At 34.7% G+C, this 66,770-nt stretch overlaps 3 protein-coding genes and 1 pseudogene across 3 annotated transcripts; 3 read left to right on the top strand and 1 right to left on the bottom strand.

Moving 5' to 3' along the window:
• The first annotated feature begins 21,061 nt into the window (after positions 1 to 21,061).
• LOC143388522 (olfactory receptor 52D1-like) lies at positions 21,062 to 24,323 on the top strand. The gene is made up of 2 exons (XM_076842241.2): positions 21,062 to 21,071; positions 23,365 to 24,323. The coding sequence occupies exons 1-2, from the start codon at positions 21,062 to 21,064 to the stop codon at positions 24,321 to 24,323; spliced, it is 969 nt and encodes a 322-aa protein (XP_076698356.2).
• An 8,681-nt stretch (positions 24,324 to 33,004) lies between these two features.
• On the top strand, positions 33,005 to 33,954 carry LOC143388513 (olfactory receptor 52D1-like; annotated as a pseudogene).
• A 7,841-nt stretch (positions 33,955 to 41,795) lies between these two features.
• Positions 41,796 to 42,734, bottom strand: LOC143391360 (olfactory receptor 52E1-like). Its single transcript, XM_076844059.2, has one exon. It carries the CDS (start codon positions 42,729 to 42,731, stop codon positions 41,796 to 41,798), a length of 936 nt encoding a protein of 311 aa, XP_076700174.1. The 5' UTR covers positions 42,732 to 42,734.
• A 14,920-nt stretch (positions 42,735 to 57,654) lies between these two features.
• Or52e2 (olfactory receptor family 52 subfamily E member 2) lies at positions 57,655 to 58,632 on the top strand. The gene has a single exon (XM_076842231.2). The coding sequence runs from the start codon at positions 57,655 to 57,657 to the stop codon at positions 58,630 to 58,632; it is 978 nt and encodes a 325-aa protein (XP_076698346.2).
• Positions 58,633 to 66,770: the final 8,138 nt, after the last annotated feature.

Here is a 66,770-nt window from a genome sequence, read left to right as displayed (position 1 = left end):
AATTTAATCATTTAAAATGATTAAAATAATTGTTCTTAACAAAAGTCACACGATAAAAAAAAATTGTACTATGGTACACTCAGTACCATAAAAATTTTCAGAAAATGTACAAACTATTGTTCAAACTAATATTGGATGCATGCAAATAAAATAAATATTTTTGCACTATTTTGGAATAGATATATATTATATCTATATAGATATTAATTATATATAATATATATATATATATATATATATATATATATATATATATATATATATATACCAAACACATGTATAGCACATAATGTAAATACATTCATACTGACATTTTTATGAACACAGAAAGCAATATAAATGAATATACACACAACTTACAAGAAGTATAAAATGTGAGCTGGACGGAAAAGAGCATAGACAGTGTATGATTTACCTTTATCACATAGTTTGTCTTTTTTAAAACAGTGATGATGTATTCCATTTATTCATTGTTTGCCTGTAGTTTTTAAGGTAAGTAAATAAATAATGCAGAGCTGAAATTTTATTAATCTGAAAAAAATACAAAGCAATGTATTATGATAAGATATAGCCTTCTATGTTTGCTAAAAAAACTACCAAATGTTTCTAACCATTGAAATACATGGTTTTAGATCTCTTGCCATCAAGAACTGATCACATTCTCCATCAGTGATAGCAATGATCCTGTGTCTTACTTCTACCTGGTATTCTTCACACATAGAAATATTTAATATCTTTGACTAGAAGTGAAGTCTCCATTCACATATCAAGTCTTCTGAGATGATTTTCCTTGATACCTTGAATAATCATTGACACCCTCCCTGGTGTCCCTATGGCATGTATACTTACCTGTCAATCATCTTTTGTCCTATTGTATTTTATATTTTATCATATCTTTCTCCTTTATTATATTGCAGAATCTTAATAGAAAGAAATGATGTCTTACCATTTATTTGCTATCTATTCCAAAGAATTAATGAAGAACTAAAAGGGGGAATATGAGGTGGTAGTTTTGTTTTTCTGGAAAGTATTTCAGTAACTTTAGTATAAACTTAGTCACTATAAATCACTACACACTTGTCAGTATAAATATTGTACAATCTGCACAAATCCTCAAATCCTTTATTGCACTAACAGTTTCTTGATTCTTATGTTAAATATTGAGACTATTCAGAGATCAGTTTCCGACAATATGAAATTCAATCAGCATTTATTTTTCGTCTAGCTCCATCATGGAGAAATTGGCAGGGAATGGAGGAGAAGAAATGTATATACTTTTGAATATTAATAAAACAAATGGTCTGTAATGTTTTTACATCAATCATATATCCATTATCCATCTCTTTAGGAAAAAAATAATATAAACCAACATGCATTGAACATGTATTAGATACCATGTTAGTTATACTATTGGCTCAAACCTATTTTGTTTTCAAGGTAATTTTAGAGTAGGTGATCCTGCTCATGAAATAGATAAGAAAAGTAGCTAAGACCTCCAGTTGGTTTGTCAGAGCTATTCTACTATGGATTAATATATAAGGTATTTGAAACCAAATTGTTACAAAATTTAGTGCTTTCATTAAACCTTAAACAATGTGTAGCCCATAGGGTTTAGTAAATGTAATATCACATACCACATCGAACTGCTCTTAGTGGAATAAAACATTGCTCAAAAAGTATAGATTTCTATGGTTTGCTCAGAATATCTGTTAGTATATCTCCTTCTCATTCTTTCCTTCATCAATCTTTCCCTAATGTACTCACGTATGCAGAAGAGCATATATACATATTTATCTTAAAGACAGTTGCCATGTCCCAACCCATAACAAAATAGAGATGCCATTGCTTAGAAGAAAGATGAGTCTTTTCAGGGTTCCCCAAACCCAAATATATCTGTTGTCTCAAGAAATATTACATAAACCTCATTTTTAGAGTCCAGCTACTAACAATGGAATTCTGAAAACTCTCTCACTACTCTTTACCAAGCTTAGGATGCAATGAGAATTACTGTTACTTCACTATGGCTCTGTGTAGATCAGAAAGAGCACCCACCTGGCTTGAGCAAGGCTTCTGTTCTCTCAGGACTTATAGATTTTCTGAATGAGCTTAGTCATAAACAACTTCCAGGTGCCTAAAGTTCCCATGATCAGGGAGGTGGGATGGCTTCCCAGAGGTGTCAGGGAAGAATCTACTGGGAGCTGGACACTTGAGTTCAGAATGCAACTTCTGTATGTTTCAAGTCAACATCTAATTAAAGAAAAATCCAGGAGGAAAATGGGAAGGAGAAAAGGGAAGGAGGGAGTCTTCTCTGTCTCTGGAGGCTTCTTCTCAACAGAATTGCAGTATCTCAGAATTCTTGTTTCTTTTTTTTTATAAAGTTTTTGTTTGTTTGTTTGTTTGTTTTGTTTTTAGAGCAGTATAGTCGTACAATCATAGTTGGATTTATTTTGACAAAATCAGATTTTGTATGGATTTTTTTTGTTCCTTTTAGACATATATGACAGTAGAGTGTATTTTGACATATTGTACATATATGAAGTATACCTTATTCTAATTAGGATCCCCTTCTTGCAGTTATACAAGATGTGGAGTTTCTCTGATCATGTATTCATATATGTACAAAGAAAAGTTATGTCTGAGTCATTCCACTGTCTTTCTTATTCCCATTCCCCCACCTTTCCCTTTATCCCCCTTTCTCTAATACAGAATTGATGTTTCTTAAAAATATCACACATAGCTATACAAAGGAAAATGTTAACTCAACCTTTGTTTTAAATGGTCTTTATCTTTAATAAAGAAAAATATAAAGAAACACCCACATAATTAATGACATCTGGATCCAGAGTTAATTTTATTTTATGACTTTTGTGTTCATGTGACTTTGAATATGCAAATCTTATTATACTTTAAAAATTTATACCATAATTCAAGATTTAAGTTATTCTTTCCATAATTAATCAAAATAGACACAGAGAATTATTTAATTATATGAAATAATCAAAATGCAATTTTGATGACAACTGCGCTGTAATTAAATATTAATGTGGGAAATTTAATACTTGAAATCATGCCATTATCTAAGAATGCCATGGTGGAAGCTTCTGTGCCCCAGAGCACCCACAGAGACCCTGTACACACAGGCCCCACAGTTACTGACAGCACCAAGCACTTAGCATCAATCAGTGAAAGTCCCAGTAGAGGGTCGTGGGCACCCAGAAATTCACAACCACCGACAGTAAGAATTCAGACACAGGGGGCCCAACTGGTATCCCACCCCAGTCACAGGGATGGAACCCAGATCAACCAGGGTAGAGGTTTCTACATCACAGAATAGACACAGAGAACCAGATTTCATAGGTCCCATATTTGCAGACAACCACCAAACTCTGTGCCACTTTAAAGAAGCCCATGTGGAGGGGAGCAGGCACACATTGCCTCACAGATGCCAGTGACAGTCGTGTGTCCTGTATCTTGTGTTGTCACACACAGCTGATTGGAAATCCATAACAACAAGGGAAGTAGCTCCTGTGTCCCACCACCTATGGGAGAATCTGCAGCTAGGAGTCCCAGAGTTGGAAATTAACTCAGTTCTCATTCAGATATGTGTACTCACAGAAGGCAATTTCTGAGGATCTCAAGAGAACTCCATGCATATACAAGGGAAGTAAAACCCCCTTAGAAGAGCACCCAAGAGACACCAGTCACCATTCAAATTGCCCAGACCCAAGCCCACCAACTTGCAACCTGTGTACTCCAGAGGGTTTGCAGTCCTACACCTCTTCCCCATGGGGCCATCCAGCACATTATAAAATAGACTACCATACCTCTATTTTAGACTATCACACACCTCACACTCTGAAAATACACTGGGTATTTGTGCATGTTGGATTTGATACCACTGGACACATGGAGATTTTCTATAGGAGGATACACAAGACAATACCCCTAACAGGAAATACATAAAAGGAATAAAATGCATCACTTTTCTGATTTTACATGTTGTAGAATCAAATCAATCATGCAGTCATATATGTACATAAGGTAATAATGTCTGTTTCATTCTAGTATCCTTGCTATCCCCATATTCCCTCCCTTCTTTCACTTCCCTCTACCAAATCTAAAGTAACTCTATTCTTCCCTAGTGTCCCCCCTCTTATTGTGATTAGCATCCACATATCAGAGAAAACATTTGGCCTCCCACTTTTTTGAGAGAATTTTAGTTATCATTTATTCTTTCAGATATATGAAGACAAACTAAATTTGTTTTATTTAGCTTTCATGTGAAAAGGCAAATGTTTTAATTTTTAACTGTTAATAAATAATACAGTATCTGTCTCTAAAATCTCAAATATGTGAAACATTTGAGGCTATTCAACTTTTCTGTAATGAAAAATATTCAAACAGATCTTATGTCCAATGGTATTTGGCCATTTGAGTCCTGGTGTTTTCTTGATATCTAAAATTTTCAAAAATGCACGTAGTATTTTGAGTACAGGTGAATAAGAGATTATCAAAGTAAGAAATATCTTAACATATCTCCAGTTGTCATTTATGCTGTCCATAATGTTCATTTCAATTTCACAGCCTTTTAAGCTTAGGTGCATAAAAGCTCTTGCAATCAGTACATTGAGACAGAAATATTACCAAGCAAAACTCTTTATTAAAGACAAAGTAAATTTTAAAAAAGATCATGGAAAATCACCTGAAACAAAAAACATTAATAATTTAATCATAAAAAAATGTTTTAAACAACATGATACATGATAGCAGCTCTTTGGCTGACCGTTTGGAACATGCCACCAAATTTATAAATTTCCTTTTGTTCACCACAGTCCTTCCTTCTTGAGTAAATACCCTTTATTCTCAGGTTTATAATTTATCCTTTAATGAGAATTTACAAGTTAACTTCTCTGTTATCTATTCCTCTGGAGTTTTCATTATTTTACCCTTATCCTTTAACAATAAATTTGTAGCTAAAAAATTCAATTTTCTAGTTAGTACATTCCTTTAGATTTTGAAGTCATTACACTTCTTCTCTGGAATATATGCTTTCTTTGAAGAAGTCTGTTGTTGGGCAAATTGTCATTAATTTTTAGGTGTTTTTTTAAAAATTTCTATCAAACCCTTTACTTCTCTTTGGTGTTCTGTTGTGCAGGTGGATAAACCTCATAGGTATTGTGTCAATGGATGAATGACACACACAAAAATCTACATCCTCCTTGATTTTGTACAAATTTTAACTCTGGAGAAGACATAGTAGTGAAAATAGGCTTCTATCACTCATGTTGTCAAATTTCCCAGGAGATTATAATAGACAGATATAAATTGAGCTGCAGCTGTGAAGGTTGTGGACATTGTGAAAGCTAAACCAAAAGATCCAAGCCTCTTAGGGATGGTCACTGTGGAGAGCCCCAAGTCAACGGTAGCCAACGTGGCCAGGAAGTAGAACATGGGCTGGTGAAGCCTGCTCTCATCCCTGATTCCCAACAGGATGGGGAAGTTCTCTATGAGTGCACTCAGTCACACAGCACAGAAAATAAGCTGACCTAGATGTGAAGAGCACATTGGACTGAGATCACCAGAAAAAGGAACGAGGGTGGTACTGAATGTCATTGGGAAGGAACAGCCTGCTGAGAATCATTAAGTCTTTGGTATTTGTATGCCCATCAGTCTGCAGGGCACTGGAAAAGCTCTGCAGTGTTGAAAAATAAGAGCCTCAAACAATAATATGTACTCCCTTTTGCAGTTGATTCCCACAATCAAAAAATAAAGAAAAAATTAAAGAAGTAGATACTGAATGAGAAGGATGTGAAAGAAGTGCTATTCTGGACAGTAATAATTATAATAATAATAATAATAGAGCTTACAGGATATATTTTTCATTGTTATTGCCTTTCTTCCCTATTAATTTGCAATGGTTTTCTCCTTCATATTATGCTCAGCTTTTGCCTAAACACCAACACCATTAATTATGTAATCAGTACTAACACAATTTACTTTCAACCTTCACATACAGAAGGATCTGCCAGGATACATATGGTGAGATCTATTCATTTCTTAAGGCTAAACATTAACATAGATGCATAGATGTTTCACCAGGCAGAAATTAAGTTGCCCAAGACCACTATTTAGTGAAATATAGCCTATAATATAAAAGCAGTTTTACAGGAACTAAATTGACCCATTTATTAATAATTCATCATGGTAACTACAAAACATATAGGCAAATGTAGGGAAAATAGCATTAATGAAAATTTATTTGGGTTCTGCCTACTGATTGATATACTATATCGGAATCTATGAAAATCATATGTAATCTGTATAAACATCTGCTGGAGGACATAGTTAACTTTACAAATTAAATGAAACTCAAGTACTTTCAAAAGACTCATCAGATTTTTAAAGCACATATAGTTATCAACGTAAGAAATATGTAGAAAGAAAAGTAATAAAGTATGGAGAGAATGCAAATAAGGAAAAGAAAATTTATGTCTTAATTATAATATGCATACAAGGTCCCATTCATTCCCAAGAACAATATTCAAATACATAATATCTTTAAAACTTGCCTCTATATGATTACAAGAATGCACCGTCTCTATTTTAATTAAGAGGCAAGTATGTTTTTAAGAGTATAAGAAGCATGGCAAATAAGTTGAAGAAAATATCAGGCAAAAAGAAAACATATTGTATGTGCTTAATTCCTAGAAGCCAAAAGAAATTGATCATTTGAAAAATCAACACTTCTAATAACATTTCTTGCGCCTTATTTAAAGCATTGTTAAGGGAGAATTTTCAAAGCACTCATTCATTTATTATGCACAGTTGCTTCATGGTAAAAGAGCTCCCTTGATCATGCTGGGTCATTAGAGGATTCATAAGGGGCAATACTAATCATGACTATCCTTTCAGAAAGGCAGTAGGGTGTTATCTTGGAAATAAGCTGAGATAGAAGCAATGTCAGGAAAAGGGGGTCCATGGCAAACATAAAGAAACTCCTAGGAGGAAATGGCAAACACTTAAAAAGAAGCAGAGCTAAGAGCAAGAGAGATTATTTACAGAAGATGCATTGTGAATTGCTCAAAATATACATTTCATCTTATAAAATATCTGTGCTTCAGAAAGGAACAGTGAGCACTTTAAAAAGGTGTTGTGAGATGGGCAACATAAGAAGGGAAAATATGATTAAATCAGAGAAACGAGAATTTGGGGATGTATCAGTGGAAGTACCAATGGTGAGTTTATTGTTAAATAAAATATTCTGTGTTTCAGAGTAATGCCAGTGAGGTACAGAAACATAGGACAAATTCTCTGAAAGCCATAGAATATTGTTTATCCATGTTCAGCACATTCATATACAACAGATAGTCCATACATGAGGACATCTTTCAGGTAAAATGTGACCATATGATTGTTAAAGAAAAAAGAAAATAGACATAGTTTCTTTTAATTGTGTAAAAGGAAAAATGAAATTACATTTAGTGTTTGCAAATAAGATGTTGGGGGAAATTGTGCATTTTAGCTCAAATAATTATTCAGTGCATGATTAGATATGAATACCAAGTAGAAATAAAGAAGGACGTATACCACACAGAGAAATTGGATATCTGTCTTATCTTATGACACTGCCATTCAGTGCACTGATTAGCCAGAAATCTAAATCTCCTTCCCTGTCTGCACAAATTAAACACTATTTACACTTCTCTGATATCATTAAATTCATTTAATTTTCTTCAATCCTAATGAAATATGAACCCTGATCATTCCTTTGTTAATTACAGCACATTATTTTACAGTGCTTAAAAGCATGAGCTCTTCAGCCATACTCTTGGGCTGAAACCCCACTTTATTATTATAGAAGGAACAACATTAGTAGGCAGTACTTATCAGCTGTGTGACTTTGCGCAACTACTTTAACATCTACCCCTCTTGTTTTCATCAACAAAATAGAAATAATATGCACAAATGACCCAAAATATGTCAGTAATTTAAACATACAATTATTCTGAGATGCTTTATCTTTAAGTCAATGTGTCTTGAAATATTTCCAAGATGCTAAGTTATCATTATTTTTAGATGTCAGGAGACTGGGTTTTCTTAAAGATATATAAAATGGTGGCAGATTGAATTACAAATGCCTTCAGTACTATCATGTGACCCTTCTGAGCTGTGATCCTATTCATTCTCTAAACTTCAGCCTTAGATTCATTTATCCATTTTTTTTGTCTCCTCCTCTCTGTCTACCTTCTATCACTTGGTCCATCACTATATTGTGAGGATTCACCTGGGAGCTTGGAGACAGAGAAGACTCACCAGGCTGAGCACCAGGGTAGAATCCTATCTCTGCTTTTCTCAACTTGCTCAGTCTTTATGAGGGCACTGCTCTTTGCCTGAAAGGCCCTTGCAATAGAAAGTGCCCTAAAGATGGCTTAGTAAAGGACATAAAGTCTCTGAGGAATCTCCTTTCTAATACAACCCTCAGGGAAATAGTCACTAGGGAGCCTTAGATACTAAGAAAAGAACAGCCAAAAAATGAGATGAGCATCAATGAGATGGCAGAGCAGAAGAATCCAACCTTCCTCTCCCAACTGAAATAATGACTTACCAATGATCCGTGGACACCTATTCCTTTAGGAGAGCTCTAGAATGCAAGTGACATGGTAGAGCAAGCTGATCAAATGCAGAATGAGGGACACACACACACAGAAGAAAGAGAAGAAAAAGAAAAGTTTCATTTATGCCTAAGACCAAAACCTGGCCCAACACATCACCAACAGAGAATAGGAATCCCTCTAATATGAGAAGGAGACAGCGAAGAGAATATGACATAGGTTTCAATGAAATAGCATTCAAACTTATAAAATAAATAAATTTTGTCATTTATTATATCATGCTTAACCATAAATAATACAATATTAAATTAATCTAGGCACAGAAAGACAAATATTGTTTGTTCTCATATGTTGAATCTAAAAAACCTCAAGTTGCCAAAACAGAGAAAAATAAATCTTCCTCATTAGAGACAAGAGACACAGGGCAAGGGGCACATGCTGACTTAGGTTGCAACTAGAGAGATAGAAGGAATAAGCTCAAAAGTCTCTCATACATCATGAAGACTATTGTTAGTATACTTGAAACTACATAAGAGAATAGATTTTAAGTTTCTAAACTTCCAAAAAATGTAAAATAAGTGACATATTAAATAACTTGACACAGACATCTTGAATTGTATACCTAGGTCAAAACATCGTGTAGAACACCATAAATATGTACCATTCTTATTTTAAAGAAGTAAGCAATTCTGCCTAAAGTCATATAACTATTTGTATATTCACACATTACACAGTCAATTCTCATTGCTTTCAGTTGGTTTGTTCTATTAACTCATTTGAACACCTAATTAGCATATACTCATTACAGAGTTAGGTTCATATAAGCTTCTGGACATATTTCTCTCAACTGATCAAAATACACCATATAACCTTATTTTATAGGTATTTCTTATTCAGGAAATCTCATTTCATATACAGTTCTTACCAAAGAGTCACACACTCTTGGACTTAATACCAGCAGCATTGGTCATCACTTCTATTACAAAAATTCTTATGTCAAGAACCTGATGCCATGAACCAATTTCATCAGCATTGAAAATATATTCATCCACATATCTCTTTTCTGTTTTTAAACCTAGCAGGCATTTCTTTGGGGGTTACTAGGGATTGAACTCAGGGGCACTCAACCACTGAGCCACATCCCCAGTCAATATTTTGTACTTTATTTAGAGACAGGGTCTCACTGAGTTGCTTAGTGCCTCACTGTGGCTAAAGCTGGCTTTGAACTTGTGATCCTAGCAGGCATTTTTAAAAATTCTTCTGCAGTGTCCTGAGAGGTGAAACTTGCCTCTATTGGAATGTTTTCATTATTCATTTTTTGATGCATTCTTACCTCTTGAATACTGCAGCCAGCTGCACCACCAAGAATAGTTGGATATTTTTCAACCTTGGTTAACTTGAATGAAAATAGTTGTGTCTTCCAACCTCAAGACTGTCCTCTACCCTTGGGTTTAATAGCTGAAATCTCAAGAGTTAACAAATGTGCTCTCATCTTCATCCATTAAGAAAGGAAATTTTCAAGACAATAAATTTAAAGGTCTAATTGTTTTTTATTAATGATCCAATAATGGGACATCTTCCCATCTCAAAACAAAGGGATTTCTGTTGGGAAGGGTTCAACAGTGGTGTTTGTACAACAGATTGAGTAGGAAAAAGAACACAGAGCAAGAAAATAAAATAAGTTGATTAAGATCAACCTTCCTTGTAAAGGTCAAACTAAGGGGAATTCTTTATGGTGCTGGGTCAGGTCAACTGGTCCCTTTCTTGTAGATTGCTATGAATGCCCTGTTTTGGGGAGACACTGACTGACCTGTTGGGGATTTCTAATTAGAATTTCACTTGATTCCATGACACTTGCACAAGTGACTCCTGGCTATTTTGTTCTGAGATACTGGTGCCTAGTGTAGAAACTCAGTCCGAAGCAATGACTTCCAACAAATTTTATATAACCCATGTTTTCCACATCTTTATTACTCATGATAGATGTTACTTTAAAACTCTCCAGATAGGCCTCATATACAAAGAGGTGAGTTTCTTTCTCTCTTTTCTGGGACAAAATATTTACTCCTTACCTCTGAGTTCATAATTGAGAGCAATATAACTCACTTCTTGATGAAGCTTACTAATAAGGTTCTTTCCTTCAAATGGTACCCGAAAAACTTCTGGCACTTAGGAACAGTTCATAGACCTCAACAATCTACTTGTCAATCATTTGAATCATTGGGATCAATAACCAAAGAGAGAGAGAGAGAATAACCAAAGAAAAGAGGGAGAGAGAGAGAACATGTGTCACTGAACAGGTAGCATAAATAACATTCATTTCCATTGTGAGCACTGAATCTAGAACTTAGATTCTCATTCAACCTCGAGTAGGAATATGCATGTCAGGAAGTCAAATTTTGGGCAGTTTTCCATATGTTAAATGGCTATCAGACTTGACTTGGGGCTACAAATACCTTTTATGGACTAGACAAACATGCAATATTGACTCCCTGAATACTATGTCACAATGGCATATTTGTAATTTATATTAAATACATACTTAATATACCCATAAAATATAGAGAGTGTAAAATTATATAATCCAAATATTACAATTTAAAAAACTGGTGTCAAATTTTACACATTAATGTTGACATACCATTCAATTCTTATTAAAATCTCATTTTTATTTTTTTAATAAAATTAAATAAATTTGTATGAAACTTATTCAGACAAAATATGAAAAGATTAAGGTTAAGATCACAATACAAATCTTGGATAATGCTATAAAATTTGTGATTTAAATATTCAAACTTATGTGAATACAAAAATGATATGAATTATTTTAATACAATAGTATCAAAAAAAAAAACCTTGGGAATCAAACTAACAAGAGAGATGAAAGACCTCTACAATGAAACTACTGAATGCTAAAGAAATAAATCAAAGAAGACCTTAGAAGATGGAAAGATCTACCTTATTCTTGGATAGGCAGAATTAATATTGTCAAAATTATCATACTACCAAAAATATTATACAGATTTAATGCAATTACAATAAAAATCCCAATGACATTCCTCATAGAAATAGAAAAAGCAATCATAAAATTCATCTGGAAAAATAAGAAACCCAGAATAGCTAAAGAAATCATCAGCAAGAAGAGTGAAAAAGAGAGCAGAGTTGCCACCCGTGCCTGCAATGTAGGCAGACCTGCAACCTACCGGGAGAACAGGCCCAGCGACCCGCCGGCGTGGTAGACACACCACCCCCATTGGAGGAAGGGCCCAGCTGCCGCCAGTAAGGTAGGCAAACCTCACTTCCACATCACAGAGAAGGGGCCCAGCCGCCAGCTGGCCTAGTTGAAAGATCACCCCAATTGGATCAGGGGCACAGCCACCGCCCGCACCTGCAAGGTAGGCAGACCTGCAACCTGGAGAACAGGCCCAGCGGCCCGCCAGCATGGTAGACAGATTACCCCTATTGGAGGAGGGGCCCAGCCGTTGCCAGCAAGGTAGGCAGACCACGCGAGTGGAGAAGGGGCCCAGTGGCCCACCGGCATGATAGACAGATTCACCCCAATTGGAGGAGAAGCACAGCCACTGCACACACCTGCAAGGGAGACTTTGCAACTATGCAAAAGCAATATAAATATATAGGAGGAAAATTCAATAACACAACAGTTTCACCAAGCAGAAAGAAACGCGAGCAGTATGAAAAGACAAGGAAAGAAAGGACCACAAGCAATGCAGGTCAACTCAACTTTAGAAGAGGTAATAACTGCAGCAGATGGAATGTCAAATAAAGAATTCAGGATTTACATGCTTCAGATGATCTGGAGTCTCAAGGAAGACATTAGACAGCAAAATCAGACAATGAAAGATCACTTCGACAATGAATTACACAAACAAATCCAGGCAGCAAAAGATCAACTATACAGGGAGATAGAGGTTATAAAAATCAAACAAACAGAAATCCTAGAAATGCAGGAAGCAATAAACCAACTTAAAAACTCAAATGAGAATACTACCAGCAGAGTAGAACACTTAGAAGATAGAACATCAGACAATGAAGACAAAGTATTTCAACTTGAAAATAACATAGACAGCTCAGGGAGACTCCTAAGAAACCATGAGCAGAACATCCAAGAAATATGGGATAACATAAAGAGACCAAACTTAAGAGTCATTGGGATACAGGAAGGTATAGAGGTCCACACCAAAGGAATAAGCAATCTGTTCAACGAAATAATACAAGAAAACTTCCCAGACTTGAAGAATGAGACAGAATCCCAAATCCTAGAAGCCTACGGGACGCCGAATGTGCAAAATCATAAAAGATACGCACCTAGACACATTATAATGAAGATGCCCAACATACAGAATAAGGAGAGAATTTTAAAAGCTTCAAGAGAAAGGAAGCAGATTACACTTAGGGGTAAACCAATCAGGATAACAGCTGATCTTTCAACACAAACTCTGAAAGCTAGAAGATCCTGGAACAACATATTTCAAACACTGAAAGAAAATGGGTTCCAACCAAGAATTGTGTATCCAGTGAAATTAAGCTTCAGGATGGAAGATGAAATTAAAACCTTCCACGATAAACAAAAGTTTAAAGAATTTGCAGCTAGAAAACCATCTCTTCAAAACATCCTCAGCAAAACACTACAGGAAGAGGAAATGGAAAATAATAATGAAAACCAACAGTCGGAGGTAGGACAGTAAAAGGAAAAAATAATCAAAGAGGAAAAACAAACCATGTTAAGTAACATAAATAAACAAATATGGCTGGAAGAACAATTCATATCTCAATAATAACCCTAAATGTTAATGGCTTAAACTCACCAATAAAGAGACACAGGCTAGTAGAATGGATCAAAAAAAAAAAAAGATCCAACAATATGCTTCCTACAGGAGACACATTTGATAGGAAAAAGCATACATAGACTGAAGGTGAAAGGTTGGGAAAAATCATATCACTCATATGGACTTCGGAAACAAGCAGGAGTGTCCATACTTATATCAAATAAAATAGATTTGAAGCCAAAGTTAATCAAAAGGGATAAAGAGGGACACTACAAACTGCTCAAGGGAACCTTAAACCAACAAGACATAACAATCATAAATATATATGCTCCAAACAATGGTGCAGCTATGTTCATCAAACAAACTCTTCTCAAGTTCAAGAGTCTAATAGACCACCATAGAATAATTATGGGAGACTTCAACACACCACTCTCACTACTGGACAGATCTTCCAGACAAAATTTGAATAAGGAAACTATAGAACTTAATAACATAATTAATAACCTAGACTTAATTGACATATATAGAATATACCACCCAACATCAAGCAGTTACACTTTTTTCTCAGCAGCACATGGATCCTTCTCAAAAATAGATCCTATATTATGTCACAGAGCAACTCTTAGACATTATAAAGGAGTAAAGATAATGCCATGCATCTTATCTAATCATAATGGAATGAAGCTGGAAATCAACGAAAAAAGAAGGAAGGAAAAATAATGCATCACTTGGAGAATGAACAATAGGTTACTGAATGATCAATGGGTTATAGAAGACATCAAGGAGGAAATTAAAAAAATTCTTAGAGATAAATGAAAACACAGACACAACATATCGGAATCTATGGGACACAATGAAAGCAGTTCTAAGAGGAAAATTCATTGCCTGGAGTTCATTCCTTAAAAAAAGGAAAAACCAACAAATAAATGATCTCACACTTCATCTCAAAATCCTAGAAAAAGAAGAACAAAACAACAGCAAAAGAAATAGAAGGAAGAAATAATTAAAATCAGAGCTGAAATTAATGAAATCGAAACAAAAGAAACAATTGAAAAAATTGACAAAACTAAAAGTTGGTTCTTTGAAAAAATAAATAAGATCGACAGACCCTTAGCCATGCTAACAAAGGGAAGAAGAGAGAGAACTCAAATTACTGGCATACGGGATGAAAAAGGCAATATCACAACAGACACTTCAGAAATACAGAAGATAATTAGAAATTATTTTGAATCCTTATACTCCAAAAACATAGAAGATAGTTAAGGCATTGATAAATTTCTTAAGTCATATGATCTACCCAGATTGAGTCAGGAGGATATAAACAACCTAAACAGACCAATATCAATTGAGGAAATAGAAGAAGACATCAAAAGACTACCAACTAAGAAAAGCCCAGGACCGGATGGGTATAGAGCAGAGTTTCACAAAATCTTTAAAGAAGAACTAATACCAATACTTTTCAAGCTATTCCAGGAAATAGAAAAAGAGGGAGATCTTCCAAATTCATTCTACGAGGCCAACATCACCCTGATTCCTAAACCAGACAAAGACAATTCAAAGAAAGAAAACTACAGACCAATATCTCTAATGAATCTAGATGCAAAAATTCTCAATAAAATTCTGGCAAATCGGATACAAAAACATATCAAAAAAATTGTGCACCATGATCAAGTAGGATTCATCCCTGGGATGCAAGGCTGGTTCAATATACGGAAATCAATAAATGTTATTCACCACATCAATAGACTTAAAGATAAGAACCATATGATCATCTCGATAGATGCAGAAAAAGCATTCGACAAAGTACAGCATTGCTTTATGTTCAAAACTCTAGAAAAACTAGGGATAACAGGAACATACCTCAATATTGTAAAAGCTATCTATGCTAAGCCTCAGGCTAGCATCATTCTGAACGGAGAAAAATTGAAGGCATTCCCTCTAAAATCTGAAACAAAACAGGGATGCCCTCTCTCACCACTTCTGTTCAACATAGTTCTCGAAACACTGGCCAGAGCAATTAGATGAAAGAAATTAAAGGCATAAAAATAGGAAAAGAAGAACTCAAATTATCACTATTTGCAGATGACATGATTTTATACCTAGCAGACCCAAAAGGCTCTACAAAGACACTATTAGAGCTAATAAATGAATTCAGCAAAGTGGCAGGATATAAAATCAACATGCATAAATCAAAGGCATTCCTGTATATCAGCGATAAATCCTCTGAAATGGAAATGAGGACAACCACTCCATTCACAATATCCTCAAAAAAAATAAAATACTTGGGAATCAACCTAACAAAAGAGGTGAAAGACTTAGACAATGAAAACTACAGAACCCTAAAGAGAGAAATAGAAGAAGATCTTAGAAGATGGAAAAATATACCCTGTTCATGGAGAGGCAGAACTAACATCATCAAAATGGCGATATTACCAAAAGTTCTCTATAGGTTTAATGCGATGCCAATCAAAATCCCAATGGAATTTCTTGTAGAAATAGAGAAAGCAATCATGAAATTCATATGGAAAAATAAAAGACTCAGAATAGCAAAAACAACTCTAAGCAGGAAGTATGAATCAGGTGGTACAGCGATACCAGACTTCAAACTATACTACAGAGCAATAGTAACAAAACAGCATGGTACTGGTACCAAAACAGGCGGGTGGACCAATGGTACAGAATAGAGGACACAAAAACCAATCCACAAAATTACAACTATCTTATATTTGATAAAGGGGCTAAAAGCATGCAATGGAGGAAGGATAGCATCTTCAACAAATGGTGTTGGGAAAACTGGAAATCCATATGCAACAAAATGAAACTAAATCCCTTTCTCTCACCATGCACAAAAGTTAACTCAAAATGGATCAAGGAGCTTGATATCAAATCAGAGACGTGGTGTCTGATAGAAGAAAACGTTGGCTACAATCTACATACTGTGGGGTCGGGCTCCAAACTCCTCAATAGGACACCCATAGCACAAGAGTTAATAACTAGAATCAACAAATGGGACTTACTCAAACTGAAAAGTTTTTTCTCAGAAAAAGAAACAATAAGAGAGGTAAATAGGGAGCCTACATCCTGGGAACAAATCTTTACTCCTCACACTTCAGATAGAGCCCTAATATCCAGAGTATTCAAAGAACTCAAAAAATTAAACAATAAGATAACAAATAACCCAATCAACAAATGGGCCAAGGACCTGAACAGACACTTCTCAGAGGAGGACATACAATCAATCAACAAGTACATGAAAAAAATGCTCACCATCTCGAGCAGTCAGAGAAATGCAAATCAAAACCACCCTAAGATACCATCTCACTCCAGTAAGATTGGCAGCCATTCTGAGGTCAAACAACAACAAGTGCTGGCGAGGATGTGGGGAAAAGGGTACACTTGTACATTGCTGGTGGGACTGCAAATTGGTGCAACCAATTTGGAAAGCAGTATGGAGATTTCTTGGAAAGCTATTCCCCTTCTCGGTCTATTCCCTAAAGACCTAAAAAGAGCATACTACAGGGACACTGCTACATCCATGTTCATAGCAGCACAATTCATAATAGCAAGACTGTGGAACCAACCTAGATGCCTTCAATAGATGAATGGATAAAAAATGTGGCATGTATACACAATGGAGTATTACTCTGCATTAAAAATTGACAAAATCATAGATTTTGCAGGGAAATGGATGGCATTAGAGCAGATTATGCTAAGTGAAGCTAGCCAATCCCTTAAAAACAAATGCCAAATGTCTTCTTTGATATAAGGAGAGTAACTAAGAACAGAGTAGGGAGGAAGAGCATGAGAAGAAGATTAACATTAAACAGGGATGAGAGGCGGGAGGAAAAGGGAGAGAGATGGGAAATTGCATGGAAATGGAAGGAGACCCTCAGGGGTATACAAAATTACATACAAGAGGAAGTGAGGGATAAGGGAAAAAAACAAGGGGGAGAAATGAATTATAGTAGATGGGATAGAGAGAGAAGAGGGGAGGGGAGGGGAGGAGAGAGGGGGGATAGCGGAGGATAGGAAAGGCAGCAGAATACAACAGACACTAATATGCCAATATGTAAATGAGTGGATGTGTAACCGATGTGATTCTGCAATCCGTATACGGGGTAAAAATGGGAGTTCATAACCCACTGAATCAAAGTGTGAAATATGATATATCAAGAACTATGTAATGTTTTGAACAACCAACAATAAAAATTTTAAAAGAAGAGTGAAGAAAGTAGCATCACTATACCAGAACTTAAACTATACTATAGCAATAGTTATAAAAACAGCATGGTATGGGCACTAAAGTAGACTTGTAGATCAATGGTACAGAATAGAGGACACAGAGACTAACCCACAGAATTACAGTTCATTTACAATAGGCAAAAGTGCCAAATAAATATATATTGGAGAAAAGATAGCTTCTCCAACAAATGGTGCTGGGAAAATTGGAAATCTATAAACAACAAAATGAAATTAAACCCCTATCTTCACCATGTACAAAACTAAACTCAAAATGGATCAAGGACCTAGGAATTAAACCAGAGACCCTGCATCTAATAGATAAGAATTGTAATGCTTTCTGCTGCCATGTATTTAAAAAATAAAATGAATTAAATTTAAAAAAAAAGAACAAGTAGGTCCACATCTTCATCATGTGGGATTTTGCCCCAACTTACTCAATAAGACTCCTCTAATACAAGAATTAATATGAAGAAATAATAAATGAGATGGATTTAAACTAAAAAGCTTCTTCTCAGCAAAAGAAACAATCAGAGAGCTTGCATTTTGGTGGCAAATCTTTACCCCTCACACATCAGATAGAGCACTAATCTCTAGGATATATAAAGAACTCAAAAAGCTAAATAGCAACAACAACAACAACAACAAACAAATAACCCAATCAATAAATGGGCCAAAGACCTGAATAGACACTTCTCAGAAGAATACACACAATCAGTCAACAAATATATGAAAAAATGTTCAACATCTCTACAAATAAGAGAAATCTAAATTAAAACCACTCTAAGATTTCATCTAATTCCAGTCAGAATGGTAGCTATTATGAATGCAAACAATAATAAGTGTTGGCAAGGATGTGGGGAAAAAGGTACACTCATACATTGCTGGTGGGACTGCAAATAGGTGCAGCCAATATGGAAAGCAGTATGGAGAATCCTTGGAAAACTGGGAATGGAACCACCATTTGACCCAGCTATCCCACTCTGCAGTCTATACTCAAAGGACTTAAAAACAGCATACTACAGGGACACAGCCACGTCAAAGTTTACAGCAACACAATTCATAATAGCTAAACTGTGGAGCCAACCTAGATTCCCTTCAGTAGAATAATGGATAAAGAAAATATGGTATATATATACACAATGGAATATCACTCAACAATAAAAGAGAATAAAATCATGTCATTTGCAGGTAAATGGATGGAGTTGGAGAATATAATGCTAGGTGAAGTTAGCTAATAGCATAAAACCAAATGCTGAATGTTTGATAAAGGAGGCTGATTCATAGTGGGATTGGGAGGGGGAGCATGGGAGGATTAGATGAACTCTAGATATGGCAAAGGGGTGGAAGAGGAAGAGAGGGTGCATGGGTGTAAGAAAGACAGTGGAATAAGATGGACATCTTTACCCTAGTACATTTATGAAGACATGAATGATGTGAATATATTTTGTATACAACCAGAGATATGGAAAATTGTGCTCTCTATGTGTAATATGAATTGCAATGCATTATGCTGTCATATAACAAATTAGAATAAAAATTTTTAAAAAAATTAAAAAAGATCACAATACAACCCTTGGATAATGTTATAAAAATTGTTATTTAAATATTCAAAAGTATGTGAATACAAAGATTGTATGAATTATTTTAATAAATTCTTTATATTTTCTATTAAAAATAAAAAGACATTTTAAACAAAACTTTGAGCCAGACTTTTCTTTTTTTATACCTCTATATATATAATATTTTTAAGAACCAACAATTCTGAATCTATGCAATCCTCCTGGCAAGATTCCAGAGACAAATGGGGAAGACTCACTCTCTCCCCCTTCCTAGATTCTCCAGTTATTAGATGTTGACTTGAACCATAAAAGCTGCATTCAGAACTCAGATCTGCAACTCTCAATGGGGTTTTCTCTGACACCTTGGGGGAGCCTTTCACCTCCTGGCCCATGGGAGCCTTAGGCACCTGGAAACTATCTATGACCGAGCTCATTCAGAAAAAACTGTAAGTCCTGGGAAAACAGAAGATTTGCTCAAATCACGTGGGAGCTCTTTTGATCCACAAAGATCCCTAGTGAGGTGAGGCAGGGCACAGTGCTCTTCATTGTAGTCTGAGCTAATTGGACAATAGTCAGGTAGTTGGAAAGCAGGCGGCTCTGAAAAACAGATATATGTAAGATTTCTAGGAATAGAAAATACCATTGATTTGGGGGTACCCTGAACAGGCTGCCTCTATCATACAGTCAATGGTGTCTGTTATAGGTTGGGACTGGACTGCACCTTTCTTTAAGAATAAATTTGTACATGAGTTTTTCTACATACTTGAGTATACTAGAGAAAGACTGATGTGGGAAATGATGGGAAGGGTTATATCAGAGAATGTGCTGAGCAAACCTTAAAAATCCATACATTTTCTTCAAAATTCATTCTGCTGAAAGCAGTGAGCAATGCTTTATATCATTTACATTAATAAAACCTTCTGGGGCACATATATTTGAGGGTTTAATGAAAGCATTAAAACTTCATAATTACTTGGATTTAAATGTCAGAGCCACTAATTGATAGTAGAACAGCTATGGGAAACCAACTGGATAATCTTAGCTACTTTTCTTATCTATGCCATAAGTAGAATTATCTCCTTGAAGACAAAATGGGGTATAGCCAGCAGTACAAATAACATAGTATCTAATAGATGCTCAATGCATATTGGTTTATATTATTTTGTTTTCTTAAAGACATGGATAAGGGATGCAGGATGGATAAAAAACATTATAGACAATTTGTTTTATTAATCTCCAAAAACATAGGTAAGTTTCTTCTCCTTCATTCCCTACTAATTTCTCCAAGATGGAGTCAGCAAAAAATAAGTGCTAAATGAATTTTATATTGTTGGAGAGGATCCCAGATATATCTCAGATTTAACATTAGTATCAGGAAACTATTAGCACATACAGTGTTTGAGGATTTTTGCAGACTATACAATATTTATACCAAAAGTTGTATAGTGATCGTAGAATGATTACCTTAAATTTATTCTAAAATTGTTTTTTACAATGATAAAATGTTTTATTATTTTTCCCTTTATTATTTATTAACTCATTGGAATTTAAAAAAAAGTATGGAAAAACATCATTTGTATTCAGTAAGAATATATAATATAAAAAGGAGATAGACATGAAGAGATATAAAATACAATATGAGAAAAAATAATTGACAGGTAAGTACACCTACTATAGGGACATCAAGGAGGGTTTCCATGATCATCCAAAGTATCTAGGAAAATAATCCAGAGGAATTTGATATGTGAATAGAATTTCATTTCTAATAAATAATTATTATATGTTTTTATGTTTGAAAGTACCAGGCACAACAAAGACACAAGGTTACTAATACAATTGGTCAGAAAGTGACCAGTTTGCTATGAAGAGAAGTGGAGAAATGTGTTTCAATGTTTATTTAAATTTATTAATATTTTACAAAAGCATGAGAGACCATATCTTATCCTAATGCTTTAGTTTGCATTTTTTAATTTATCCAATTGCATTTCTGCATTATTTATTTTGTTATCTTAAACACCAGGGGTAATTATGAATACATGTAGACAATTAAGAAAAGCATAATAACGGTAAAGGTAAATAATATGTTGTCTATGATCTTTTCTACCTATCACACATTTTAGACTTTTCCTATGTTGGGTGTGTATTCATTTAGATTTCTTTTTGTGTCTAAAAATTTCTGTTTAATTTTAATTATATTATCCATAAATATGTATTTATATGTATATTCTGATAATGAAACATATCAAATTAATTTTTACTTTTATTTTACTATCCTTCATATCAGTTCAGATAAATATGCCTTTTTATTTTCAGTTATACTTAGTGCACCATAACATAAAGGTAGCACAAATTTTTAACTTAAATGCTACTTTTATGAAGGATGGTGGCTCTTAGTCATTTTGAATGATTAAATTATAGTTTGATAAAAGTAAGAGCATTTTTATAAGTAAGAGTTAAAATTCTTTCTCTTAAAAAAATAGTTAGTAAACAAACATGAGGGAAGAGATTTTGTTGCTGTTGTTATAAATGTTCCAAAATCATTCCCCTTTTCATTTATTCCTGTAAATCTTTGATGAAAAAACTAAAAGTAAAAGAATAAATTTACTCTGAAAAATACTATTTGATCATAATTATTGTATCATTACAAAATTCCAGTAGTCTGATTTCCCTATATTCTTGTTCTCTCTAATATAGCCCTGGATAAGTAATGGCATCCCCAGAACTTCCAAAGCTCAGTGGACACTGTTTCCATGGGTGAAAGAGACTCTGACATTCAAATAGTGAGAGTAAGCCAAAACTTTCTTTGTGAAACTTCAAAAACAGTAGCTAAAATTATCAAATCATTGCAATTCAACACAACCCAGTGTGCTGTACATATTCCAACACTGACTCCTTGAACAATGACTTAAAAGAGTTGTTTCTCATGATCATCAGTACTCCATAATTATAAATATCTATAATAGTAATTTAAGAGTGTCTGGAACAGCACTGATCATATTTTTAAAAAATAAAAGTTAATAAAAAAGACAATCTACTAAGGGGCCTACATGATTAAAAAAAACGTCGTTCTAAAAGTTATTATTAAAGTTAATTTCTCAGAAATGGAACTAGTGCAATAAGCAAATTGCAGTATGGAGCTGAAATGTTGTCACGAAATGCAGAAGTGTGTGGAGAAGGGAAAATTGTGAACTGAAGCTTAGGTGGATGCTTAAGTACATGCTTAAGCTTAGTAGGTGCATAGATGCAGAGTGCGCTTACGCAAGAGCAAGATTTTTAACTAATTACATAAATTAAGGAAGTGATAGAAACTCATGTCAAGAGTAACCAACAACTGTGTGGCCTGAGGAGAGTCATTAAACTATAATGATTTGTTTATTTCCTGAAAAACTGTGTCAGCCATCTCCTGTTATCATCCTGATGAGTCTCATGCAGTTGTGAGTAAACCTCCCTGGTGATCATTCTATAAATGACACATCTGCTCAGTGTTGCTTGGAATGTGTATAAACTACCATTTTACCCCCCCCCCAGCCACCCCCCCAGAAAAATTCTTTATTTGCAACTTTCCTCTTGTCTCACTATTATAACTACACTCTCTCTTAATCCTAAAAATTTAAGACTCTTAAACATTCTTTAATTCTCAATTGGTATCATGGAACATGATAATTTAATTATCCTGGATCACGGTGAAATTTTCATATATGTATTTATCTATAGTTTTTGGTACATAAAGATTTTTTCCGCATTTAGCATTTGTATATCAGTACTTACAAATTCCAAATTCATATATCAGTGAAAATATCAACATTTATGTATTTGTAAAAATTATTAAAGTTTATCTGGGAAAGGTAAAAAAGATTCCTATGATTTGGTACATGTCAATAGGAACGAGTGGTCCTTCCATCCTCATCCTCAGTGTAGACAGCACCTTCAGGCACTATTTTCATCCTTTCCTGCTACTTTCTTCTCAAGGCAGATTGACTGTAATTGAACCTGACTCTACAGGTGATAGAACAATTTCTATCTCAATATTCACAGGTATGGTAATTACTCCATGACCCACATTGCTTTACAATTTTCTGTCTTTGAGAGTCTGTAAAATTTATAAATTATTGAAAAATATATAAATTGTTATTTTTTCAGTTTAGAGGAAACATCCATGAGAAGAACTGGAATATCTGATCCTTGTGATGTCAATATACAATAAAACCAATGTCCATCCATCAACCTTCGTTCTCATTGGCATTCCTGGGTTGGAGGCTGCTCACATCTGGATCTCCATTCCTTTTTGTTTGGTTTACCTTTTGGCCCTCCTGGGAAACTCTTCACTTCTGTTTATCATCAAGACAGATCCCAGCCTCCATGAGCCAATGTACCTCTTCCTCTGCATGTTGGCTGCTGCTGACCTTGTTGTGTGCACTACAGTTGTCCCCAAACTTCTCAGCCTCTTTTGGTTCCATGATGGAGAGATTCCCTTTGAAGCTTGTCTCACTCAAATGTTTCTGATTCACTCTTGCTCCACCATGGAGTCTGGCTTCCTCCTGGCCATGGCTTTTGACCGCTATGTAGCCATTTGTAATCCACTAAGACACTCAGCTATTCTGACACACAGTGTAATTAGAAGAATAGGTCTAGCTATTGTCCTGCGGGGTACAACACTTCTCAGTTCTCACCCTTTCCTGCTTCATTGGCTTCCCTACTGTAGAACCAACATAATTCCCCACACCTACTGTGAGTTCATGGCCCTCATCAAGATTGCCTGTGCTGAGACACGAATCCACAGAGCCTACAGCCTCATTGTTGTCTTCCTTACTGGAGGAGTGGACTTCATACTGATCATTTGTTCTTATGTGCTCATCCTCCACACTGTCTTCTGCCTTCCATCCAAGGATGCCAGACTCAAGACCCTGGGCACCTGTGTCTCCCATGTGTGTATCATCTTAGTGTTCTATACCCCAGCCTTCTTCTCTTTTCTCACCCACAGATTTGGGCACCAAGTAGCTCCTCATGTCCACATATTTGTGGCTAACATCTATCTTCTTGTCCCACCCATGGTGAACCCCATTATTTATGGAGTAAGGACTAAGATAATACAAGACAGATTTCTTAAATTGTTCAGTTTTTGAAACCCTCTCTATTGAAGAATTTTAATTTTGATTAATATCTGAATAAAACATTGTTAGCTGGGTGTGGTGGTGCATGCCTGTAAACCCAGTGACTTGGGAGTTGAGACAGGAGGATTGTGAGCACAAAGTCATTTTCAGCAAAATAAGACACTAAGCAGCTCAGTGAGACCCTGTCTCTAAATAAAATACAAAATAGGCTGGGGATGTGGCTCAGTGGTTGAGTGCCCCCGAGTTTCATCCCTGGTACCCCAAAACAAACAAAAACAAAAACAAAACACTGTGTTATCTGTCTTAGAATGTGTGGTTATTCCTTAAGCTGTTCTTTTCATTATCAGATGACTAAGGATTTTCTGTAGGAAATGATTTATTCAAAGACAATGTGTTTTGTCACAGATGTGTCAATTATGGAAGCATACCAGTAATGTTCTTCAAGTAAATCATGGCCTTAATCTAAAATGAGAATCACATCATTCTTCTCAATAATAATTATTTTAATATAATGACTTTGACTGACATGCAGTGTATATGATATTATGAATTAACATTAATACTTATTTACTCTAATTATAGAAATCATTGTCTGAACATATTTAGGGATTCAGTTCAGAAAAATTAAAAACAGGAGTCTGCAAGAATATATCATTGTCTTTTTCTCAGTGTTTTAAAGTGTTAATTTAATTTTGTTTTATTTTTTGAAGATATGGTCTCATTATGTTGCCTAGCCTTGTCTGCAATCCTTCCCAGTAATTGACACTGCTGGTGTGTATCACCATTCTTAGCTCGTGAAACATTCTGACAACCCTCTTAGTACTTCCAAGGATGTTATGTTTAGATTTCTGCTTATTCCTATGTTATTCTTCCCTAACTATTTTGAGAGATCTTACTTAATCATCAATTTTTTTTCTATATTTGAAGACCAATTGCAATTGACCCATTTATGTTTCATATGTCCAGGAAAATATGCTAAATTCTTCAGTGATAATAAAATTCCAGTGTTTCTCTCTGAAATTTTAAATTTTGAGATGATCATATTTATTTTTCTGCAATGTAAATTATTTTATAGGAGCATATGTGGAATGATATTTGACTATTTTAATTATATGACTCTGAATATTTTATATTCTCATGGTTTTCCTGGATATCTAAACTTTTTGAAATCTATTCAGCATTCTGGGGAGTGATATATCAAAAATTACTAAAACAAAGAAAGTATTTTGATGTGTTGTCTTCTATGCTCTTTAGAATTTTTGCAGGTCATTTTTACTTTAAGTTCCTCTTTAGCTAATGTGCATGAAATTTGTAGCAAACATTGTGCTGAGACAGGTGTATTCCAAGTACAACTCTTTATCAAATTGTTCTTTTCTCAAAAACGAAACTAAACAAAAAAAATGTGTGGGAAATAATCAGAAACAAGAGAGAGAGAGAGAGAGAGAGAGAGAGAGAGAGAGAGAGAGAGAGAGGAAGGATTAGAACTAAATCAACATCACACAGGACAGTAGGTCATTGTTAGACCTTTGTGACATACTGCCATATTTACACACTTCTTTTTCTTCACCTTTTAACTAACCTCCTTTCTTCAGTATGTAATTTGATGTTCAACATATACTGTTACTAAATAAAGATGATCTTTTCTCTTATCAGTTCCTCTAAAGATTTCATTATTTCACCCTCCTGCTTGAACTATGCTTTTGTAGCTTCCCAATTTGTTTTTCCAGTTATAATATTCTGTTAATCTATTAAATTCACTACCCTACTCCTCTTTAAATGTTATTACTGTAAAACATCTATTGGCCAAATTGTCATAAATTAGTAGATAACTATTCTTTCTCACTGATTTCTATTAAGTCGTGCATTTCTTTGTTTTCTGTTGTTTCACATGGATAAATCTCACAGGCATTATGTTAAGTGATGAAACTCAGACACATAAAAACCACATGCTACATGAATGTGTTCAAATGGAACTAAAGAAAAGACAAAACTGCAGTGGGAATAGTGTCCTGTCACTCATGCTTTAAGGTTCTCCATGCAATTTTTTAAGCAGACTAAAATAAATAAATCAAGGCACAGAAAGACTATACTGCTTGTTCTCATGTAATAAATCTGGAGAAGCATAGCTCATAGAAACAGGAAAATAGGATAACAAGAGACTAGAGACTTGGGGCCAAGCATACATGATGAAATAAATGTAATATTTAAGTGAGAGAAATGAGCTGGAGAAATCTTGTGTATGCCATGAGGGGGATCATTAGCAACAATATATTGATACTAGAATATAGTTAAGGGAACTGATCAGAAGTGTTTCAACTTCCAAAAGTAATAAGTAAAGTGCAATCTACATATTAAATAACTTGAATTAACTATTGTAAATGTATACACAGGTCAACACATCGTGTTGTACACTGTAACTATGCAAAATTTTTCTTTGAAATTAAAAGAATGAGCAATTCTGCCCATAGACATATATCTATTTGTATATTTACAATTTCAAAGTCAATTATGCTCTATAAAATCACTTGAATTCTTAATTAGTAAATATATGGAACTATTCATTACAGTGTTCGGTTCATATGAGTCTCAGATCATAGTATTTTCTCAAGAGATCAAATTATCTATCTATCTATCTATCTATACTTTGTATATAATAAACATACATATGTTTTATGAAGAATATCTCATTTAGTATATAGTTCTTACAAACAAATCACATAATCTGTTTTAGTGCCCGGCACTGAAGGGAGTATTTGTATTATATAAGTATTTATGCTAACATTCTGGTATGATGCATCAATTTTCTCAGTATTGAAAACTTGCTCTTCCACATAGGTATTTGCCTGTGAAAAAAATTAGCAGTCATTTTATAAATCCTTCTGATGTGTTCTTATAGGCAGAAGCTGCCTGTGTTAGAATGTTGTCATTTTTCATGCCTTATGACCTCTTCAAACCTGCAGTCACATGCATCAGTCAAAAAGAATTAGCCACATTACAACCCTGGTTAACTTGAATGTGAATGACTTTGTCTTCCGACCTCACAACAAAGCTGTACTCTATACTGATTTTTAGTGGGTGATATCTCAAGAACACACAAATGTGCCATATTCTTCATCCACTAGGAATGCAAATTTCAACAAATTTAGTTTAAATATAATTGATTTTTATTAGTGATCCAATAATTGGGCATCATCCTGTCTCAAAACAGAAGGAGCTCTGTTGGGCAGAACTGAACTGTTGGGTTTGTAGAGCAGATTGAGCAGGAACAAGAACACAGAATAAGACAAAGAACTGATTTTGTTAAGATCATTTTACTTTCCTTGTAAGGGTCCAAAGAAAGGGACTTCTTTATGCTGATGGGTCAGGTCAACTGGTCCCTTTCTTATTGGTTGCTGTGAATGTCTAATTTGTGGGAGAAACTGACCTGCTTGGAGATTTCCTATTAGCATTTCACTTAATTATACTACACTTAGCACAAGTGACACCTTGCTATTTTTTCTGGGATACTCTTGCCTTGTGCAAGACCTCAGTCCGAAACAATGACCTCCAGCAAATTTTATGTAACATAGCTTTCCCATATCTCTATCACACATGATAAATGTTGCTTTAATACGTCCCAGATAGGCCTCATATACAAGTAAGTGAACTCCTCCTTTCTTTTCTGGGATAACAATTTGGATTACCTTTGAAATTATAATCTAAAGAACTGTAACCCATTTCAGGATGAAAATTATCTAACAAACTTATTTTCTCCATAAGGCACATGAGAAATTTCTGGCACCTAGGAACAATGCATAGAACTTCAGCACTGTACTTGCAGGCTACTTTAAAGATTAGAATTCTTAAAAAAATAGGAAAAAGATATTGAATGTATGATTATGACAGATAGCGTATATGACATTCATTCATATTGTGAGCTAAACTAAATCTCAGATCCTTGGTCAACCTCAGCTTGGACCATCCATGTCTGCAATTGAAAATATGACAGATATTTGCATGTTGAAAATGACTTTGGCCATCAACATTTACTTAGGATTTCAAATGCATTTAAGGACTAGACAAATTTTCAATTCTCAGTCTCAATATATATCTGTAATTTATATTAAATACATGCTTAAGATGTACATGAAGAATAAAAAGAATCAATATAAAATAACAAAATCTCAAGTTTTACAATTAACAAAATTGGGGTCAAATTTTCCATATTAATGTTTAGGTAAAATTTAATTCTCATCATTTTGTTATTTAAATGATAAAATTATTTTATATGAGATTTATTCTGATTGTTTATGAAATCAATATGTTTAATATCACAACACAGAACTTGGAGTATGATATAAAAGTTTTGAAATCTAATGTGATACAAATATTCAAAATTACATAAACAGAAAGCTATGATATAAAATTATCCCTGATAGCCAGATTGCATAGACTATATTAGTATATTTCTATAACTTTCTGCTAAAAATAAAAAGACATTTTAAACAAAACAATGAGTCAGAATTTTCTTATTTTATACCTGCATATTATATATATATCATACACACACGCGCGCGCACACACACACACACACACACACACACAATGCTGAGTTTCCACAATCAAGCTGAGATGCTGAGATGAAAGTTCCCTAGGCAGATGGTGAAGACTCCCTTCCTCCCACTTCTTGGATTATCCATTCATTAGATGTTGACTTGAAACATAGAAACTTCATTCTGAACTCAAATCTGCAACTCCCAATGGCTTCTTTCCCTGACACAGTGGGAAAACATCCACCTCCCTGTTCATGGGAACTTAGGAACCTGGAATCTGTCTATGACTGAGCTCATTCAGAAAGGGAGAACACAAGATGTGCTCAAGCCAGGTGGTTGTTCTTTTTGATCCACACAGAGCCCTACTACAGTAACAGTTACTCTCACTACATGCCAAACTACTTGAACAATAGGTAGTTTCCAGGGCTCTACTGAGAATAGCCATGCACTGAAAAAGTGATGTGTGTAATATTTCTAGGGAAAACAGATGCCATTGGTTTGGGGGTACCCTGAACAGGCTGCATTTGTTGTGCATCAATGCCATCTCTACTCTTTTATATCTTGGGACTGGGCTGCAACTTTCCTTAAAAATGCATGTGTATGTGGGTTTTACTGTATAATTCAGTACATCAGTGTAAGACTGATTAATGAAATAATTGGGGGATATATATCAGAGGAAATGCTGAGCAAATCTTGAAATCTATGCATTTTTAGCAATGCTTCATCCTACTCAAAGTAGTCAGAAATGCATCATGCCATTTTACATTTATAAAACCCTATGGGGTACATATGTTTCAGTAAAAATGGAAGCATAAAAATGTCATAATAATTGGGGTTCAAATGTCAGATCCATTAGTGACAGTAGAATATCTCTAGGAAACCAATTGTTTGGTCTTAGCTGCTTTTCTTATCCATGTCATAGTAGAATCACCTACCCTAAAACTCCCTTGAGTACAAAATGGGGAAAAGCCAACAGCACAACTAATATGGTATCTAACAGATGCTCAATTAATGTCAGTTTATACTATTTTATTTTTGTGAAGAGATGGATATGAGGCACAGGAGTTCCCCAAAAGTCATTACAGACATACATTTATTCTTCTCCAAAAGTATGCATGTGTTTTTTTCTCTTACATTCCCTCCCAATTTCCTTATCATGTAGTCAGAAAAAAAATGTTGACTAGATTTATATTGCTTGAAATTTATCTCTGGATATGTCTCAAAATTTAATATTATAATCAAGATATTGTTAGTGTAGCTCAGGGTTTGAGGATTTTTATAGACTATACTATATTAATGCTGATGAATTTGTAGTGATTTATTATTGCTTATCTTAAAATTTTACTGAAATTACTTTCCAGAAAAATAAAACTACTACCCACCTTCCCCTTTTATTCTATATTAACTCAATAGAGTGAAAAGAAAATATATGAAAATATATCATTTCTACCTAGCAAGTATCTGCAATATAATGAAAAAAAGACATGATAAAATATAATATATAATATGAAAAAATATGATTAAGAGTCAAGTGCACACCATAGGGACACAAAGGAAGTTGTTCATGATTGTTCAAGTGTCTAGAAAAATTACCTTAGAGCAGTTGCTATGTGAATAGAGACTTTACTTTTAGTCAGAAGCTATTAAATGGTTTTTATCTTTGGAAAAAAAACACATTGAATAATAACACAGCACGATTGCTATTATTGATGAAGAAAGTGATGAGTTTCCAATGGAGATAAATGTGGCGAAATGTATTTCAATGGTAAGAAAAATCAGTAATACAAGACATGGGAGACCTTATTTATATCTTATGTATATCCCTGGTTTGTATTTTCATGCAATTAATATAATTTTAGCTCTGCATTATTTATTCTATTACCTTAAACACTACAGGGGACCACAAATATGTTGAATACATTGTGGCTATTATAAAAAAGCATACTATATTTGGGCTGGTATTGTAGCTCAGGGGTAAAGCACTTGCCTAGCACAGGTAAGGCCTTAGATTCAATTCTCAGGACCACACAAAAATAAATAAATAAAATAAAGGTTAAATTCTTTAAAAAAAAATCACACCATAGTGACAAAGGTAAATTATTTTCTGTCTGTGCTCCATTGTATTCATCACACACTTTAGACTACTCCTAAATTGGGTGTGCATTCACTTAGGTTTCTTTCTGTGTCTAAAATTATTTCAACTTAAGGGGATTTATATTATATCCATACATATATGTTTTATATGTATATTCCAAATAATACTGGAAAATAGCAAATCAATATACTTTTTATTTGAAAATATTTAATGTCAACCCATAGCAATATGCCTTTTTAATTTCAGGATATTGAGTATACCATAATCTAAATGTGTCACAAATTTTTCAATTCAACTATTATGTTTATGAAGGATGGCTAGTATTAATAATTTGAATGGTTAAATTATTATTTGATTTTTAATATAAATATTGAATTATTAAACAACATTCCAATAATCTAGTTTCCTATGTTCTTGTTCTGTCCAATTTATACCCTGGGTCAGAAACAACATTTCCAGACTCCCCAAAGCTCCCCTGATGCAATATGCAGCTGTTCCACAGGTGAAAGAGATTATTCCTATAGAGTTTGAAGGTCAAATAGGGAGAGCAAACAGAAACTTTGGTTGGAAATTTTTGAAGACTGGCTAAAGGGTTGCATTTTATAATCACTAGTACTCCATAACTATGAATATCTATAATAATAAAAAAGAGATTCTGCCATAGTGCCAATCATATTTCTAAAAAGGAAAGTCAGAAGAGAATGCCTTCTAAGGGACCTGTATGATTTTAAAGATGCTGTTCTAACAATCATTCATGAGAAAAGGAACAAGTACAATAAGCAAATTGCAGTATGGAGTTAGAGGCGGGGTTACAAAATATAGAAGTATTAAGAGGAAAGGTAAAATTGTAAACTAAGGCTCAGAGTAGCAGATGCATGGGGAATGAACTCACCCAAGAGCAAGTTCTTTGACTAATTACAGAAATAAAAGTAAGTGATGAAACCTCAGACTTCAGGTTATAATCATGTTGTTAATAATATTCTGCTAAGGTGAAGTAACATACAGCTGTGTGGCCTGAGGAGAGTCATGAAAGTACAATCATTTGTTCATTTCCCAACACACTGTGTCAGCTTTCTCCTGTTTTCATCTTAATGCAGGTGTGTGTAAACCTCCTTGTCATCATTTCATAAATGACACATCTGCTGTATGCTGGTTTTTCAGCACTATTTCAAAGCCAATCTCTGTTGCTTGGCATATGTATAAATTACTATGGCTAAATGTGGTGAGCCGCTTCTGCAGATTATGGTCGCCATTGCAGGATGGCGCTGGCTCCACTGTGGTCTGTAACAAACAACTCCTTGTTTGGGAGAGTTGGTGCATGGTTTTTCAGCACCCTGTGAGAAAGTTCCACGTGGCAGCTTCGCATTGGGGCTTGGGATGCTTTATTAAGGCTGGGAGGGGCATCCGACCAGGAATTAGAAGAAATATCAAGGGCCTGAATAAACTGCTGAAAGAAGATTCCTGAGTTGCGTCTTCCTTGTGGGCAAGGGGTCGCGACAGCTAAATACTAAAAAAAGCGATTTATCTATTTAAAACCTTCCTTCTGCTCACATTTATAACTGCCCTATTTCTTACTCCTCCAAACACAAACTCTAAAACATTCTTTAATTCTCGATTGTAAGACACATGATAGGATTTTGACGTATTTAAATTTGAATTTTCATCTTTATAACTTTTCCTCATTTATTATCCATACATCACTCATATTACACATTAAAAATTCTTATATCAATGTCAATGTATTGGTGAAATTATTAAAATTATTCCATGCATGCTTTAGGAGATTCACAGTATTCTTAGTAAGAATAATGAAGTAAGTATATCTTAGTAAGAAAAAAATAAATACTTCTAGAAGATCTGACTACACACACACACACACACACACACACACCATTTTTATCTATATTTAAGTGGTAATAATATCTGATTCTAATGAAAAAATTTCCATCTAAAATTCACAAGTATTGTAATTACTCCATGACCCACATTGCCTTACAATTTGGCTTCTTTGACAGTCTGTAAATTTATATATATATTATTATTTTGTCAGTTTAGAGGAAACATCCATGAAGAGTAAACTGAAATATCTGAACCTTATGATGTCATCATACAATAAGACTGATGTCCATCCATCAAACTTCATTCTCACTGGCATTCCTGGGTTGGAGGCCACTCACATCTGGATCTCCATTTTTTCTTGTTTGGTTTACTTTAGGATCTACTGGGAAACTCTTCACTTCTGTTTATCATCAAGACAGATCCCAGCCTCCATGAGCCAATGTACCTCTTCCTCTGCATGCTGGCTGTCAATTAATTACCTTGTTGTGTGCACTACAGTTGTTCCCAAACTTCTCAGCCTCTTTTGGTTCCATGATGGAGACAATCCCTTTGAAACCAGTCTCACTCAAATGTTTCTGATTCAATCTTGTTCCAATGTGGAGTCTGGTTCTTCCTGGTCATGGCTTTTCATCATTACATAGATATTTTTTAATCTATTAAGACACTCAACTATTCCGACACACAGTGTAATTGTGGAAACAGGTCTAGCTATTGTATTCCTGGGTACAACACATCCCAGTCCTCATCCTTTCCTGCTACATTGGCTTCCCTACTGCAGAACCAATATAATTTTCCACACCTACTGTGAGTTCATAGCTCTCTTCAAGATTGCCTATACTGAGACATGAATCTGCAGAGCCTACAGCCTCATTGTTCCCTTCTTTACTGGAGGAGTGGACTTTGTACTGATCATTTGTTCTTATGTGCTCATACTCCACACTGTCTTCTGCCTTCATCCAAGGACACTAGACTCAAGACCCTGGGACCTGTGTCCCCCATCTCCTTTGTCTGTGTCATCTTAGTGTTCTATACCTCAGACTTCTTCTCCATTCTCACCCATAAATTTGGGCACCAAGTAGTTTCCCATTTCCACATATTTGTGGCTAACATCTATCTTCTCGTCCCACCCATGGTGAACCCCATTATTTATGGAGTGAGGATCAAGAGGTTAACTTAAGGTTCCTTAAGTTGTTCAGCTTTTGAAAGCCTCTGTATTGAAGTATTTTCATCATGATCAATATCTAAATAAAACACTGTGTTGTCTATCTTAAAATGTGTGGTTTCTTCCTTAAGGTCCTCTTTCATCATCAGATGGCTAAGAATTTTGTCTGTGAAGTAACCTATCTAAAGACAATATGTGTTATCACAGATGTAAGTATTGATTGTAAAAGCATAGCAGGAGCATTTTCCAAATAAGTTGTGGGCTTATTATAAAATGAGAAATCAATATTCTGCTTAATAAATATTATGTAATCACTATGACTGACATGCTGTGTATATGAGAGTACCAATTTACAGAAATACTCGTATAATATCAGTATAGAAAACATGAGTCTGAATTCATTTAGGAATTAGGTTTGTAGAAAAGCAGGAGTCTATGCAAAAGAATCACCATAAGCTATCTTTTCCTGCACCTTCTTTGGTTTGTTTTTTGTTTGTTTTAAATTTCTTCATTTGTAGTTGGATACTTTTATTTTATTTATCTATTTTTATGTGGTGCTGAAGATTGAAACCATCTCCTCGCATGTGCTAGACAAGTGCTCTACCATTGCCCCAGTTTATTTTTGAGATGGAGTCATACTATGCTGCCCAGCTTGATGTTCAAGACTCCTGAGTTATGAGAAGTTTGCATGTGTATCATCAGTCTTACCTCCTGAGCCTTTATGACAACACTCTTACTTCGTCCTAGGATGCTATGCTTAAATTTCTGTTTATTCCTATATTACTGCCGATTACTTGTCTTTTGAGCGATTTTAGTTTGTTATTCATGCTTTCTCATATATGAAATGAAAACTAGCTATATTTGCCCTATTTTATATATAGCCAAATCTCACTGAATAGGGTTTTCAGAAACAGTGTTCCACAAACTCATGTGCTGAAATTGCTTCTTCCATACTTTATAATCACCCTTAGTTTTAAATGTAGTTCACAAATGTTTATTGGTGACAATTCACTGGGGAGACTGAAATGCCAAATGCAACATTTGTAATACAGTAAGGGTTTCTGTGATACACTCAATAAATAGACCTTTTTTTTTTTTTTTTCCCAATTGGGATTCCTGAAAGAATGGAGATAAAATAAAAGCAGAGAGGTGTTCTTAACAAATAGTATCTTTCATATTGATGAAGACTATTTTGGAGGTTTTGATAGTAATCATTTCATTAAATCCTAGAGTTAGACATGTATTCCTAATTGGAACAGGAAGATATACTGTATGGAAGAAAATGGAGAAACACAGGACTTCTACATAAAATAACTTACTCAGAAGTGGAAGGGAACTTCTTAAATAAACTCACTAACTTTATTATTTCCCCATATTTTTATTGGTGCTTTATAGTTATACATAATGGTGGAATTCATTATTATATATTCATATGTACACAAAATATAACAATAGAGTTTGACCAATATCATTCCCCAGTATTTCCCCTCTCCCTCTTCTCTTTTCACCCCTGATCTCTTTTCTCTACTATACTGATCACCTTTATGAGCACCCCCACCCCAGCTTTCCTTTACTTTTTCTCTTTAGTTTCCACATATAACAGAAAACATAAGACCCTGGAATTTCTGAGCTTGGCTTATTTCTCTTAACTCTGTTTTATCAGCTTTATCATCACTATGACCAAAAGACAAGAACAACTTAAAGGAGGAAACCTTTATTTCGGCTCATGATTTCAGAGGTCTCAGTCCATGGATAGCTGACTCCATAGCTAATAGGCCCAAAGTGAGGCAGAACATATGGTAGAAGGGCATGGCAGAGAACAGCAGCTCAGGACATGACAACAGGAAGCAGAGAGAGAGCTCCACTCATCAGGGACAAAATATAAACCCCAAAGCCATGCCTATAGTGGCCCATCTCCAGTGACCATACCCTGCATGCCTACAGTCACCACTCAGTTAATTCATATGAGCAGATTAAGTCACCAATAAGGTTACAACTCGTAGAATCTAACCATTTCACCTCTGAACATTCTTGCTTTGTCTCACACATGAGTTTTGGGGGTTCAACACATATCCACAACATAACAACATCATGTTCTCAAGTTCCATTCATTTTTGCAAATAACATAATTTCTTTTTTCTTTATAGTCAAATAAAGCTCCATTGTGGGGCTAGGGTTGTGGCTCGCGGTAGAGCACTCGCCCAGCATGTGCAAGGCACTGGGTTCGATCTTCAGCACCACATAAAAAAAAATAATTAAATAATGGTATAGAAAATCACATCAATCTTTAAAAAAATCTCCATTGTGTATATATACATCACATTTTTAATTGATTTTATTATTTTTAAATACATGACAACAGTGGAATGCATTACAATTCTTATTATACATATAAAACACAATTTTTCATATCTCTTTATATAAAGTATGTTTATACCAATTTATGCCTTTATATATGTTCTTTGGTTTTTTTTGCATTACAATTCTTAATACACATATATACCACAATTTTTCATATCTCTGTATATAAAGTATGTTGACACCAAATTCAAGTCTTCATACATGTACTTTGTATAATGATGTCCATCACATTCCACCATCCTTGATAATCCCCTTCCCCCTCCCTTTCCCTCCCATCCCTCTTCCCTATCTAGAATTAACCTAATCCTACCATGCTCTCCCTCCCTACCCAACTATGAGTCATCCTCCTTATATCAGAGAAAACATTTGGCATTTGTTTTGCGGGGGATTGGCTAACTTCACTTAGCATTATCTTCTCCAATGCCATCCATTTACCTGAAAATGCCATGATTTTGTTCTTTTTTAATGCTGAGTAAAATTCCATTGTGTATATATGCCACATTATTTTAATCCATTCATCCACAGAAGGGCATCTAGGTTGACTCCACAGTTTAGCTATTGTGAATTGTGCTGTTATAAACATTGTTATAAACTGTGTCCCTGTAGTATGCTGTTTTTAAGTCCTTTGGGTATAGTCTGAGGAGAGGAATAGCTGGGTCAAATGGTGGTTCCATTCCCAGATCTCCAAGGAATCTCCATAATGCTTTCCATACTGGCTGCACCAATTTTCAGTCCCACCAGCAATGTATGAATGTACCTTTTTTCCCCACATCCTTGCCAACACTTATTGTTGTTTGTTTTAATAATAGCTGTCATTCTGACTTGAGATGTTATCTTAGAGTAGTTTTTATTTGCTCTGATTGCTAGATGATGAACATTTTTTTCATATATTTGTTGATTGATTGTATATCCTCTTCTGAGAACTGTCTGTTCAGGTCCTTGGCCTATTTGTTGATTAGGTTATTTGTTTTTTTGGTGTTTAGCTTTTTGAATTCTTTATATACCCTAGAGATTAGTGCTCTATCTGATGTGTGAGGGGTAAAAATTTGCTCCCAGGATGTAGGCTCTCTGTTCACCTCACTGATTATTTCTTTTGCTGAGAAAAAAAACTTTTTAGTTTGAGTCCATCCCATTTATTGGTTCTTGGTTTTAATTCTTGTGCTATAGGAGTCTTATTAAGTAAGTTGGAGCCTAATCCCACATGATGAAGATTAGGGCCTACTTTTTCTTCTATTAGACACAGAGTCTCTCATTTAATTCCTAGGTCCTTGATCCATTTTGAGGTAAATTTTGTGCATGGTGAGAGATAGGGGTTTAATTTCATTTTGTTGCATATGGATTTCCAGGTTTCCCAGCACCATTTGTTAAAGATGCTATCTTTTTCTCCAGTGCATGTTTTTGGAAACTTTGTCTAATATAAGATAACTGTAATTTTGTGGGTTAGTCTCTGTGTCCTCTATTCTGTATCATTTGTCTACCAGTCTGTTTTGATTCCAATACTATGATGTTTTTGTTACTGTTGCTCTGTAGCGTAGTTTAAAGTCTGGTATAGTGATGCTCTTCACTCTGGTATAGTGATGGCTTCACTCTTCCTGCCAAAGATTGCACATCAAATCCTAAAAAAAAATTCCATGTGTATATACATCATATTTTCTTTATCCATTTATCCATTGATTGACATCTAGAGTCATTCCATAGTTTGGCCTTTGTGAATTGTGCTGATATACACATGAATATGTATGTATGTATCACTATAGTATAATGACATTAATGTATTTAGTATAAATTCCAAGATACTTAGTTTATTCTTTTCTTTAAATTTTTTTTGGTCTTTTTTGGAACTGAGGGTTGAACTCAGTTTATTCTTATCAAATTTTCAAGTTCATCACCCCTTTTTCAATAGCATAGAATGAATAAAGATATGGAGAAAAGATTAGTTTTATAATACCTGAAATCAAGATAAAGAAAAGGCAGGCATGGTGGTACAAGTCTGTTTCCAGCAGCTTGGGAGGCTGAGGCAGGAAGATTGTAAATTCAAAGCCAGCTTCATCCCAACTTAGCAAAGGCCTACGCAACTTGCGAGACTCTGTGTCAAAATACATTTTTTAAAAGGATTGGAGATACGGCTCAGTGGTTAAGTCCCTGGGTTAAAATCCTTGGTATCCAAAAAAAAAAGAGTAAATAAAAATATTTTGCTCCAGGAGTTTGGAAAAATTGTTTCAAGTAGACTGGGGTTTTAGCTTAGTGGTAGAAAGCTTGCCTATCATGCATAAGGCCCTAGGTTTGATCCTCAGCACCACATAAAAATTGATTCAAGTATATAAATATTCATTTTTAGATTAAGGACATGATGCTGGAATAATAACATCTAATAATTATACAGTCTCTCCTCTATTCTTTATGTATCCTAACCCAACAATTCCTTACTCAAACTTGACAAGAATTGTAGCATTAATATGCTTATTTTTATGGGTGCTGTGGTGCATACCTGTAATCACAGTGGCTCAGGATGTTGAGGCAGGAGGATTGCCAGTTCAAAGCCAGCCTCAGCAAATGAGACACTAAGCAATTCAGTGAGACTCTGTCTCTCAATTATATACAAATTAGGACTGGGGATGTGGCTCAGTGGTTGAGTGCCCCTGAGTTCAATACTAGTACCTCCCTCCCCCAAAATATGCCTTTTTACAAATAAGGAAACTTAAGCACAGAGAAAGTACTTAACTTTCTATAGTCAAAAGGTAGTTAAGATGAAGGCTATATCTGAACCCATTAGGTTTTTCTCCCTAGAACTCCATCAATTAATTATCAGAAAAACTGGGAACAGGTCTAGACACCTGAGAAAGTCTTCATCACAGGTCTGACATAGTAGAGGAAAATAGATGCCTATATATGGTGGGAACTACACGCACCCAGTTGCTTCTCCCTTCTCTTCACAGAGGAGCAAGAGTCTTAATTTACTGGGGCATAGTATACATGAAGAACCATTGCTGCTAAAAGAAAGGAGCATCAACAGTCCCTCTAACCATAACATCTGGCATCATCATCCAAAGTCTCCAACAGCTCAGGGAGGGGTGCAATCACTGGGAAGCCTCCATCCCCAGGACCCAGAAACGGCACCAGCTTAATGCCGCAGTCTGGCTGGGCAAAATAACCGGGAGGTGACAAGCAACTTGAAGGTTGAAGCGGGAACTGCTTGATTTCGGGGAAACTCAGCGGGAACTCAAGGTAGCAGGCACCCAAGGTAGTGGGGGCCGCTTTATTGCAGAACAGCAGAGGTCTATATACCTAACTGATTACACACAGCTTGATTCAATTAGCATCATCCAGATACAGCAGTCAGCCAATAAGGAATCCCCACCAACTTAATGGCTCAGTGGCATTGCCTTACAAACCACTCCTCCTGGCAAGCTGCCAGGTGCCATCTTGACTTGATTTGCAGTCCCCAACAGCCTAAGACTGAAGCTCACCTGGCATAGAAGATAATAGAATATCCCCCCAGTTCCCACCACCAGGCAAGCAGGGGTGAAGCAGCAGCAATCTAATTCACTGAGAGAGCCTCAAGAACCTGGAGGTTGAGCAGATAGATCTCTGGTTCAGGAGGAAAAGGAAGACCTCAAGCTGACAGCAGGGTAGACATTGAGAAAGACCCTCTATAGCCTGTGCTGAAGTCACTACAGACTTTGATAGCAAGAAAAAGAAATGGATGAATCAAATAGTTGTTCACTCATTAAATAAATTGAATGTGTAGTTAGCAGCCTAACAGAAAACTCCAAGCCCAGATAGCTGTATTGGGGAATTTAACCAAGTTTCAAGAACTATGTAGCAATTCTACACAAAATGACCAATATTTAGCAAGAGAGTAAACACTTCTAAACTCACTCAACATAAATGGGGCAATAAAATTTAGAGGTTATTTTCTAAGTAAAATAAATAGAAAGATAAGGGATGAGTTCAGTATCACTGAAGAGTCACAAAGCTTAACTGATAGATTTATTTCCAAAGGAATTCAAGTTTAGAATTCAATTTTGATACAAATACCTTCTAGAAATTTGTGACATCAAATTTATATTGTAATAAAGTGTTTTTTGTGTGTTTGTTTTCTATGAAGAGCATGCTAACAAATCTTCCCTTACACTTTTAAATGATTATTTGTGGGATTTAAAAACTAAACAGTTCTACAATAAAAGTATTTCAAGAAACTTAGGCTTTTCTAAGATTTCACCAATTTTCCCTTGAATTTTTTCCTCACATAATGTAAAAGTGTCACACTTTTACATTACACTGGGGGATGATGTATGGAACTAGAGTTCCATTAATACAAATAAACAAAAGCCCACTTAGGTTGTGATAGACCTGGGACATCACAGGGACTTGAACATTCCATAAGGATGAAAAATTTCTAAAAGTGGTGTTAAGAAGAAAAAAAGGGGGGGATGACAATAGACAAAACTGGAATTGAATAGATTATTTGAAAAGAGATATCAGTAAGTTTGACTCTATAAACACATCCAACAATTAAACAATAAATCTTTAAAAATAAAAAGATATCAAATTTAACAAAATTGTAAAGTTTTGCACATAATTATCATATCCACAGTATTACTTTCTTAACATCTGACATTAACACAGCAAAGTCAAGAAAACATTCTCTTTTTTTCTTTGCTTGCTTGTTTTTGTTTTTGTTTTTGTGCTGGGGATTGAACCCATGGCCTTGTGCATGTGAGGCAAGCACTCTACCAACTGAGCTATATTCCCAGCTCCCAAAACATTCTTTTTGACACTGAATTCAGGCATATGAAAATACTCTAGTATTTGTTATTTATACCAACACTAATCAAACTGATCTGGTACTTTTTATACTTCTTTATGAAAGTCTTTAGAGATTTTGTTGTTGTTGTTTTGTTTGGTTGTATGTAAATTTTGTTTGGTTTTGCTTTCAGCCCCCCGTAACTTCAATCAATGTGCTCAGTAACAATGGAAGCAGGACAGTGTTAGTTTTCTTCCACAGTAGAAATCTGAATAATTTTTAAACATTGGAAATATGTAAATACTTTATATGCATAACTTGGGCTGTAATGTTTATTCCTGGGTTAAGGAAGGAGACTTAACAGGACAAAGAATTGCTATTGATAATCCTTCCCTAGGATAGATCTATGTGCCTTCCTAATGTTGTCTGTCCAGTTTGAACATCAGAAATTACTGCCACACCTTTCTTTTCCCTTTTTCTTCTTCCATCCATCTTTTTTTTTTTTTTCTCGTGGGACTGGCAATTGAACCCAGGAGCATTCTGCCACTGAACCCTAGCTCCAGACATTTTTTTCTTAATTTTCTTTTTTTTATTATTATTTTTATTTTTTAAAAAGGATGCTGCTAAGTTTGGACTTGGCAGTCTTCCTGCTTCAGCCTCCTTAGCCCCTAGTATTTACCAGCATGTGCCACCATGCCCAATTTACTACTCCTTTCTTAAAACATTCTTTATAAACACCAGGGCTATTTTATTTCTTGGCAAACATTTTCAGCACCTGGTCTCTAATCTGTTTAGTTCTTACTCCATAAATTACAGGGTTGAGCGCAGGTGGGATGACTACATAGAAATTGGCTAGAAGGATGTGGATGTAGCGTGGTATGTTCCGGCCAAACCTATGGGTCATGAATGAAAAAAATGCAGGGGTGTAGAAAGTCAGCATGACACACACATGAGAGCCACAGGTGCTAAGTGCTTTGAGCCGGGCATCCTGAGAAGAGAGTCGAAATACAGCCTGAAGGATCTGGACATAGGAAATGACAATGGCTATGATGTCACACACCAGGATAGAAATGGCACACAAGCCATAGATGATATTGACCTTGATGCTGGCACAGGCCAGGCGGGCAATGCCCATGTGTTCACAATAAGTGTGTGGGATGACATGGTGTCCACAAAATGGTAACCGCAGGATGAGTAGAACAAAAGGAATGGCGAAAGACAAGGGTCTCAGGAGGATTACCCACGCAATGATGAACACCACTTTGTTAGTCAGCACTAATGTGTAGCGAAGAGGATTACAGATGGCCACATAACGGTCGTAGGCCATGGCCACAAGTACAGCTGACTCCATGCCAGTGTACAGGTGGATGAAGAACATCTGGATGAGACAGCCCTCAAACGTGATTTCTCTCAGGTTGAACCAGAAGATGCCAAGCATCTTGGGAATGGTGGATGTGGACAGGCCCAGGTCAATAGATGACAAAATGGCCAGAAAGTAGAACATGGGCTGATGGAGACTGTGTTCAGTCCAGATCATATAAAGGATGGTTATATTCCCAAGTACAGCAGTCAGGAACACAGCAAAGAAAGGAAGACCAATCCAGTGGTGCATATTTTCCAGTCCAGGGATCCCCAGAAGGAGGAAAGAGTGTGGATGATATAGGGTGGTATTAAGTGAAGCCATTTTTCAGAGCTCTCTATATTAAAATACATTTAAGGCCAAATTCCTCTCAATCACTGAGTAAGTCTCATCCTTGTTTAATGCACACACGCAAAAAAAAAAAAAAAAAAAAGAAACTTCTATCACATTTACCCGTATTTCTGTATCACAGAGACTTGAAAGTATATAAAGTTTAATGGTACAATATGGCATACTTTATCACAATCATTCAATTTAACTCAACATTTCAGTTCAACAAACTGATTATCCAACATTTAATTGCAGAATTGTATGCAAAGACTGATTGCAAATGATGACCAAGAGAAGCGTTCCTTTCCTGATGAAACTTAAAGTGTTAGTGATTTAAAGTTAGTGGTAGTGATTGTTATAAGTTATACAAGTAAGCAATTTAAATTAATAAAATATTACTAAGATAAAATTATTCCCCTTGCCTCTTTTGATATACAAAAACTTATCCTGGAATTTTTATACTATTTCATAGAAGAATATTTGGTTTATAAGTACATACTTTATGAACAAAAAATAGGAATGGACTTAGACATGATAAAAGTCATTATGATTGTAAATAGGCCATATTTCTGTGCTGTGGAAATATAATTCAGTCTTCAAGAAAAACATCAATGAAGCAAATCAGAATCTTCTAAAACAATTTTGTATATGTGTAGACATCCTTATTTAAGCTTCTGAAACTATTTCTCATCCCATAGTTGTCTTCTGATCTCTCCAGTACACTCTGCCTTGAGATTCTAATATTGAAGACATAGTAAACTATGTATCAGGACAATACTCTTACTGTGGTCTGCTTCTAATAGAAAACACATACACACTCTTCATTTTTGACCTGATGATAGGCTTTGCTACTTTTAGGTGTCTTCTGGTTGACACTGTCAAGAAAGAAACATCATTTATACACATGCACACACAAAAGGATTTATGTATAACTTTTTAAGATATTACAAAGTTGTTAGGTAAGTAAGGTAGTTTATATACATCACCCCTTGACACTAATTCTATTATTTTCTTCTTATACCAAGTTTTTGTCAGAATATACCCTGTTAATGAAACTAAGCACTAATAAAGAGCTCTCTTACACACAATTCTCAGCATGTGTGTGCATGTGTGTGTCTTGCAAAGATGCATAGAAGCTTAGGTCTTTAAAAATTCCCTAAAAAACCTTATAATGGAGAATTTGATCACAGCTATTGGAAGGAGACAACAAAATTGAGTTAAGATAATTAGTCAACAGCAAACAAATTGCTAGATTGAGAGACTAGAAGAGAATTTTCAAGAAAGAAAAAAAATAACTGTTTAGAAAACTATCCCTATGAGCAGGGATGACTATATGTAAGGAGTAAACTAAGGGGTTGGGGAAAGAGTTGTAGTACATTTTAATTTATAATCACACTTTTTCTCTTTGTTTCAGCTAATTTAACAAAATTCTGTGCATGATTATGGTAGAATATTAATCAATATACACAGGGATTGAGCTCATGTTCTGCAGCTCATTGCCAGGTGATTCATTTTCAGGATATTAGGGAAAATTATTTTTCTTATGCCTATAAAATTGTTCATCAAAAAAAGCTGGGGGTAGTTAAGGTTACTGGTTATCCCATTCTTAAGAATATCACAAAGTAAAAAGCTATAGCGAGCTTACTTCCAATGTAGCTTGTCAGGAAATCCCTAGCAGGGGATTTTAATATAGTTAAAGGCAACTGATTTTCCTTATCTTTAGAGATCTGCACATAAACTGAGTTACGCATTTAGAGACTATACCACTGTAAATGATTAAAACTACTTGGGGGAAAATAGAAAGTGATTTGTTGTGTTTTTCATGGTTGCAATGGATAAAGGATAATTTTGAATGGTCTCAGATAAATCAAATACAGTTCTCCCTTCCTGTTAAACAGGCTTGGGCTAGAGCCATTATCAGACCTTTAAATTATGTTACAAGAGATTGAAGAAGACATACAATGAGAAATAATCAGAAAATATGAAGAGAAAGAACCTTCATAGATCAATAAATAGACAGGATCCATGTCAGCAAATAACTACAGTACACAGAAAAATTAGCAAAAATGTCAAATGATATATGAACTGCATGTAGAGACTACATAGAAAGAATGAAAGCCACAGTTGCTCAAATGTACAAAAGATTATACCAACACATTCTTACCATCAGTTCTCATACCATTTTCCTATGATCAGAAGGTTTTAATTTCTTCCCACTACTATATCACCTACTGCTCTTTCCTTTGTGCTCAGCTAGCCATAGATAAGAATACATACTAAAAATGTTAGTTATCTGCAGAGACACCTGGGGAAGTGAACATATCTCCCTTAACAATTCTTCTGAATTCCATATACTTAGGAGGGTTGTGTTTTATACTGTGTTCATAACCTCCAGAGCGAGACCTTAGGAACATCCTGGGTACTCTGGAGACCACAGAATTCTGAAAAGAATTAACCCTCTCACATTAAGTTAAGAGATACAGAATAGACAATCCATGTCCTGATTCTGAAACTGGATTCTCAAATTTAGGATTATCTTAATTCTAGGAGAAGAAGATGATGATGATGATGATGATGATGACGACGACGACGATGATGATTATAAATTTCTTAAAATTTTTTTTCCAACAGGGGGCCTGGATTTTGTTCTAAGGTCTTTATCCTGACCTCAACAAGCAGTGTGGGGCCCTTCCATGGCCCTTAATATGTTGGCTAATGACTATAATACTGCTGGGTTTATTTTCTTAATACTGTGCAAAACTACCACATTAACTCATATTTTTTACAATTGTGCTACTACAAAAAAATTAAGCAAGCACACTAAGACCATTACCATGACTCAATATTTAGCATTTATCTTAAAGTTAGAAATTTATACAGTTTCGCATACACTAGCCTCTATCAAGCCATTCCAGTCAGAAACAAAAATGCAGGGGGCAGAAACCAGTCGTGTTGTCATCATTTTCCCACTGACTGTGTAAATTAAACCATGTACAAATTTTATTTTTCTCTTAATCTCAGTTTTGAAGCTTATAAAAGGAGGAAATTTGTTAACTAAGATTGATTTCTTTTATATTAACATGAATTTATTATTCTACCTAACTGATATGGAGACAGAAGTAGAGGAGGCCAGAAGAATTCTATAGAGCTGAATTTTCAGTCTTCCATTCTAGAAGGCTTGCCCATGAGTGACAGGGACTGATGTTAGACTCTCAGAAGATTAAATTTCATGGTACATTCTCTAATGATTTAACAAATATGAAGCAATCATGAACTTTGCATTTGACACTGTTTCAGGCACTGTTTAGCATTAAACAGAACCTACAAAATGCTTTTTCTGTAGTAAGAGAAGAGCAACAGTCAGAACAATTAAGTTTAGTATAGAGATGACAATGTGAGTTACATGGAAACATAAATGCAGAGCAGGGTGGGGATGGTGATGGTAAGGGTCGGCAATTCTAAGATCATCAGAAAACTAACACTAAGAATATGGAATTTAAGCACAGGTTTGAAGGAGGTGAGGAGGGAAAAAATCATGTAGAATGTGGGAGAGGGTGAAGAGAAACATTTCAAGCAGAGAGAGCAGCAAATGTAAAGGAAAGCTGTACTATCTCGGCATGGTACAGGAAAGTACATTCCACAGAATCAAAGTCTCTAGGATACAACAAAATTAGGAACCCACAGATCTTCACCATCACATAGCCATTCACAGGCTATCTCTGAACAGGAAAATGCCTAAGGAGATTCTCATAATGTCTAGCAATCAGGGCAGATCATGAAATTTATTTCAGCAAATCCAATTGCTTGTTTGTTTTCTTTTCAATTTTAAATATAATTTTAAAGGTATGGAAGCAGAATAAACAAACACATTGTCAAGTTATCAATAGCTACTCTTTAAAAAGTTGACTGATAATCCCTGAGGGTATTTATATACCTTCTCATTCTTGCTCCTGTCAAGTTATGATAACCCCTGTTAAAACGGATACCGTATCCACAAAGGAAAAAGAGAACATCATGTCAAGAACACTGCAAGAAAACTCCAAGTCAATGTTTCTGATGAACAAGCTGCAAAATCCTCAACAAAATATTAGCAAACCTAATTTGGCAGCATGTAATATTCACATACCATGACCAAGAGAATTTACACCTGGGATACAAGATTGTTTCAACATATCTAGATGTTTTTAACAGAATGAAGGATAAAATCATCATGTTGATGGATGAGGAGAAGGTATTTTCTTAGAAAAAAAACTTCAACAAAGTCAAAATCTTTTATACTAAAAAGTATAAAACACTGTCAAAAGAAGTCAAAGCACTCATACATAAATAGAGACATCTTCTATGTTAATGGATTGGAAGACTTTCTATTCTTAAAATGTCCACATTAACTAAAACCAACTACAGATTCAATGTGAACCCTAAAAAATCCAAATATTATTTTTTTACAGAAATAAGAAACAATCCTTCATAACACATCAAAGTCAAAAGGTGAAGAAATGTTCAGCAAGAAGAGCAAAATTAGACACCTCAAACTTCCTGATGTAAAAATATTTGCATCAGGCACAGGCACAAAAACAGACATACAACCCAATGGAACGGACCAGGAGTCCAGAAGTAAATCCATCCACATTTGGTCAACTGATTTTGTTAAGAGTTCCAACAATACACAATAAGATAATCCCTCTGATGAAGTGAATATCCAGATGCAAAAGAATAAAACTGCACCCTTATCATATATCATAAACAAACATTCACTCAAACTGGATTAAAAACTTAAGACATGAAAACATAAAACTCCTATAAGAAGACCTAGGTGGAAATCTCCCTGACATTTTATAGGCAAGGATTTCCTGATTATGACACAGAAAACACACAATCTTTGAAGGAAACCTTGAAAGTTAATGGACAGTTGAAGACACATATTGTGGTCTCACAGATGTGTAATTACCTCCAAATTCATCAAACGGTGTACATTGCATATGCTTTTTGTGGTGCATTAATTATACTTCAGTGGTGTAGTTTAAAAAGGCAGAAGTTATAGAAACACATTAGTTGTAGTATGAAGCTTTAGAATAAAACGCAAAACTTAAAAAGAAATGAGAAATTTAATGATTACCTTGTGAGTCTACCTGAACTCTTCATTTACTCACTCTGTGTTGGAGTGCAGTAACTGATGCTCCAGGTTCCTTCATAATCTCTGACTTTAATTTAAAAACAAAGCATACTTGTTTATTCAAGGATAAACATTCTTATGAAGAGCAACTCTATTCTAGTTGTAGCTATTTCAATCAACTAAAACATTGCATTTGTTAAGTTCTTAAATCACATGTCTTTTTTTATCTTTTTTTTCAGTTGCTCCCTCTATTTTTCTGTCCTATTCCATTTTCCATTTCTTACTCATGGTTAATCTAATAAGCAATAACTTATTCCTTCAAACATTTTATTGACTTCAATGTGATTATATTTATATATAAATATAATGTACATTATATATAATATAATATTTATCAATATTCAATATTCAAAGATAGAATAAAATTAGGCTGAGGCAGGAGAAGCACAAGTTCAAAGCCAACCTCAGCAACATAGCAAGGCCCTAAGCAACTTAGTAAGTCCCTGTTTCAAAATTTAAAAAATAAAATAAAAAGGACTGGAGATGTTACTCAGTGGTTAAATACCCTTGGGTTCAATCCCTGGCATAAAAAAGTAAATAAAATGATATGTTAGATTCCTATATACTTACCACTAATTTTACGTGCATGTTAACAATTTTCAATATTTGTTTTTAGTATCTTCTACCCTACTAGAAAAACTCTACAGATACAGGTTGTCCTTATGTGATCCAGTCCCTGTTTTCAGCCCCACAAGTAGTAATAGACCAACATATTCTGAAAATTACAATTATTTAAAGGTATCCTATTGGCAAATTTCTTCCTTAATTAGAGCATTTCACTCTGTCTGGATTATTATCTTCTCATAGTTGTCCACCATAGACCTCCTTCATGTTGCACTTAAACATCAGTTTCTCATCTACTCTTACTGGTCCTTCAATCTTGGTCACATCTTTACATTTATTTGCATTTAGAGGGGAGACATTTCTTCATTTACTTCCATTTGTTACTGATCCCTCTCTTGTCTTTCTGCTTATGGATTCTAACAAAAAAGGGAAAAAATAAAATAAAAAAATAAAATATAAGTATACTAGATCAAGGACTCTTGCTTATATACATAAATGTATCAAAAACCCTGCATATTTTACTCAACTCTAAATTGATATTGGATAGATCATACAAAGGAGACTAAATGTATTGATCCCTGTTCTAAATTTTGTAAGACCATGGATAAAAGATTTATCTGGTCTAGAAAGATGGCCTTCACTCACATTTGTAAGTTTATTTCATAAAAGATTGAAAGGTATGAGTTTTCAAGAGATATGCAAGAAAGACATGTCTAACACATATTTTATAGGAATAAAAAAAAGTATGCAGCAGGGGACTTCTGTTTTGTTGTTTAGACTTAGAAAAAGGAGAAATAATGAAAAGAGCACTGAATCATAGCACAATAATGTCCACAACCAGATGCAAAGGATTGCCTGATTTCTGGGGTATTGCTCTGCAACTTTTTCTCAGGTTCATACAAGTGGGAAAAGGGAATGATAAAAAAAAAACTGTTTGTGATTTAATCAGAGATGCTTGTCTCTGATTAGCCAAACCTTTGACCCACAGGCATTAATTTCATCCAGAATTCCTGATTGCCCTTGCTCAGACACTGGATATATTACCAATATGGTGTCAACAGGAAGACTCTCAAGAGTGAGGCTCTACACATGCATAAGGTGGAGCCCTTCCAGTCTGGAGCTGTCATTGAGCACATGCAGAGCTGGTTGCTGAATTATGGATGAGCCAAGAGAATGATAAGATAAAGACTCATAAAAACAGGAAACACTAAGGTTGTATAAACATGAACAGGAGCATATGTGCTCTGGACATAGGTGTGGATAGGATCAGGGTCAGGAACCTGCCAAGGTCAAAGATCAGCAGCAGTCTCTGGGCAGAGATAGAGTAACAAATGCCTAAGAAATCATCCTGAGGAGATGCAGAGGTTGCAAAAGACATGAGTGTATCTCAACTGAGCTCCAACTCTCCAGCATCTGCTTCATGTTCCTATCAGACTTCAAATGAAGAAGATAAACTCAAAGACAGATTATTTTTAAAATTAAGGATTGCAACCACGGAGCATTAACCCCAAGCAAGCATTGAGCCTTTTTTAGAGTAGAGTGCTATGCACTGCCCTGGGCACACACTCATGAAGCCCTCCACAACATTAGCTAAGCTCTGTGAGTTCAGCTTTGCAGATATATAGGTTAGTTATTATTTCAGGGTAGAAAAAGGGAAAATGACTTTGTAGGAACATACCTGTACCAATAACTATGAATGAGAAATAGATTGGTTTATTTTTTTAATAAAAAAATACTGAAGAAATAAAAAAGAATATAAAGTGGATGATCTGTCCAATATCAATTTACTTAGAAAATTTATAATATTATATGTAAAGCAGAGTCATTGACTGGACAGACCTTGTCTTTTGACACAAAAGTATATTTTCTCCATAAATAATGGTCCAGAAATATGAAGGCATGAGCTCCATCTACTATTGTTTTGCAGTACAGAATGAGTTAATGAAAGGTTCATAGAAATATTCTAGGTAATTAAGAAATCTGTTTCTTCTGACTTTATTTTCTTGTAAGTCATGGTGCACTTCATGACCCAGATTAGAAACCAGAATCCCCAGAGATCTGTGTACTTTTGAAAAACTGGCTCTAGGGAATTTTCTAATGAAAGTTCCTCCCAAGCAAAAAGCAATGCCCTCATAAAAACTGAGCAGGTTTTGACAATACAGAGATAGGAATCCGTTTTGATGCTCAGCCTGGTGAGTCTTCTCTGTCTCTCAACTTAGAGATGCAAAGGGGAAAGAAGAGGCATAGAAGAGATGACAGGAGACAAGGGTTATGTTTGGGGAAAGCAGACTAAGGATGAAGCTTTGGGAAAGAATAGGATCATGGCAAATAAAAGCTATGTAATATTAATAAAAGCATTTAGATTTCATTCTGAATCTAGTAGGTGTGCCTTTTGGAAAAAAATGTTATATCTAATGCATAAGGGATAATATGCATGAGGGATCTCTTTGGAACATGGTTCAATGTTTTGAAGGAATTATCTGTTATAAACCTAATACAGATATAAGTTATTTACCTTTATTATCTCTGTTTCCTAGATTAAGAAACTGAGTTGTAGAAATATTACATTACTCGTGCAATGTCACACAACTAATAAACAATAGTTACTATTTTATTCCCTTTAAATCCAGAGGAACTCAGTCATAAAGCTAGGTTTCAAAACAATCAGTCCAGTGCAGAGCTCATGTTCTTGAGCCTTGGGAAGCACTGAACTGTAATGACTTCAAGAAATGGTGATTTGAACCATTCCAATTAGAATGTAGACAGAGTACTGGTTTTGATAGGTTTTTAAAAGATGAATTGTTAGTATTTTTCTGTAAAGAGGTTAAAAAAAGGAAAAGGATGATCTCATATTTTTAAATTGACCAATTGCCGAATGATAATGGCATTCATAGAATTAGCAGCAAAAGATGAATAAGTGACAATTGGCATTTGGTGGAATCAGTGTTGGAAATTCAATTTTAGAAATATTTAATTTGTACTATTTTTGGAAAAAAAGGTAAAAATAATTTCTTAGGAGAATTTAGTCATGTAAATCTCAGTTTTAGTTGAATAAATATTATGGACACATTTATTTAGGAGTCTTTATTAGAAAGATAGCTATCAAAACAGTGAATGTGAATGTGATTTTCCATATTGATTACATTGAATGAAAATGAAGTACCTCACAATAACAAAGAGGGTGTTTGTAAGTAAAACTTTTAAATTAAAAGCAATAGAGTAAGCTATTATTTTATGTTATCATATTTGATAAATTTTTAGCTGTTAAATTTAGCTTTATGAAGGTTAAAACTATCAAGCAAAATGATCTTGATCTCTAGATATTTAATCATCATAAACAAGAAAAATTATCTTTTTGTTTAAATGATACATGGTGCTTAAATGCTACTTATTCCAATTTTCCCAAATTGTACTGTGTGTATGTGTTTTATAGACATATAAAACTATCTTTTAGTGTATATGCATATTACTACATACACAAACACCCACATATATATAAAGAAAAATAATGAGTGAATCTGTGCTTCAATTCTTTGTTTTCCTATGTAAAAATGATTTCAGCCTGATAATCTCCTTAATTACTCCCAATTTACATGGATTGGGGTATGCTTTTCTTGAAATAGACATTGATGTTCACAATAAAATAATTCAGAAAGAATTATGTAATTTTACAGAGTTCGAAGAAGTCAGATAGATGTAACTTTCTCAGAGGTGAGTCATTGAAGAAAGCTTTTCCCAAAAACTGGGCCTATTTTATATTTCACTGACAATTTAGTTTAATAACCTTGTTTTTACAATTTCATTTGGAATAGATTTTAATAAATGAAGAATGCTTGATGTAATGTGTGAAACTGGATAGGTAGACCTTATTTCTCAGAAAAAGTTGTGCCTGATTATCTCTTAGCAACATTTTATGTAGTGTCATATATTCAGAAAAATGATGCCTAGAATTGTTTTGTACATTTATACACTTTTCATGAAGATGATTTTTGTATGCAGATACATTTTTCTAGTAGTCATTTACTCCCTTTTATCTATTAAATATGCTAAATTTTTGAAGTTGGAGTATAATCTTTTTTTTAGTCATTTGTTTATTATAATTTGTTATACATGATGGAAAAATGCAACTCATTTCATATTACACATATAGAGCACAATTTTTCAAGTCATTGATTTTACACAAAATATTTTCACATCATTCATGTCTTCATATATGTACTTAGGGTAATGATGTCTAATGCATGCCACCATCATTCCTATCCCTATGCCCCCTCCCTTCCCCTCTCTCTCCTTTACCCTATCTAAAATTCCTCCATTCCTCCCATGCTCCCCCCACTGCAATTGCCATTATAAGTCAGCATCCTCATATCAAAGAAAACATTCAGCCTTTGGCTTTGGGATTGGCTTGCTTCACATAGCATTATATTCTTCAACTCCATATATTTACCATGATTTTATTCTCTTTTAATGCTGCGTAATGTTCCATTGTGTATATATATATCAAAGTTTCTCTATCTATTCATCTACTGAAGGGCATATGGATTGGTTCCATAGTTTAATTATTGTGAATTGTGCTGCTATAAATATTGATATGGCTGTGTCCCTGTAGTATACTGTTTTTAAGTCCTTTGGGTATAAACCAAAGAGTGGGATAGCTGGGTCAAATGGTGGTTCCATTCCAAGTTTTCCAAGGAATCTCCATATTGCTTTCTATATTGGCTGCACCAATTTGCAGTCCTACTAACAATGTGTGAATATGCCTTTTTCCCCACATTCTCGCCAACATTTATTGTTGTTTGTATTCTTGATAGCTGTCATTCTGACTGGAGTGAGATGAAATCTTAGAATAGTTTTGATTTTCACTTCTCTAATTGCTAGAGATGTTGTACATTTTTTCATAAGTTTGTTAATTGATTGCATATTCTTTTATGTCAGAGTGGTACAGAATAGAGAACACATAGTCCAACCCACATAACTACGGTTTTCTTATATTAGACAAATGCACCAAACATGTAGATTGAAGAAAAGATAACCTCTTCAACAAATGGTGCTGAGAAAACTGCAAATACACAGGTAACAAAATGAAAATACACCTCTATCTCTCACCATGCACAAAACTCAACTCAAAGTAGATCAAGGACCAAGAAATTAAATCAGAAACCTTGTGCCTAATGGAAGAAAAAGTAGGCCCAAATCTCCATCATGTCGAATTAGGCCCCAACTTCTTTAATAAGATTTCTATAGCACAAGAATTAAAACTAAGAATCAATACATAGGATGGATTCCAACTAAGAAGCTTCTTGGCAAAAGAAACAATCAGTGAGGTGAATAGAGAGCCTAAAGAATGGGAGCAAACCTTTACCACAAGCACATCAGATAGAGCACTAATCTCTAGGGTATGTAAAGATTTCAAAAACCTTAACACCAAACAAACAAACAAACAAACAAACAAAAACCAATAATCCAGTCAACAAATGGGCCAAGGAACTGAGGTATAATCTTTTAAAACATTATTTACATTCTTATCACTATCCCTAGGTTAGTGTACTTGCAAAATCCATGTAGATTTTTTTTCATGTTTCCAAGTTTTGTTATCTTCTTTAATTTTGTGTGTGACAAATTTCTTTGGAACAATTAAAGTACTGAAGGAAAGGGATAACAAAGGAGGGAGCAAAAAATTTGACTTAAGGCCAAAGATTAAGAATTACCTATATTTAATGAATGGTCAGAGGGACAAATATCTTTAAAAAAGACTGAACACATTAAAAAAATTGAACTAAGGGAGGTAGAAAGGAAATTGGAAAGGTGTATTACTTATCTTTCTAGAGCCTACAAATTGCATTAAATAATTCTTTAGTTATAAATGTCATCATGTGTCAATAATGACATTCATGGGGAAGCATTTGGTCATGTTATTGAGGATTTATGTGTGTGGATCAGAAGGTCTTACTTTTGAGAACATTCACTTTATTAATTTTAGAGAAGATTATGATTAAATTAAAATATTGCTGTGAAACTTATTTCACTAATGGAAGAAAAGTATCAGAAACTAATATTAAGAAATATTTTTCATAAATATGCCTATTTATAAACACTGAGTTAGTGTTTATAAACACTAATATATACATTTGGGGGAAGGGTGTAATATTGCATGAACTTCAATTTCTTTTTTAAATTGCCTCAAAAATAGTCGCAAATAACAAAATATTTAAAGTATTTACTTAATGGATACGTGCATGAAACTGTTAACAATAAGATTAGAGTACAAGTTATAATTGGCCTAGGCACTTTTTATAGTCATTCATCATCTTCATATTAACTTTTGAATTAAAACAATGAATTCTAATAAGTGATGCTGGGGTGCAAAAATGAATACTATATACCATCTGCCATTAAGGGATTCATATTTTATGAACTTTTTATTGAATTTTCACATCCACAAAGCACACATTGTACATGTGCAGCTTGATTAATAATCACACCAGTATAACCAGCATATAAATCAACACATATTATTAGCACTTCAGAATCCCCACTTAAATTTATTGGAATATGCCATAGAGTAATAACTATCTTGACTTCTTAAGCATTATATCCGTTTTCCTGCTTTTTATCTTTATGACTGATTTCTTTCTCTAATCTTCATTTTTAAGATTCTTCCATATTTTTGTATACAGTTGTAGATTGTTCATATGTATGACATTTCACTCTATTAATATATTGTGTTTAATTTTATATTGTTTATAGACATTTTTGAGTGTTCCAAATTTTAAATAAGACACAGACAAGTAGACATGAATGATACATTGTTATTAAGAGAGATTGGTATTAAGACTTTTAGGCACCTAGAAGAAGACAGGATCAAGTCTACAGGAGGCCCAGGAAGAAATATCAAGTTGTTCTTATAGCAACACCAACAAAGCAGGATACCTCTGGAAAAGAGTGAAAATGCAAGTGTTTTTAAACACAAGACTGCAGGCATCCTTGATTTGGAAGATGAGATTCTAATTAACAATTCTTCCTTTAAAGCATTCATGCCTTTATCATTTTTCTCCCAGTGATCTTGAAAATATCTTGTCAACAGATCTAAAACTACCCTTACTATAACTTTAGATAATTCTGAAGTGTCAACATTTTTGTTCCTTAGCAATTTTGTTCTTAAGACAAATCAATATCCATAAGAGTGTAAACATTTATATAACCTAGAAATTAGATGTTTTCTTCCTTTTCCATATTCCCTAATTCTATTATAGGGTTTTGTTTATGCTAAGCAAGCACTCTACCACTGAGTCACGTTCCCAGCCCTTGATATTTGTGTGTGTGTGTGTGTTGCTTCTTTTTTCGTAGTTGTCGTCTAAATCATTTATTCATAACTCATTTGGCTACCTACCTAATGTTTAGACTTTGCACCATTTCAGGAATCAAACATATGACCTAGGAAACATAAATTCCCCCATTTTATTTGCAATCAGAGAATACAACACCATTTCTTCCCTCCCCCTTGGAATACCAGTTAAGTAACTTACTTTAATTCATTAATAATCAGCTCTGCATCTATTACTAAAAGTAAAGATTCTATTTACTGAGAAATTACTGCATATATGTACAACTGGAAAAAGGGAATTTTATTGATGTTTTACCATTTTCCACTCATGGAATCCACAGAAAATGTTGTCTCCATGAGTGAATTATATTTTTACTCCTCCGTTCATCAACTGTCATATCTTTTTTTAAAAAAAAAAACACAATCCCATCACCGATGAAAATAATTTTTCCTCCTCCCGGTCCTGCCACAGAGCACCAGAGCACCACCTGCCCAGTGCCTCCTACTCCTGGATTTGCTTTTCTTCACACGCTTATCACCCGAAGAGCACTACTCCCTCTACAAACTCTATCACAGGTTTTCTTGGGTTTGTTTCCTTTATACCAATGCCTAGATAATGCCCTAACATTTTTTTCACCAAGAAGGTGGTCATAATTAGTATTGTTCTCTGGAATATTCAAATGGTCAGAAGAAAGTTTTTTGCTATAAGATAATTGTACATATGAGTGAGATACTTTGTTAGTAATCTCCTATAAAATGTTATAAGCAAGGGACATGAAGACAGATAATAGGGATTTATGGAACTTTTGAAATGAATGAATTATCATGAATCCAATTTTCCATGTTCCTTTTGCTTCTTTCTCTAGTGTTTACTTCAACATTTCATCAGTATCCATCATTGTCTGAGCAATGATCTATAGATAAAAATTTATGTTAATCAGGTAGATTCTCTGAGCTTAAACACAATTGTGTATTTGCATACTGCATGTGGAGGGTTATTTGTGTGTGATATATAGTACATATAAGGTCCACATTGTCCTTTTATTTCTTTCCATTTCCATTCACCACTTTCCTCCATCATTTAATTTCCATAAGATAATTTTAAACTTCTAAAAGCCTCTTAAATTCCTAAATTCTTAGATTGTTCAAATAATTATGGAAAATTGATATTATTCATGTTTGTTGTAAGGACTAGAGATGATTTTTCCCAAGTTAAAAAAAGTTTTATAAATAGTGGGCAATACTGCAACAATTGGTTTCACTATTATTCTCTATCTCATTTTGTAATTATATGACTGAAAATTAATGAATGAACAAATTTTAATCCTTTAGAGTAATTTTTAATATTTTGCCATATATTTTGGCAAATTTATGTGTTTATTGAGTATATGTTACCAATTAACAATTTTCTATTTCACCTTGCATATTATCATTCAATCAACTGGGATTAATTTCCAGTACTATATTCAAAGGCTAGCAGACACCTAAGTGGATCAAAATTCAGGAGGGTTCTGGTATTGATGATACTGCTGATAAGAAAAAGTTGTTAATGAATAGAGAGCTAAAATTATTTCATAATATTGGTGATATTGATAATGTATCAAAGAGAAGAAGGCTAGCAAAGATTAAAGTCACATGCAGAACATTTAATTTTAATTTAATTTATAATTATCTTTAGGGACTTATCCTTGGATGTCACTTATCTGAAGTTCTCTGTAGAAAGTGTATTTAAAATTGTCAGATTTGCAGAAGAACCTGTATTAAAAGGTATAATATTCCTTATGTTATCTTTAGGTCTCAAAGGCTGCAGAAAACTGGTGACTTGCAGTTTTGATGTAAATACCAATCTAAAAAATATGGACTCATGCATTCCTAAACAGGATGTCCTTTCCAATGATAGTCAGTCTCACCCCTCTACCTTCTTGTTGCTGGGGATCCCAGGACTAGAGGCACTTCACATCTGGATCGGCTTTCCCTTCTGTGCTGTATACTTGATTGCACTCGTAGGGAACTTCACCATTCTCTTGGTCATCAAGTCTGAGAGCAGTCTTCATCAGCCCATGTTCTACTTCCTGGCCATGTTGGCTACCATTGACTTGGGGCTCTCCACAGCGACCATCCCTAAGATGCTTGGGATCTTCTGGATTAATCTCAGAGCGATCATTTTTGAAGACTGCCTCATCCAGATGTTTTTCATTCACAAATTCACACTTATGGAGTCAGCAGTCCTCCTAGCAATGGCATATGACCGCTATGTGGCCATCTGCAACCCTCTCCGATATAGCACTGTCCTCACCAACAAGGTTGTGTTTGTAATTGGTCTTGGTGTGTTAGTGAGGGCAATTATATTTGTCATTCCATTTGTATTTCTCATACTACGACTGCCTTTCTGTGGGAATCACGTCATCCCCCACACCTACTGTGAGCACATGGGTCTTGCTCGCCTGTCTTGTGCCAGCATCAAGATCAATATCATCTATGGTTTATGTGCCATATGTAATCTAGTGTTTGACATCATCGCCATTGCCCTTTCTTACATCCAGATTCTCCGTGTTGTTTTCCGTCTCCCTTCACAGGAAGCCCGACTCAAGTCCCTCAGCACGTGTGGTTCTCATGTTTGTGTCATCCTGGCCTTTTATACACCTGCCCTCTTTTCCTTCATGACACATCGCTTTGGTCGAAATGTCCCCCGCTATATCCATATACTCCTGGCCAATCTGTATGTTGTAGTGCCACCAATGCTCAACCCTGTCATCTATGGGGTCAGAACCAAGCAAATATATGATCGTGTGAAGAAAATGGTACTGCAGAAACGAGGAACAGAAAAGGAATAGCAGCTATTATGAAGACAAACAACAATAAGTGTTGGTGAGGATGTGGGGAAAAGGTATACTCACACATTGCTGGTTGGACTGCAAATTAGTGCAGCCAATATGGAAAGCAGTATGGAGAGTCCTTGGAAACTTGAGAATGGAACCACCAGTTGATCCAGCTATTCCTCTCCTTGGACTCTACCCAAAGGACTTAAAAACAGCATACTACAGGGACACAGCCACATCAATGTTTATAGCAGCACAATTCACAATAGCTGAACTGTGGAGCCAAACTAGTTGCCCATCAGTGGATGAATGGATAAAAATATGTGGCATATATACACAATGGAATATTACTCAGCAATAACAGAGAATAAAATCATGGCATTTACAGGTAAATGGATGGCATTGGAGAAGATAATGCTAAGTGAAGTTACCTAATCCCCCAAAAACAGATGCCGAATGTTTTCTCTGATATAAGGAGGCTGACTCATAGTGAGGTAGGGAGGGGAAGCATGGGAGGAATAAGTGAATTCTAGATAGAGAGGAGGAGTGAGATGGAAAGGGAGGGGGCAGGGTATTAGCATGGATGGTGGAATTTGATGGATATCATTATCTAAAGTACATGTATGAAGACACGAATTGAGTGTCAACCTACTTTATATACAGAGATATGAAATTTGTGGTATATATGTGAAATAAGAATTGTAATGCAAAAAAAAACCCACAGTACATGTATTTAGACATGAATTGGCATGAACATACTTTATATACAAATATAGGAAAAATTGTGCTCTATATGTATAATAAGAATTGTAATGCATTCTGCTGCAGAGGAGGTAGAGAGGGAAGATGGGAGGGGGGGATAATAGGGGATAGGAATGGTAGCAGAACACAACAGTCACTAATATGCCATTATGTAAAACTGTGAGTGTGTAACCAATGTGATTCTGCAATTTGTATTTGGGGAAAAAATGGGAATTCATAAATCGAGTCAAATGTATGAAAGATGATATATCATGAGCTCTGTAATGTTTTGAACAATCAATAAAAAAATAAATTAAAAAAAATTAAAAATAAAATCAATTAAAAAAATAAAAATACAAAAGAAAAGGAATAGCAACTAATACAAAAACAATTGCAGAGAAATGCTTTATCATAAAAACTAAGGCAGAGAAATGCTTTATCATAAAAATTGTGTTCTGATGCTTGGCTACATTGGTTCTTTCAATATTTTTATTATATTGAAATATACTCAATGTTTAAATGCATTGCATTTCCACATGATTTTTATACCATTTCCTCTCATTATCTGTTGTTGGATTCTATTCTCCCACTTTGATTTTCTTGTATTTTTATTTTAGAAGGTTATCTAATTTTCTCTATTTTTAAAATTTATCTAGCTGATATTTGTGCAGCAGATTTTATCTATTGTGACTAGAGTAATTCATATTTCCTGGAGATTCTTCTCTCAATATAATTATATTTATTTTCTGAATCTTTGTTTCCATAATTTGCAAGATGCTTGGGAGAAAATGGTGACTGTGTTATTTTTCCTGACTCTGAAGTTTATAGTTCTAAATTATTCAAAAAACTCAATTTAAAAATATCCATCTTTTTATATCATTAGAATTTACATTTCTCTCCCCTTTCAGGAAGCATAACATTTCTATTCATAGTAATTCAGTAATTTCAGTATAAGTTTGCCACTAAAGTCATGCACATTTAACACAATCATTGTTATTTTTTTATCCTCTTTAGTCAACCATCTTATAGGCACCGCATGTTTTTTCAGCCTGAGCTGTGGCTCCTTTACAACAATAATTCTCTGCTTTTGGATTATAATGTTATTATTACTGCATGTCTCATTTACTTTAATTTTATACATGTTAAAAAATAACTTAGCCATTGCCTTAAAGGTGTCTATGCAAACTGTCAAATCTAACATAAATTAACAGTCTTACCTCTTTATGTTAATAAGGATCTTAGATGAATTTTAGTGTATTTACCCACTTTTTGATTTATATACTATTGTCGGTGTTATCCACATTTCCTTATACATTTTAAATTTTATACACATCTGGTTGGTGTTACACAGTCAACAATCATTTTAATTTTCCCAAATATTTACTATTTCTTTTTTCATCATTCCTCCCTGAATCATCAAAATTCCATCTGTAACAAGTTTATGCATTTCTGAAGAATAAACTTAACTGCTCATTTAATATAATTTGTTGGAAAAAAACGTCCTTGGTGTTTATTTTCCTAAAATAACTTTATCTTCATTTTAGGATTTTTTGAGGATATATAATTCTAAGTTAACTGTTTCATTTTTCTTTCAGTCTTTTGAAAGTGTTTTTGTATTGCATTCTGCTTCCCAGGTTTTGGCTGAAATATCAGCTATAAAATTCATTGTTATTATTTTAAAGGTAATATGTCTATTCCCCTTGATGGAATTTATGATTTTCCCCTGGTGATGAGTTTATTTGTATTTTACTTATGTTTTAATTGCCTTTTTAATCTTTTACTTATTTCTTTAGTTTTGCAAAATTCTTTGCCATTAATTCAAGTAATATTTCACATGTTCTTTCCTTTAATCTCCAATTTCATGAGTAGATCTTTTTATTATCTCTCCTGTTACATTAATCAATATCTTAAAATTTTCATCCTTTTCCTCTCTATTTTAGAGATTTTACTTTACTGATTTTTTCATCCTTAAGTCCATCTCATTTTAAGATATATTTATTTTAAGTTATAACATCTATTTTCTTATACCATTCAACTGTCTGCCAACAATATCAGTGTCTTATTCTATGCATTTGGATACATAATTTAAAATTCTGTTTTTGTTTGCTGTTATCTCTAGGAACTGTGGCCTGTGGGAATAATCATATTGCCTATTGGTTGTCTTTGTGGTTAATTATTAAGGTTACATGTGTTACTACATGACCAATATGACTCTGCAACATGTACACTCAGAAAAATGAGAAATTATATCCCATCTATGTATGATATCTCAAAGTGCATAAATGCATTCTATTGTCATGTATAGTTAATTTTTAAAATTAAAATGTAAAAAAAGATTATTATCATTGTTATATTTTGTTTTGTTTGGCCAATTGTTTTCTTAGATAGTTCTAGATGCTCTATATTAAAAATATACATGTGATATTAAGTCTAGAAGGATGTTCTATTACTTCAGAATTTTTTAGCTTTTCCAAAGAGTAGGGGATGTAGTACTCCTGAATCATGCCAGTCACTTAGGGCCTGGACTTTTTCTTCTTCATCCCTGTTACTGTTTTCCCTTTAAGGTTCAGGTGCCACACAGATTCTTCCCAGAATCTCCCTCATGGACAGATTATAATATTCATTGTTAATACTCATCACCCAAGAGATATCTCCAACACTTTACACAGCCTTTCATCTTTTTGGGTTCTTTTTCATAACTGTTAGTTTTCCCCAAAGGAAAAAGACCCTATATTCTAGACTAATTTCTTGTAACTTGACTGTAATTTTTCAATTTAATTCCTGACTTAAGATAATTTTATTTGATTTTCTAACTTTTATTAGTGTAAAAATTAATTTTAATTTGCTAACTTATCACTATTAAATTATACTTCTTTTATAAATCCAGCACCACAATTATCTATGCTTAGTCTTCTTATAGATGTAGCTTATGAAGTGTTTCCTAGCCTGATGCTTCGTGGTTTCCTATTAGCAACATGATTTGATGCCTTCTATTTATTAATCACATTGTAATAGTATCATGATTTAATATCATCAGAGAATTTTTTTATTGGTGGTTCAAAACCTTACAAAGCTCTTGACATATCATATTTCATACATTAGCTTCAAGTGAGTTATGAACTCCCATTTTTACCCCAAATACAGATTGCAGAATCACATTGGTTACACATCTACATTTTTACATAATGCCATACTAGTAACTGTTGTATTCTGCTACCTTTCCTATCCTCTACTATCCCCCATCCCCTCCCCTCCCATCTTCTCTCTCTATCCCATCTACTGTAATTCATTTCTCTCCTTGTTTATTTTCCCATTCCCCTCACAACCTCTTATATGTAATTTTGTAAAACAATGAGGGTCTCCCTCCATTTCCATGCAATTCCCCTTTTCTCTCCCTTTCCCTCCCACCTCATGTCTCTGTTTAATGTTAATCTTTTCTTCCTGCTCTTCCTCCCTGCTCTATTCTTAGTTGCTCTCATTATATCAAAGAAGACATTTGGTATTTGTTTTTTAGGGATTGGCTAGCTTCACTAAGCATAATCTGCTCTAGTGCCATCCATTTCCCTGCGAATTTCATGATTTTCTCATTTTTTAGTGCTGCGTAATACTCCATGGTGTATAGATGCCACATTTTTTTAATCCATTCATCCATTGAAGGGCATCTGGGTTGGTTCCATAGTCTAGCTATTGTGAATTGTGCTGCTGTGAACATTGATGTGGCAGTATCCCTGTAGTACTCTCTTTTAAGGTCTTCAGGGAATAGTCCGAGAAGGGCAATAGCTGGCTCAAATGGTGATTCCATTCCCAGCTTTCCCAAGAATCTCCATACTGCATTCCAAATTGGTCGAGCCAATTTTCAGTCCCACCAGCAATATACAAGAGTACCTTTTTCCCCACATCCTCTCCAGCACTTGTTGTTGTTTGACTTCATAATGGCTGCCAATCTTACTGGAGTGAGATGGTATCTTAGGGTGGTTTTGATTTGCATATATCTGACTGCTAGAGATGGTGAGCATTTTTTCATGTACTTGTTGAGTGATTGTATGTCCTCCTCTGAGAAGTGTCTGTTTAGGTTCTTGGCCCATTTGTTGATTGGGTTATTTGTTATCTTATTGTCTAATTTTTTGAGTTCTTTGTATATTCTGGATATTAGGGCTCTATCTGAAGTGTGAGGAGTAAAAATTTGTTCCCATGATATAGGCTCCCTATTTACCTCTCTTGTTGTTTCTCTTGCTGAGAAAAAACTTTTTAGTTTAAGTAAGTCCCATTTGTTGATTCTTGCTATTAGCTCTTGTGCTATGGGTGTCCTATTAAGGAATTTGAAGCCCGACCCCACAATATGTAGATCGGAGCCAACTTTTTCTTCTATCAGACACAGAGTCTCTGATTTGATATCAACCTCCTTGATCCATTTTGAGTTAACTTTTGTGCATGGTGAGAGAAAGGGATTCAGTTTCATTTTGTTGCATATGGATTTCCAGTTTTCCCAACACCATTTGTTGAAGATTGCATGTTTTTAGCCCCTTTATCAAATATAAGATAGTTGTAACTTTGTGGATTAGTCTCTGTGTCCTCTATTCTGTACCATTGGTCCACTCACCTGTTTTGGTACCAGTACCATGCTGTTTTTGCTACTATTGCTCTGTAATATAGTTTGAAATCTGGTATCGCTTCACCGCCTGATTCACACTTTCTGCTTAGAATAGCTTTTGCTATTCTGGGTCTTTTATTTTTCCATATGAATTTCATGATTGCTTTATCTATTTCTACAAGAAATGCCAATGGGATTTTGATTGGCATCGCATTAAACCTATAGAGAACTTTTGGGAATATTGCCATTTTGGTGATGTTAGTTCTGCCTATCCATGAACAGGGTATATTTTTCCATCTTCTAAGATCTTCTTCTACTTCTCTCTTTAGGGTTCTGTAGTTTTCATTGTATAAATCTTTCACCTCTTTTGTTAGGTTGATTCCCAAGTATTTTATTTTTTTTTTTGAGGATATTGTGAATGGAGTGTTTTTAGTTTTAAACTAAAACTAAAAACTTTTAAAAACTTTAAAAACTTTTAGTTTTGTTAATTTTTTCAATAGTTTCTTTTGTTTCAATTTCATTGATTTCCACTCTGATTTTAATTATTTCTTGCCTTCTGCTGCATTTGCTGTTGTTTTGCTCTTCCTTTTCTAGGGCTTTGAGATGAAGTGTGAGCTCATTTATTTGTTGGTTTACCTTTTTTTGAGGAATGACCTCCAGGCGATGGATTTCCCTCTTAAAACTGCTTTCATTGTGTCCCATAGATTCCGATAAGTTGTGTCTGTATTTTCATTTATCTCTAAGAATTTTTTGATTTCCTCCTTTATGTCTTCTGTAACCCCTTGATCATTCAGTAACATATTGTTCATTTTCCATGTGATATAGGATTTTCCCTTCCTTCTTTTATCATTGATTTCCAGTTTCATTCCATTATGATCAGATAAAATGCATGGTATTATCTCCACCCCTTTATATTTACTGAGGGTTGCCCTATGGCATAATATATGGTCTATTTTTGAGAAGGATCCTTGTGCTGCTGAGAAAAAAGTATATCCACTTGATGATGGTTGATATATTCTATATATGTCAGTTAAGTCTAGGTTATTGATTGTGATATTGAGTTCTATAGTTTCTTTATTCAACTTTTGTTTGGAGGATCTGTCCAATGGTGAGAGAGGTGTGTTGAAGTCACCCATAATTATTGTGTTGTGGTCTATTTGATTCTTGAACTTGAGGAGAATTTGTTTTATGAACGTCACAGCACCATTATTTGGTGCATAAATATTGATAATTGTTATATCTTGTTGGTGAATGGTTCCTTTTAACAGTATAGAATTCATTTCTTATCCCTTTGGATTAACTTAGTCTTTTTTTTTTTTTTTTTTTTTTTTTTTTTTTTTTTAAATTAATTTTTATTGTAGGTTGTTCAAAACATTACATAGTTCTTGATATATCATATTTCACACTTTGATTCAAGTGGGATATGCGCTCCCATTTTTACCCCATATACAGGTTGCATAATCACATCATTTGCACAACAATTGATTTACATATTGCCATTCTGGTGTCTGTTGTATTCTGCTGCCTTTCCTATCCTCTACTATCCCCCCTCCCCCCTCCCCTCCCCTCTTCTCTCTCTACCCCCTCTACTGTAATTCATTTCTCCCCCTTATATTTTTCCTCCTTTCCCCTCACTTCCTCTTGTATGTAATTTTGTATACCCCTGAGGGTCTCCTTCCATTTACATGCAATTTCCCTTCTCTCTCCCTTTCCCTCCCACCTCTCATCCCTGTTTAATGTTAATCTTCTTCTCATGCTCTTTGTCCCTACTCTGTTCTTAGCTACTCTCCTTATATCAAAGAAGACATTTGGCATTTGTTTTTAAGGGATTGGCTGGCTTCACTTAGCATAATCTGCTCTAATGCCATCCATTTCCCTCCAAATTCTATGATTTTGTCATTTCTTAATGCAGAGTAATACTCCATTGTGTATAAATGCCACATTTTTTTTATCCATTCGTCTATTGAAGGGCATCTAGGTTGGTTCCACAGTCTTGCTATTGTGAATTGTGCTGCTATGAACATGGATGTAGCAGTGTCCCTATAGTGTGCTCTTTTTAGGTCTTTAGGGAATAGACCGAGTAGGGGAATAGCTGGATCAAATGGTGGTTCCATTCCGAGCTTTCCAAGAAATCTCCATACTGCTTTCCAAATTGGCCGCACCAATTTGCAGTCCCACCAGCAATGTACAAGAGTACCCTTTTCCCCACATCCTCGCCAGCACTTGTTGCTGTTTGACTTCCTAATGGCTGCCAATCTTACTGGAGTGAGATGGTATCTTAGGGTGGTTTTGATTTGCATTTCTCTGACTGCTAGAGATGGTGAGCATTTTTTCATATACTTGTTGATTGATTGTATGTCCTCCTCTGAGAAATTTCTGTTCAGGTCCTTGGCCCATTTGTTGATTGGGTTATTCGTTATCTCATTGTCTAATTTTTTGAGTTCTTTGTATACTCTGGATATTAGGGCTCTATCTGAAGTGTGAGGAGTAAAGATTTGTTCCCAGGATGTAGGCTCCCTATTTACCTCTCTTATTGTTTCTTTTGCTGAGAAAAAACTTTTTAGTTTGAGTAAGTCCCATTTGTTGATTCTAGTTATTAACTGTTGTGCTATGGGTGTCCTATTGAGGAATTTGGAGCCCGACCCCACAGTATGTAGATCATAGCCAACTTTTTCTTCTATCAGACGCCATGTCTCTGATTTGATATCAAGTTCCTTGATCCACTTTGAGTTAACTTTTGTGCATGGCGAGAGAAAGGGATTCAGTTTCATTTTGTTGCATATGGATTTCCAGTTTTCCCAACACCATTTGTTGAAGATGC

Source organism: Callospermophilus lateralis, chromosome 2 (assembly GCF_048772815.1).
Source record: "Callospermophilus lateralis isolate mCalLat2 chromosome 2, mCalLat2.hap1, whole genome shotgun sequence".
In the NCBI taxonomy this organism is placed as follows: domain Eukaryota; kingdom Metazoa; phylum Chordata; class Mammalia; order Rodentia; family Sciuridae; genus Callospermophilus; species Callospermophilus lateralis.
The sequence above is the reverse complement of the archived record's forward strand: the minus strand, read 5'-3'. Positions and strand labels throughout refer to the sequence as shown.

What these genes read in the sequence shown, in the direction of transcription:
- LOC143391360 (XM_076844059.2), bottom strand. Translation starts at nt 42,731, where the DNA reads ATGGCTTCACTTAATACCACCCTATATCATCCACACTCTTTCCTCCTT.
- Or52e2 (XM_076842231.2), top strand. Translation starts at nt 57,655, where the DNA reads ATGGACTCATGCATTCCTAAACAGGATGTCCTTTCCAATGATAGTCAG.